This window comes from Nicotiana tomentosiformis, chromosome 11 (assembly GCF_000390325.3).
Source record: "Nicotiana tomentosiformis chromosome 11, ASM39032v3, whole genome shotgun sequence".
In the NCBI taxonomy this organism is placed as follows: Eukaryota; Viridiplantae; Streptophyta; class Magnoliopsida; order Solanales; family Solanaceae; genus Nicotiana; species Nicotiana tomentosiformis.
In genome coordinates this window covers 77,839,971-77,910,647 of record NC_090822.1, presented here as the reverse complement: position 1 = coordinate 77,910,647, position 70,677 = coordinate 77,839,971, and the positions used below count along the sequence as shown (strand labels likewise).

At 36.8% G+C, this 70,677-nt stretch overlaps 9 protein-coding genes across 11 annotated transcripts; 6 read left to right on the top strand and 3 right to left on the bottom strand.

The window, feature by feature from the left end:
• Window positions 1-3,901: 3,901 nt before the first annotated feature.
• Window positions 3,902-11,691, top strand: LOC104098374 (UPF0496 protein At3g19330-like). Its single transcript, XM_009605102.4, has 4 exons — window positions 3,902-4,090; window positions 5,391-5,570; window positions 6,553-7,633; window positions 11,200-11,691. Exons 2-3 carry the CDS (start codon window positions 5,504-5,506, stop codon window positions 7,614-7,616), a joined length of 1,131 nt encoding a protein of 376 aa, XP_009603397.1. The 5' UTR covers window positions 3,902-4,090; window positions 5,391-5,503; the 3' UTR covers window positions 7,617-7,633; window positions 11,200-11,691.
• Window positions 11,692-19,433: 7,742 nt separating this feature from the next.
• Window positions 19,434-20,072, top strand: LOC138901717 (uncharacterized). The gene has a single exon (XM_070189499.1). It carries the CDS (start codon window positions 19,434-19,436, stop codon window positions 20,070-20,072), a length of 639 nt encoding a protein of 212 aa, XP_070045600.1.
• A 4,287-nt stretch (window positions 20,073-24,359) lies between these two features.
• On the top strand, window positions 24,360-26,408 carry LOC104098390 (uncharacterized). 2 transcript variants are annotated; one of them, XM_070188483.1, is made up of 2 exons: window positions 24,360-24,893; window positions 26,055-26,408. In XM_070188483.1, the coding sequence occupies exons 1-2, from the start codon at window positions 24,378-24,380 to the stop codon at window positions 26,103-26,105; spliced, it is 567 nt and encodes a 188-aa protein (XP_070044584.1). In that variant the 5' UTR covers window positions 24,360-24,377; the 3' UTR covers window positions 26,106-26,408. The 2 variants fall into 2 exon arrangements, with proteins under 2 accessions (XP_070044584.1, XP_009603406.2); XM_009605111.4 differs by having other exon boundaries at window positions 26,052-26,406.
• A 10,265-nt stretch (window positions 26,409-36,673) lies between these two features.
• On the top strand, window positions 36,674-39,799 carry LOC104098399 (UPF0496 protein At3g19330-like). 2 transcript variants are annotated; one of them, XM_009605120.4, is made up of 4 exons: window positions 36,674-36,816; window positions 37,211-37,376; window positions 38,416-39,489; window positions 39,592-39,799. In XM_009605120.4, exons 2-3 carry the CDS (start codon window positions 37,310-37,312, stop codon window positions 39,483-39,485), a joined length of 1,137 nt encoding a protein of 378 aa, XP_009603415.1. In that variant the 5' UTR covers window positions 36,674-36,816; window positions 37,211-37,309; the 3' UTR covers window positions 39,486-39,489; window positions 39,592-39,799. The 2 variants fall into 2 exon arrangements, with proteins under 2 accessions (XP_009603415.1, XP_009603421.1); XM_009605126.4 differs by having other exon boundaries at window positions 36,676-36,816; window positions 37,287-37,376.
• A 394-nt stretch (window positions 39,800-40,193) lies between these two features.
• LOC138901716 (uncharacterized) lies at window positions 40,194-40,808 on the bottom strand. The gene has a single exon (XM_070189498.1). The coding sequence runs from the start codon at window positions 40,806-40,808 to the stop codon at window positions 40,194-40,196; it is 615 nt and encodes a 204-aa protein (XP_070045599.1).
• Window positions 40,809-40,843: 35 nt separating this feature from the next.
• Window positions 40,844-43,077, bottom strand: LOC138901715 (uncharacterized). The gene is made up of 3 exons (XM_070189497.1): window positions 42,523-43,077; window positions 41,512-42,330; window positions 40,844-41,152 (listed from the first exon to the last, which is right to left on the bottom strand). The coding sequence occupies exons 1-3, from the start codon at window positions 43,075-43,077 to the stop codon at window positions 40,844-40,846; spliced, it is 1,683 nt and encodes a 560-aa protein (XP_070045598.1).
• A 6,521-nt stretch (window positions 43,078-49,598) lies between these two features.
• Window positions 49,599-50,105, top strand: LOC138901714 (uncharacterized). Its single transcript, XM_070189496.1, has one exon. It carries the CDS (start codon window positions 49,599-49,601, stop codon window positions 50,103-50,105), a length of 507 nt encoding a protein of 168 aa, XP_070045597.1.
• A 3,197-nt stretch (window positions 50,106-53,302) lies between these two features.
• On the top strand, window positions 53,303-54,161 carry LOC138901713 (uncharacterized). Its single transcript, XM_070189495.1, has 3 exons — window positions 53,303-53,321; window positions 53,423-53,548; window positions 53,656-54,161. Exons 1-3 carry the CDS (start codon window positions 53,303-53,305, stop codon window positions 54,159-54,161), a joined length of 651 nt encoding a protein of 216 aa, XP_070045596.1.
• An 11,558-nt stretch (window positions 54,162-65,719) lies between these two features.
• On the bottom strand, window positions 65,720-69,511 carry LOC104098411 (IAA-amino acid hydrolase ILR1-like 3). Its single transcript, XM_009605136.4, has 5 exons — window positions 69,019-69,511; window positions 67,276-67,401; window positions 66,855-67,169; window positions 66,613-66,741; window positions 65,720-66,334 (listed from the first exon to the last, which is right to left on the bottom strand). Exons 1-5 carry the CDS (start codon window positions 69,370-69,372, stop codon window positions 65,954-65,956), a joined length of 1,305 nt encoding a protein of 434 aa, XP_009603431.1. The 5' UTR covers window positions 69,373-69,511; the 3' UTR covers window positions 65,720-65,953.
• Between the last annotated feature and the right edge of the window lie 1,166 nt (window positions 69,512-70,677).

Below are 70,677 nucleotides of genomic sequence, written 5' to 3'. Positions count from 1 at the left end.
CGATCGGGTCATGTTCGGACACCATGCCGCACACGTGGTAGTGATTGTGCTGGAAATTATAATTAAAATTGTAAGTGAAATTGTAATTGTGGTTGACGTCTCGGATGAGACGGCCTAGCCGATAGGGTCGTGATCGGACTCCATGCCAAAAGTACGGTGGTATTGGTATTGTGAACGGTGGTATATCGGTGCTAAAGATCTCCCAACCAAAAATAATATTATCTTCGTATTTTGAAAATTATTATGTTTTATCTTGGAAATTGGATATCATGATTATTGATTGTTGTTTCCATGGTTTTCCCTTTTATGTTGGCATTCTATTTTGAAAGAAGACAATTAGCTTTACATACTAGTGTTATTCCATATGTACTAACGCCCCTTTTGTCGGGGGTGCTGCATCTTTAATGGATGCATGTGGTTCATCAGCGGGACAGTTTTGGTCCTCATTAGCAGTCACTCTCTATTCAGCAGGTTTGGGTGAGCTCTACTCTATCCCGGGCTTTATGTCATCTGACGTTGTATTTTGTACTATGAGGTATAGTCGGAGCCTTGTCGCGGACACTTCCATTCTTCACTTCTGTTGTACTTAGAGGCTCTGTATACAGGTTATGGGTGGTGTTTGATGTGGGAAATTGAACTAAAGATTTTGGTATTTGGCAAACATGTTTTCATTATATCTATAAACTTGTAATCTTTTGAAAATTATAAATGAAGTTGCTAATGGATATGAAATGGGATTTGTTAATAAAATCTTTTTATTATTTGATTAATGGAGTTCATCTCCTCTTTATTCATGGATGAGTTTGGACAAAAAGAAATCTAACAAGCTTGCTTGGTCGGGTTCATTCGGTTGAGTGCCGGTCACGCTCCCCGATTTTGGGGCGTGACAAACTACCCCTTAGGATTTAGGTTGATCGTGCTATTTGAATTATGTGGAAGATGTTTACATGAGATGGCGATCGTGTACATGGGATTTATGTGCAAAAGTTGTCATTACATGTTCTAGTTTCTATTTTCAAAGTTACTCTCACATGCATTGGTGTGTAATTGTTGTTACATGTCATTCTTCCCATTGTTGAGCTATTCTCTTGCATCAACTGAGTTGCTATTTCATGCTATCTTTTTCATTATTAAGCTTATGTTTTGCACTTGAATTTGGTAGTTGTCATTCCTCGGGAAATACCTAAGTATGGGTTATTGAAGTTGTTGTTGTGAAAACTATTAATACAATGAGGTTAAAGTTTTTTAATATTGATATATCGTTCCTTGTTGAGTTATTTCTCATTTATTTTGTTGCTATTGAGATTCATGTTCACATTGTGGTTGAGCCGTGGGCTATGTATTGTGGTAACATTGATATTGTTGATTTTGGAAAAGTTGTGGAATATGGGCACGTGTGGTACGAGTTGATTATTGTGTTGTGATATTGATGCATATGTGACGGTATTAATATAAGGGTTGATGTGCATGCGGCAGCATAAGGTGGGATTTATATGTGTGTTGCTAATAAGGGAATTACTTGAAGCCACACAGTGAGATAAGGGGGATAAAGCGCGCGTAGCTATTTCAGAAAAAATATTTTTAAAAATATAAATAAAAGGCTCGTGCGGAGATATAATGAAGATTGTGATTGTGACTTATGAAATGTGAATATGAGGTGTAGTACTTCGGTATGATCCTTGTTATACATTCTATGTTGGAAAAGCTTGATCTCTTGCACGATTGTTGTTCTTGTTTCCTTATTTCTTTCCATTAGTGTTTTAATTATTACTGGTTACTTGTTGTCTTATCACATGTACTCTCCATTTGTCATTTGTTGCTTTATTTTTGTCGTTAGCCCTGAATTGATAAATTGCTTATTTGTCTTTTAATTGCCTTTATCTTCCGTTATTAGATTTTATCATATTGTGTTTAGGATTTCTTTAATCTAGTAGGTGTCTTGACCTGACCTCATTATTACTCTATCGAGGTTAGGCTTGATATTTACTGGGTACCGTTTGTGCATATCCGGGTACATCTGCTCGTGCCGGATGCTAGTGATTGACCAGTTATTCCGCAAACTTCAAGGTATACCTGCTCTCGCAAACCTCGGAGTCACCTTCTCCTGTTGCTTTACTACTATTTATCTTTATTCCAAACAGAGTTGTATTTAGAGATTATTAGTGCATTCTCAGTAGAGCTTATGACTCAGTTCCACAAGGCTTTAGGAGTTATTTGACAGTTGTATTGTTGGGATTTATTTATGATAGTTTAACAATTTAATTTGATATTGAAATTGTTATTCCTGCTATTTATCAATGTATGTTAGGCTTATCTAGTATTAGAGATTATGTGCCATCACGACATCCTAAGGTGAGAATTTGGGGTCGTGACACTTACAGAGTACATAGGGTCGGTTGTACTCATGCTACACTTTTGCACTTCTTGTGCAGATACCAGTGTTGGTCCTAGTGGTGCGTAGCAGATACTGCTCGAATTCGACTGCTACAGGAGACTTGAGGTAGAGCTACAGGAGACTTGAGGTAGATAAATAAATAATTAGTATATTTTCTTTTTTATAAATAAATATTCGTCTTTATACTACAATATATGTAGAAAAATCAAATAAGTTTTTTAAAATTGATTTCATATAAAAATATTCCCCAACATATGTTTCTTTTAAAAAGATAAAGTGATGGACTGGTTATGAGGGTATTTTTGCAAACAAACAATTCTCTTAGAAATTGTGTAATACTTTAATAAATTAAACCAAACAATGGATAAGAAACATGTCAGCATAACTAATACAAACATAATTAATACCAACATTATCAATAAACCCTATTCAGCATTATTCTTATGCACCCTACCAAACGACCCCTAAGGTTCTTGTGTGTGAGGTGGAAGCACAGATCTTCCTAGAACGTATCCCCGTAATCTCAGCCAAAGAAATGCCCCAAATCGAGTCCTTGTGGCTTTTTCCTTGACGCCTTCCGACTATACATTTGAAGCATGTTTGGACATAAAAAAAATTCACTTTTTTTCGAAAGATTTTCACTTTTTTCTGAAATCAGTGTTTGATCATAAATTTTCAAAAATATTCACTTGAAGATGGATTTTGGAATTTTTCGAAAATTTGAAAAACTCCAAAAAACTATTTTTCAAAGTTTTCACTCAGATCACTCACAAAACTTCAAAAACAACCCAGAATTATATTCATGTCTAAACACAACTCTAATTTTCAAATACCATTTTCACTTGAAATTGTTTTTCACCTTTTTCCGAAATTTTACAATTCTTATGTCCAAACGCCCACTTGATGTCTGTTCGAACTTTTTGTCATGCCTCCAGATTATATATATATATATATATATATACTATAGTTATTGTTAAGCTTGAAAATAAATATAGATGTAAGTTAGGGGTTAAAATTCACATAAGGATATTTCAAATTTTCAAAAAATCATAAATCATATTCATTCAATTCTTGCTAAATATATATTGACTTATAAGTTTATCCATAACTCAAATAGATTGAATATGTAAGTTTTTTCGGATTGATATGTGAATTAAATATGTTTTTCATATGCTAATAAGAAATTAAAAATCTATATATAAAATCCACGAAATCAAAAAGATTGATTTGGTTTAATTTCAATAAAATTAAACTATAAACATCCCTAAAACTAACAAATGAGGGTAATACTTTTTCTAGGAATTCCTTTTGGTAGGAATTTCTTTTTTTCTTTTTCATTTTAATTTCTGTTTCTTCCCTAGCAAGTAGCAAGAGTCAGATTGACAAGTCAAACGACAAATGTTTCTGTGGAGACTCTACCACTTCCCCTTTCTTTCACTACTCTTCTTCCCCTTTTCCTTCCTCCCCTTTAAATACACATACACTCCAAAGAAAAATGGTATTTTGGTCCTACCCACCAACACCCAAGCAGCTCAAACTCACTCTCTGCGGCGTCACCGCCGGTGCTATCCTCATCACCGCCGGTGCCTATCTTTCCTTTTCCAATATTGCCCCTCAACAAGCCCGCGTTAAGGCCCGAAAAGATTATATCAAAGCCCGACTCAAACAGCTTGTACAAGAAGATTAAAGCTTTTGGTAAATTTTTGGGTAAATATTTGTTCTTTCCTTTTATTTTCTCTTGTTTTATAAATAAACTCATGCTTTTATCCTCTTTGTTAGAAAAGCTATAGAAGTTCTAATTTTTGTAGTAATGCTAATTTCAAATTTTGAGTTGGGGGCTGGGATTATTATGCGAATCATTGGGAATGTGTGGTATGTTAAGTAATTACTGGAAATTGTTGTAAAGCATAGTAAGGCTTATTGTTACAGTTTCTACATTTTATGTGGGGAATGCAACTAAAAAAATAGTAAAAGAAAAAAGTAATATGTTGAGCTAGGAGGACTCGATTGCACCTCAATAATTTGCTGAGCAATTATTAGGGAAGAAGAATAAACAAGGAGGAGGTTGGGGGGGGGGGGGGGAGGGGAGAAATGTTTGGTTGCTGCTAGTTTAGGATGAAATGGAAATTAGCCGTCCGTCAACTTTACCTGTTGTACAGTATAAGTCACAAAACTATTTTTTGTATCATTTTTTTTTTTTTGAAGAACTATTTTTGTATCATTAAAATCACTGAACTAACTATGTGTTGATTTCTTAGAAAATACTTGTTCATGAGATTGATTAATATGTCCAAACTAAGAGAGGCTGTGGAATGTTACCTTCAGTAGTTACTAAGAGAGCCATCTCCTCATCGCCTTCTTTGTGACTCTTGAGAAGCTATGATGGAGCTTTGAGCTTCTTGAGTAACTCTGCCATCTTCCCCTCTATCAATAACCAGTGCTTGGTGATTATATGTTCAATTTAGTGATTTACTATTGTAGTGCTTAGTGGTTACCAGCTCAAGAACAAGATCAAAGTAGTTATAAGTATCTTGATAAGATAACCTGACATTACGCGAATTTTGCACTATTCATAAACAGCTTTGCTCTTTTATAAAAATGTCCAGACCTATAATCACTAGTGTAGCCCACTTATACTTATAAAACAGAAATGCTAGCTACTGCATCCAAATATCTTATTGACTAATTTTTTGCAATGATTTACGGCTGAGTAAAGCAGATGGACTTGCCTGTTTGTGTAGGGCACGTTGACCAGAAATTATGTTGTCTTGACAGTGTGGACAAGTTCTTTTCTGAAACAATTTTGTCGTCAGTACTAATGCCATGGTTGAAAAATCATGTTTATTTCACCTGCTAGTTAAGCAAAGGTTCTTTATAAATTTTATCAAGGTTCCTTCGCGTTCATCTACTTTCATGGAAAACTTTTCCGTGCTCACTTATTGCTTTTTCCATCATTCAGTACTTATATCACGCTTTTTGTTCTGTCATGTTATAGCTTGCTCTTGGAGATTATGCTTGCACATTGGCTCTTTGATTGAATTTTCCTGCCTGTCATCAGCAAATGATTCCTGTTTATGCTGTGTGCCCAGTACTATACCGTGGATACAAATGCTGCATTGTCTGCGGCAGTTATCATTAACAGCAACAACTGGCAGCTCACCTCCAGCTTTGGAAGGTATGTTTATGAATTTTGATGTAGTAAGAGTACAAAAGGGGCAATTACACTTTGGCCAAGGGTATTTCTTTTTCCTGTAAGTCACTTGGGCCGGTTCTGTTTTGGACCCCTAACTGAAAATTGTGCAGCTTGAAGCATTACAGTTGTTAAAATGAATAAAAGCCTCATGCATATAAGATAGTGTGTTGCACATGGCAACATTGGGGGCAATATGTAGTCTGATACTTGTAAACTGCATTGGGTTAACCAGAACTTCTGGATATCTATGGATGAGAAATCTCTCTTGTATGGACTAGAATGGGCAGATAAGGGATTGAGTGAGGCGGATGTGGGATAGATGAGTAGAAATGTAGGTTCTCCATATGATGGTCCTTTTGAAAAAGTATCAAATATGTTTAGAATATCTTCTACATAGTTTTGGACGCCATCTTGGTGTCGTATTAATGAAATTCTAATTTATCCAAAAAAAAAAAAGTTGAATCTTCAGTTGATTACTTTCTTCAAGGTAGCTGCTGGGAATAAGATCTGATGCTTGATGTTGTGATATTATGACACTCTTTCCCAGTTTGTACAACTTTTGGAGAAATAAGGACCCCTAAAGTCAATTTTTTGCTTGCTACTTGACTGAGCTGATGGTGTTGGCAACAGTTAGATGCATGTTTCCTTGCTTTCTTAAGGGCGAGGTGTTAACGGTCGGGGATAGTAACACAAGAAATAATTTCTTTCATCCCATAAGACTTTTGTATCTTTTTCTGACAAAACTCATGATAAACCTGTGCATCCCCTAGAAATTATTTGTATGGCATACAATTTCCTTTCTCTTTTATTGTTGACGGTAACTGAACTCTTTGCTTCATATTCCAAAGTTTGATGGTTCCATTGGCATAAAATTGAAGTATGTGGCTTGAGTGAAGCTTTAGCAGTTTCCAGTTTCCCTCGTAGGAGATTCTGATAGCTTAAAATCTGTGTGAATAAACTGCAGGTGGCTTAGTTGAGGATAACACAGCAAGTTCCCAACCTTCACCTACCGTTAACCTATCACGAGCATATACCCTTGCTGTTCAAACTTCTTCCTATGGCGAGATATGGTCCAAGGTCCACCATGAGGTCCATTCTGACCTTAGTGTGGAGGTAGCACAAGTTGAGTTCCAGGAGGAGCCGCTGCAATTAGACGATGTCCTTAAACCAAGTCATGAGTGTGTCCAAGAGGCACTTTTGCATATAAAACCAGATGCCCTAAACCAACTTATTGCTAAGTACTTTGACGATAGTGAACAAACCACTCGTATCTGTATCCTTTTCTCTCAAAGTGTAAACCAAGCTCGAGTCTTGTATGCCCCTATTCATAAGCTTCTCGATGTCCTTCCCCTGGACATGGAGTCTGCTGGACATTCCCTTTCGCAAGCTCAATGTGATTGGGCATTTGACATCTTCCTCCAATTTGACAGCCTCGCCAATCCCTTTCCTGGACGTGACACCCATAACTTCAATGATATGCGTCATTGCTACTTCCAGCTAAAGAGTGAGCTCGACCTTCTTTTACGCAAGTCACGTTCAAAGGTCCAACTTCTCCGCCATGCTACCAGAGGCTCAGTCGTATGTTTAGTTGCAGCTACTGTTGGAGTGGTCATATCAGCTGTTGCTATAGCTACTCATGCTTTTGTCGCCCTTGTTGCAGCCCCAATATGCCCTGCTTTCTTCCCTTCAAAAATGGCAAAAAAAGAACTAGTCCATCTGGTGCAGTTCGATGATGCAACAAAGGGGATCTTTTTCCTCCACAATCACTTAGAAACAGTAAATTGCTTGGTAGGCCGATTATATGATGCAGTGGAATACTACAAGCGCCTTGTGCGCTTTGCGCTAGAGAGAGGAAAAGACCGGTACCCGATCCAGGAGGTAGTGAAGCAACTTCACGGGAAACATAGCAATTTTCTGGAAGAGCTGCTGGGTTTTGAGGAGCATTTGTGCCTATGTTTCGCTGCAATAAATAAGGCCAGAGGCCATCTTCTCAGCTATCTCCTCCATCAAAATCAGGATCCTGGATGATTAGTTCGCGTAATACTGTAAGTCACCCTTCCTCGATTTGTTTTTGGCATCTTTTTTGTTTTCTCTCCTTGGTATCTAATTATTTCTGGCATGTTGAACTTGCTTTTTTAACTTTTCTGTGATTGCATAGAGGCTGCTGGACTTCATATTCAAGTTTCTTTTGGGTTTTGGGGGGGGGGGTGGTGTTGTAACTGAAGCCAAAGGAGGTTGACATGGATTGAGGTGTTACTTTTATTGAAATAATTTATTCACCCATTTCCTCTAATGTACTTGATGTCCGCTCTCTAGACTAACGCTATTGAATTATGTATGTAATCATATGCTAATAGGATCTGGTTTGTCTGGTATGTTTTTAGAAGATTGTCCTACTTTTCATCATTTATTATTTCTAAAACGTGTACTTTCAGAAGGAAAAAACTCTCTCTATCTCTCTTCAATTGGTACATGTAATGATGCATTACCAAATTGGTAACACCAAAATTACTTTCGATACTAATTAATGCTCAAATTTAGAAAAAAGTTTAATGTATCGCCAATTTAAGTCTTGTTTCCTTTTAAATTAAATTTCAATTAATATCTCTGATACTTATATCCCATCAAGTTAGGATACAGAATTTTGGGAGGGAGTATTTTTAATGACAAGTTGGAATCTGGGAGCCAAAAGCTTAGGGGTGACCAAATAAACCCGAGAGTCAAGCTCTTTCCGGATGAGCTCGCTTGATATGGATAACTAAAGAGAGTGATGTGACCCCCTAAAACTGGATAAAGACCCTCACGGAGTTAATAGCGTCGTTTGCAGTTGTTTTTGAAATTGGATTTAACGGATGGTCTCTTGAATGACAAAGACTTGGATCCTGGTTTTTTCTGATAAGTTTTTCCAGAAATCTGACCCTGCTTTAATATAACTGGCGCTGCTTCAAAGCCCCAGAAGAAATGGCCCTTTCCCTTGTTCAGTTGCTCAAACATGCAATAAGATGGGAATGTTTGTGCTGCTATCGTTCCTTGTCACTTTCTAAGACTAGTAAGTCATGGTTAGATCAACTGGGAGTAGGTAACTCTTGTGTGTCTTTTATTTGTCTTTAGGTAATTATTGTGTTTCTTCGACTTGTCTTCTGGTTTTCATCTCTCAAAGTATATGATTTGACCAAATTCTTGTCTATGCATCATAATCCAATCATGCACATACGAGGCTTTCTATAATTTGCTAGCCTAATAGAGATTATACTTCTATGACAACTAACATATTTAATCTAAAAGAAAAAATTCAATGCAATGTTGGATCCTGAAATCTTCCAGTTGTAAATAGATGGTTCAACAGTGTATCAAGTACAAAGAGGTGCAAAAGTTCACGGTTTTTGCCTTTAAAGAAACTATAAATCCTTGGCTTCTTCTTATTTGGTACAACTATTAAGGAAGTAAAACACAGGTGCAAAGGGATTAAAAATTGATGTACAATAGTTGCTGGCTGCTCGGGACAATACAACCCTCGTGCACAGTGCTCAACTTTCAATGCCATATAATGCCGAATATCTATTTTACATCTTCGCTGCGAAAATGTTCAATTTTCATGAGATCTTCTTGGCTGTTATTCAAAAGGTCTAATAATGTACCAGACCCTAGAAGCACTTAGCCCCAAGAATTTAAGGGCCCCAAAATTACTATTTCTCTCTATATAGTATATTATTTATATAATTATTTCTTATTATTTATAAATTTATTTCTTTATTTTCATATTATTTTTTGATAAAGTATTTCTTTATTTTCATATTAATTTTTATTAACACAATTTCTTACTCTAATTAATATAATCAAAATAGTTTTTTGTCAATCTTATTTTACGTTCTTACTGAATTATATTCCTCTATTCATTAGTTAGTCACGTAAGTATATCTAATAATCTAGCTTATCATTTATTTTTCTCACATAAATTATACTCCCTTCGTCCCAATTTATATGAAAGTGTTTGACTGGACATGAAGTTTATGAAATAAAGAATGACTTTTGAAATTTGTGATCTAAAACAAATCATAGAAACTTGTGTGGCTAGAAATCATCTCATTAAGGGTAAAAAAGAAAATCTTAAGTTGAATTATTACCAAATATAGAAAGGTGGCTGACTAAAAAAAAAGTCACATAAGTTGGGACGGAGGAAGTATGTTTCCTAGGTTCTCATTTCAGTTGTGATGCAATCAACGTTAAATTATTTAATTTTTTGTACTTTATCTCTTTTTTTTTCATTTCACATACTCGCTCATCTAAGTTTTCAAATAACGATGCTTATTAAATAATATACATATATATATATATATATATATATATATATATATTTGTGTGTGTGTGTGTTTTAAGGCCTCTTGTTAAGGCTTTGCTTTAACCCTCGGATGCTATTGAGCCGCCCCTGTTAACTGGTAATTGGTAATCATCATTCTTGGTTGTTTCAGAGTGTTAAATCTATCATAAACTTTTTAGCCTTTTGGCTAAATATCGAGTGTAGTATCAGTTTGTCAAATATATTGCACTTAACTTCAACTGAATTGAACTCCTTATTAACAAAACAAAAAAATAATTCAATTGAACTCCTTAAATTCTATACGCATACTTTAATACAGCCATACATACCCAAGTAAGGATTTTACTTCTTGGTAGCAAATCCCACTTCTTGGCTCTTTGGGAGATTTTTGGACAGTCCATCTATGCTTTTGTAGTTGCATGGTCGAGGATCAAGTATTGACATATGATTACTTGCATTAACAAAGAAAAACATTAAACTGCTCTCTGAAATTGCTTCTAAATGGAAAGTCGAGCTTTATCTAAATCATTTCTGGAAAGTCAATGGTTAAAATCAGATTTATAGCGAGAAATCAGCTTATTTTGAGAAGTGTTTTTTTCAAAAGTGATTTTGGAAAGAAGCAGTTTGTGTTTGGCTAATCACTCTGAAAAGCACTTTTGAGCAATAATTTGTGTTTGGCCAAACTTTTCAGAAAGTGCTTTCAAGTATCAAATTACGAATAAGGATATGGATATATTTACTTAATAGTTAATATTATAAGTAAATAAATAATCTCAAAATTTTGTTATTACAGGCAATAATTAAATCTTTTCATTTTATTTAAGTAAAATATGAAAATAAAATTTAAAAGTACTTAATTCTTTTAATATAAGTTAAATATATTAAAAATAATTCAACAAATATAAAATCATTCACCCCGAAAGTCACTATATGTTAGAAAGTTATCCTAAAAATAATAAGAAATATTTATACATTAATATCCTAAGTATTAGGTTTAACGGTTATTTTGGTATATACTATATTTTGTTAAGGGTATTTTTGGTAAGAAGAAAAGTCAAAACTGTTTCTGCTTCTGGGAAGAAGCTACTTTTTACTGCTTCTTCCCAAAAGCACTTTTTTTACCCAAAAAAAACTTGCCAAACACCTCAAGTTAGGGAAAAAAAAAAGTGCTTTTTGAAAAAAAAAACATTTTTGGCTCTTGAGAAGCTTGGCCAAAGAGGCTATTAATCAAGAAACTTAGTTTCAACATGTCCTCAACATCCTTTTCATGTAACTGGGTTTTGTCCATTCCAGATCTGATGGTGCGTGCTGCTCAGTAGCTTCAGGGTGCAAGAGACGAGGAAATTTCCGTTGTCATCAGAAGACTGTTAACAGCTACCTCCCCAGCAAGAAGCTTCTTGTCTTAACCATCTTCAGGAGTTTTTGATATCCTGATAAAACTTCCCCTATAACTATAGCCCTCATCGGTGAATCGAAAACTTGACATGGGTGATTAGCTAACCCATTATGATGATTAGTATCTATTGCGTTTTAGAATTAGCCGACAGGTCTGATCGGAGATCTTGAAGAGGCAAGGATTTGTGTTTCCCTCATTTCCAGTGTCATTGAACGGTTATTTAGAAGATTATTTTGTCAGCACAGGATATAACTATATACTGTTGATGTTGTACTCCTTCCTTCTGTTATTTACATGATAAACAAAATTACTAAATATAACGATGATTACTCCAGCCTTACTTTGTACCATGTGATCTTTGGTTAATTGAAATGCACGAGTAGCACTAATTCTTAAGATCGTGGCATATGTTGCCCGGACTCTCCGAAAATGACGTCGGTCGTGTCCTAACCCTTTTCCCAACCGGCACAGATTGCAGAAAGGGCAGTGGTAGATTTGCCTGTTCAAAATCTGTTGTTTTAGAACAAAAAAATTTAGTACAACGCACATAATATTTTTTGGGAGGTTTGAGGGGGTGAATAATGCAATTCTATCAAGTTGTACTTAGTTGTCTTGTATCCTCAATTATACTTAGACAGAGCTCCTAAAATGTGAACCTGGTGCAGACTCCATAAATTTTGCTTATTTGAATAAAAGGCTATGTAGCAATATATAACCCACGAATGGACTTCTGAATCGCTTTTGTTAAAAGTTGCCAGCCAGAAAGAGAGGAAATTTTCGCTGTGGCTAGTGCAGGCATAAGCATATAAATGATGAAATAAGCTTACAGCAACCATTTAACTTTTTCCTCTTCTTCACCTAAACGAATTTTCCAAGGCCTCATTTGCTAACCAGATTTTGACATATTATTGGCAATAAATTTTATAGTTCGCCCGGAAAAGGACTCCATTTATGTTTTTTTTTCTTCTTCTCAAACATGAAAGATTCTTCAGCCAATAATGCTTCATAGCATAAGAAGTTCATCACGCTAGTTAATAGTAGCTAAATTTTTTTTAAAAGTAATGCATTTTTTAAGGATCCTACATGGATGCGGCAGCATTTTGGAAAGTTCGCGCAACATAGATCGTGACACTGTTTGGACCTCCACGTGTAAAGTTTACCTATAAGGAACGAAAAGTTACTAGGATTCTGTTGTTTACAGCCAAATTTAACCTATCCAACAGGGTTGGATGCGACATTTTGTCTCTACTAGTAAGATAAATTGTGTTCTTGTGACCTAATCGTTCAATTTAGATTTTCTCAACAAAAAATTCACGTCTGATATGAAGCTTGGGAATAGGAGTGACAAGTGAGCCGGTTCGGGACCGGGACCGAGGGCCAAGTGGGCCGGGGCTGGTAGGACCGCTAGAGGTGGGGGTCGGTCTCGTGGATCGGCTCTTGGCTTTGAACCGTTAGAACCGGGACCGTTTGGCCCGCCAAGGGACCGAGACCGGACCGGACCGATCCCTTGGCTAGCCAAACGGTCCCAACGACCAATTTATATTTTTTTTAAAAAAAATTGGCTATTTAGAAAATAGTCGTTGGGCAGCCCAAAAATAGCCTTTGGCTATTTAGAAAATAGTCATTTAACCCCCAACTTTGTTTTAATCCCAAACTTTTTATAATTACACTTTTTCCCTATTTTTAACTTTTATAAGAAAGATACTGCCATATTTTTTTAATGCTATAAAAGGCATTGCTTTGAATATCTCTTTACAATATTTTTATCTTTAAATTTGAATTATAAAATTTAAGTCACAATTTTATAATAAAATTTACAAGGCATTGCCTTAGATATTTTGTTAACATTCTTGTCTCTAATTTCTCTATAATATTTTTTAAAAAAAAATATTTAGCCGTTGGGCTCACTTAGCCCACTTAGTTCGCGGGCCCGACCCGTTTAGCCCAGGGCCATGAGTTCGTGATCCCGGTCCCGAGCCGGTTCCTACAAAAAGACCGTTTAACCCGGGACCGTTAGAACCGTTTATTTTGGGACCGACCCGTGATCAGGATCGTGACTGTTTGGACCGGCCCACTTGACCCGTTTAGGAACTGACCCGGCCCACATACCAGCCCTACTTGGGAACATGTATTAAACACAAGGAACAACAAACAAAATTAGAAACTATAGACTTGTTTCTAACTATAGCTATTTGAAAATTGAATGTTGTTGCATATCCTCACCGTATTTTGTTCCCGATATTTCCTGCAGCTCATACTGCTTTCGCATTTAACAGTTCACTTTTCAAACAATGAGCGATTCGCACCTACTTGTCCCACGAGCTTAAATCATTTCAAAGTATGTATTTCAAATTTCGTGAAATTTGGAAAATCCATAATGGAGCTAGGCTCAACATATCTCAACTTAGCCCGTAATATCTAACATAGCTCTAGCAAGCCTCATTACAATCAAACTACATATTACAACATGTATCCATTAATATCAAGGATGCGATCACACAAGCACTAATACACCGGATCTCATTAAAACTTCGAAGTTAAACTTGTTTGGACCAGAATAGTACTAGGATAGATGAAAATCTTGGAATATAGCGGTTTTGTTGTCGTTGTATCCATTAATAGCAATTCACAAACACCATTCTACTTTTAAGTTTCAACCCATTCAAGAACCCAAATATCCAATTAGGGCGAACTCTTAGTTATTCAATCTATATCCAACAATTGAGTTATTAGTTTATTATGGTCGTTACAATTCACCATTAAAAATCCATAAACACTATTCATCACCCTTTTCCCCAAATTCACCATTTAATAAGATCCATTTTTAGGGTTCGGCCAATATTCTAATTAAACAATTATTTCTACTCCAAATCATCTTTTACATACTCATTTATACACAATTTATGAAAATTGAGTAGGGAGATTATCTTTGAAGATAAATCTTGAAAATTTCCATGTCTAAGAATTCTTGAGATGCTTGAGGTTCTAAAAAAGTACTCATATGTTTGTAGTTGCTAAGGCTAGTATCAACGAATTGCAGTTACACCAAAATCTAGAATTAAAATCTTATCTTATATGGCAGTTTTGCTCCCGTGGCCGAATCTCATCCATTATCTCCAAAGCCCTAATCAAATCCCCTTTTTCATTATTCTCTCTCGTCAGGGCCAACTTAAGAGCCCAATAGCTCAGGTAAGGGCTCACTTGTCGCGCAAGATGCCCCATGCTAACGTCCTAGAGAAATCCTAGCTCTAGCGGAGCTCCGGCTAATTCTCTCTATTGCCAACACCTGCTCAGGATTTGTTGCCAAGGTTCTCGCGTCACGAGACCTTGGCGAGAGAGGTCCTAGGAGTTTGGCTTGGTTCTCCATATTTTGACACTTTTAAACTTCACATCATGATTTCACACTTTTAAAACGCAATGTGCATATATTTTCAACCTCTCATCGTATTATTTTCATCGGCTGCTATTGTTTACATGTAAAATGATGTAATTAGTATGCGTTAAACTTCATAACGAGGTTTAACAATTTGAAATTTTTCAGGTGCTACATGACAAATCCTTCTAAATTTTTTTCTATCTCAAACATCCAATTTGGGCCAAATACAAAACGAAGAACAATTATTTTGATAGTTTAAGGACATTGACAATTTTTTATCGGTTGATTTGTACAAATAGGATCAGTCGGTGCCGTCGTTTAATTTTAACCTTGGTAAGAAAAGTCTTGAGAAAATAGTCTCCGGTCATAATTTTGGGAAGTATACCTGGCCGCTAGAATTTTCAGATGGTCATCACCAAGATTTGCCATAAAACATGACAATCGCCAGAATTTTTCATATGATAATGAAGATTATTTGTTCAAGATTTTTCTGTAGAAATAATACCAGTTAGGCATTTTAAAGAGTTGATATTTAGGAATTAGCTAGTGTGTCCTAATTTCAGCTTTTTCGTTTAATTTTTCAGGATAAAAATATCCTAAATTATCCTGAAATTAATTTTTTTTAGTTTAAAAATTCAAGACAAAATAAATACTAGCTAATCTTTAAATAGTATTCCTAAGAATAACTATCTATGCACTTGCCCCGATTATTTTTATCGAGGTCAAAATTTAAACGGTAGTCCTAAAAAGATTCATATAGTGCAATTTTAAGTTTTTTATTTGAGGGCAAAAGTAAGTTGCGCGGCTAAACAATTTAGGACCAAAAACAAAATGGAGAACAAAGTTGTCATCCGATTTTGAAATAGATCATTCCGGTTATCCCGATCTTTTATATGTTCATTTCGTCAGGTATCTAAATCATACGGTTTTGAGGATTTTGCTACCTTCTTCGCAAACTCTTTTAATTATTGGATGCGCAAAACAACCTATTCAATTCACCTTTACATGACACGGTGACCTTTGACACGTTACACCTGGTTGCACGTAATCTTGCCTTTCACTCCTGGACTGACCAGTGACTTTAAATTAAACCAGTTGACTTATCTCTATTTGTGTTGCTGACCCATTTGAAACGTTCAGGGGCAAAATTGGCCGTTTATCCCGCCCAAAAAAGGAAAAAAAGAGAAGAAAAATAAAACCATGCTCAATCGTCTCTGCTGAAGGCTTCTCAAGCCAAACCCTTGTTCGAGGTCCACCTCATGGCGTTTTCCGATCACTCCGCTGACTGTGAAGTGGAGGTATTTGGCGTTTTTTGATTCCACATTAACTTGCTTATTTCTTATCAACCCCAAAAGCTTTTGGAAATGTTGTTTTGATGTACCTCATGCTCCTACATTACCTCTTTTATATTCGTTCCTCCAGGTCGTTTCCTTTGTTCTTTCTTATTGTTGTGTAATAGCAGCCTCCAAATAGCCAAGTTTGTTTTGCTCTTTATACAACAACAACAACCCAGTATAATCTCACTAGTGGGGTCTGGGGAGGGCAGTGTGTACGCACACTTTACCCCTACCATGAGGTAGAGAGACTGTTTCCAATAAACCCTCGGCATCCTTCCATCCAAGAACTCTCCACCTTGCTCTTGGGGTGACTCGAACTCACAACCTCTTGTTTTGCTCCTTGTAGATATTGAATATATTTCTAGTGTTTCGAGGAGCTAAAATCGCATACAACCGGAAAACGAGAATAAACTTTTGTTGATTTTCTTTATTTGTTGATTGAGGTTTGAAATTGTCTTGTGTTCTTGAACAGACAGGCACATATGACATGCATTTATGTATGATACTTTTTTTCTTAACAACTGGAGGCTAATCTTCCACGAGTATTTGTTACCACAAGGGTTAAAACTAGAGTTTCCCTATAACACATTGACAAATTAAATCACAAAATTCGATGGATATATGCCTATTTCTTATGCATCTGGCTTTTGTACAGCTAAAAGTTGAAAAGTTGTTGTTATCCTGTTAAAATTGAAGGTAATGTAATATAGAGCTAAATATACGGCAGTCCAAGAAAGTGGACCTTAGTTCTTAAAGCTTTTATAATCTCGTTTCTAAGGTTTGCAAATACTACTTTATAGGCTATCCTTTCCAGCTAAATGTTTTAAGTCTTCTGTGAGAACCCTTAGAGATACACTTTGTATAACAATGATAAGACCTCAGTTAAAGAATCTGAATCTATTGTACTATCGTGCTGTCACTCAATATCTGCACATAACTGATTAAAAGTTGCATTTTCATAATATTTGTAGCCTCCAGCTGTTATTAGTAAGGACAAATTGGATTTTTAGATGTATAAGAAAGACGACAGGAGATACAGATTCTTCTTGTGGTCAGAGAGGCTGAAATGCTAAAGGTGTTTAAGAGGGAGTTACTGGTGCACACTTTTGACCCTGAGTTTGCTTGGTCACCAAATTGATTTATAACATTCGACTCCAAGTCATAGTAGAAATTTAGCATCACTAGGAATCAAATGGTTGGATGACCTTATAATGTACCAATCTACTCATAAATACTATGCACTAGTATCTGTATATGGTCCGGGGTGATCTCCCGCCAAGGCTGCATTACAGCCCAACATGTAGTATAAACTGACAATGCAAAGAGGAGAGGCGATCTCCCACCAAGGTTACATTACAGGCAACCATATTGTAAATGTGTCAATTAGATTGAGCCAAAGAAGCAAGTCATCAGATTCAAATGTAGGTGGATACCCTATTCAGCCATTTAAACTTTGAAGCAGAATGCCTTTATTATAGTCTCTATATGCAGTATGCAGGCTCCTACTTGCTATGTGTATATTTTTTGTGGAAAAAACTTTTTACCATTACAACTACAACACAATTCTGTAGCAATAAGTATTAGTCCTTAGATACGGATCATGTGAAGTTTGTAGCTGACTTTATATGCGTACATACTACTCTCTCTTTACAAATATTGCCAACATAACCATAGTCGAGGTACGCAAACTAGTCCGGACACCACCGTTATAAAAAAGAGTGAATATGTTAAAACCCCCCTAAACTATCGCCATTTTGCGAGTTTTATACCTAAACTATTGGATGTTCCCGTTACCCCTTGACTATAACTCTCTTTAGATTCAAAATGTTTGGGATAACTTGTTGAGAGATGCATGTGAGATGATAAAAGTATTAAAAATGAGTCCACCTAGCCGTTTCTAACAGGGCGTTTCCGTGAACACCCAATAGTTTATTAAGGTAATATTCACACTAAACCCCCGTTTGGCCATAGATTTTGCCAAATTTTTTCCAAATTTATTTTGGCAAATACCTGTTTGTTCATAGATTTTATCCATATTTTGGCAAATTTCCAAATCCCAAAACCAACTCAAAAGCTTTTTTTTTGCCCAAAATATTACTGTTGTGTGGCAAAGTTGTTGTGGCAATCCACCGCAAAGATAAAAATTGAAGGTAATTTGTTAAATCTGCTAATGTTTGTATGAATTTTCTTCAGATTTGTTTCGCTTGTTTTGTATGATTTTTCTTCAGAGTTGTTGGATATTTTTGTTAGTTTTTAAAGCTTATGAGTATAAGTCACATTTCATGTTTTTTCAAAAAAATAAATGAAATATGTTTTGAAAAATTATTTTTGATTTTGCACCGGGTGTCCGAGTCTCTTTGAGCCCCGACTAATCCCGGGGGTGCACAGGCCCTCGGCAAGGAGTTTCCCGCAAGTGCACCACGGTTAATTCAGGTTTTACCCAGTCCGATGGCCCTCAGAAATTGTTTGCACCCAGTGGGTTTCGAACTTGAGACCTTGAAAGGGAGCAAACCCCAAGGCTCAAGTCAATTGCCACCAGGCCAACCCCTGAGGGTTTTGAAAAATTATGTCCAAACAAATATTCATCTTCAAACCAAACTTCACCCAAATCAAATTTTTAAAAATAAATTTGAAAATCTTTGGCCAAACGCTAGCTAAAACTAGATATTTGGAAGTACACAGAAATTAGGAAGAGAAAAAATCAATTCCTCTACTTTTTAGTCTGGTTTATATAGCTTGGTTTGTTTTCTTGTTGATGTCCTTATACTATATTCAGTAATTTTTCGTTTTTGTTTGTAGAAAGTAGAGATGGATAAATGTTGGCTGACAATTAGAAATAGAGCGGATCGAAGATATATTAGAGGAATAGATGGCTTTCTTGATTGGGCATACAGTTAACCAAATGTGAGCTATTTGATTCGTTGTCCTTGTAAAGAGGTACACTGTGTTCAAGTTGAGAACGTAATAAGACTAGACTTACTGAAGAAAGGCTTCTTGGATAGTTATAAGGTGTGGTATTGAGAGTATTGTGTATTATATCTGTATCTGTATTTATGTAGTTGAGGGGTATTTTTGTAATTAGCCAATAATATAGTATGTGTATATGTACTGTACAATACAGATACACTACCTTTACTTTCATTTTATTAAAAGTTTCGTTTTCTCTCTTTCTCTCTCTCCAGAAGTTTCCACCATTTTCTTTTCTCCTTTCTCGTTTGCTCTCTGCGAAGCTTCGACCGCCATATCAATGGTGATTTTCGCTCGCACTTGAGTCTCTGTTTTCTACATGGTATCAGAGCCGGGTTATCTCTTTCATCACTAATATCTGTTCGGTTTTTTTGAAGTTGTAAGGAAAATTGGAAAACCCTAATTTTTCACCCACAGTTTTTCAGATTTGTCGATTAATTCATCTTGTATCATGGCGATGGATGACGATACTTCGGATTCAACTAATACAAACAAAGATACATTAGATTCGACCAATCCCTTGTACATGCATCCTTCAGAGAGTGCCGGATCGATACTAGTGCCGGTGGTGTTTGACGGAACTGGTTATAGATCCTGGAGAAGAGGCGTCCTCAGAGGTCTCTCAGTGAAGAATAAAGTCGGTTTCATCACCGAAAAATGTAAGAAGCCAGATTCCGGCCATCCGACATTTGAGCAGTGGGAGAGATGCGACGACATGGTCACATCGTGGATTCTCAACTCACTTTCCAAGGATTTGGCAAATAGCTTACAGTATGTGGTCGATGCCAAGGAATTGTGGCAGGAACTGGAGGATAGGTACGATCAGACAAATGGAGCGAAATTGTACCAGCTCGAGAGGGAAATTAACGATCTAAGTCAGGGAACCCTAGACATTACAGGTTATTATACAAAAATGAAGAAGCTTTGGGAAGAGTTAAACACATTGAATGCACATGCACAATGTAAGTGCCGATGTACTTGTGGTGCCAAGGCAAATATGCACAAGGCTGAACAAGACAGAAGGCTAATTAGGTTTCTAATGGGTCTAAACGAGGTCTACACAGTTGTGAGAGGAAGCATTTTGATATGAATCTGTTGCCCAGTATTGCACAAGCCTTTTCTATCCTGATCCAGGAAGAAAAACAAAGGGAAGTTAGGCCAAGTAACCATCTGATGATGGAGTCTGCTTCAATGAATGTCAGTGGTCTTGCAAATCCAGCTTTTAGGACAAATTATGTTCAACAGAGGAACAACAGCTCATACAGAGGCAGTTATCCATCCAATAGGTCACGCCTGTTTTGTGACTACTGCAAGAAGCAAGGACACACTAAAGATAAATGCTACAAACTACACGGATTTCCCCAGGACTTCAAATTCACTAAAGGAAAAAGTGTGGCATCCGCTGCAAGTGTGCATAGAGGACCTAAAGGGATAGCTCCTGGAGGATGCAGTGAAGTTGGTGCTAGAAATCAAAGCATGGGGATTCAAAACCTGACAAAGGAGCAATATAATCAGCTGCTGCATCTGTTGGAGAACTTCCATGGTGGAAGTGCAATTGAAGTCTCAAATAACATCACTAGTGGGGCAGCAAACTTTGCAGGTATATTGGCTTGCTCTACTCATAAAGAAATCATTGGTAATCTTTCATGTAAATGCTTCAAATCATCTGCTGAATATTGGATTTTAGACTCCGAAGCTTCTAATCATATGTCCTATAACAAAGCCCTATTAACCAACATTAGATTTCTACCTTATCCTTTCCTAGTAACCTTACCAAATGGATACAAAGTTAGAGTGACAGAAATTGGTGATGCAGTCCTTAGCCCTAAGCTGACTTTACACAAAGTATTGTTTGTTCCCAGTTTTAAGTTCAATTTAATCTCAGTTCATTGTTTAACATCATACCTTAAGACAATTGTCCAATTTTCTGATACTTCATGCATTTTATAGGCCCCTTCAATGAAGAGGCCTCTAGAGATTGGTAGAGCAAGGAATGGCTTGTACTTCCTCTGCTCAAAATGTCAGTTCCTTAGTTCAGCTACTGTTCCCACTTCTCTCGTTTCAAATTCATGTTCTGCTTCTACTGACAATCCATATAAATCACTCACTATAAATAATGACAACTTGGAAACTTGTCCTGCTAATTGTCTTTCATCATCATCTGTAAATGTTCCACTCTCAAGCAATAAGAAAGGTTCTTGTACCTCTTGTTGTCCTACTAATGTGTGTGGATCCTTTTCTAATTCTTCATCTTATGGAAATTGTGTTGACTATTTGTGGCACAACAGATTGGGCCATGTACCTTTTGTGAAAATGAGGGGAATATCATCTATACCTATAAATTTCGCACCCAAACAACCATTCTTATGTTCAATTTGCCCTATGGCCAGACAAACAAGATTACCATTCCCACAGAAAAATACATCATCTACCAATATTTTTGAACTATTACACATAGACCTCTGGGGGCCATACCACACAGTCACACATGACAACTACAAATATTTTCTTACCATAGTTGATGACTTCAGTAGGTCAACCTGGACATATCTTATGAGTTGTAAAAGTAATACACTTCAAATTCTAAGAATCTTTGTGTCTATGATAGAGAACCAGTTTAATTCTTCCATTAAGTCCATGAGGTCTGACAATGGATTGGAGTTTGTCAACAATGAAACTTCATCATTTTTTCATTCCAAGGAAATTATACACCAGAAAACCTGTCCATACACACCTCAACAAAATGGTGTAGTGGAAAGAAAACACAGATATTTGTTGGAAACTGCAAGAGCCTTACTGTATCAGTCCAAGTTACCTATCAAATATTGGGGAGAATGCATTCTCACATCCACATACTTGATTAATAGACTACCCTCTACAATCCTGAATAACAAATCACCTTTTGAAATACTTTACAAAAACAAACCCAATTATTCACTCTTTAAAAGCTTTGGATGCCTATGTTATCCCACCACTCTTAAAACTCATAAAGACAAATTTGAACCCAGAACTGAGCCTCATGTTTTTGTAGGTTACCCCTTTGGCACAAAAGGTTACAAGGTACTGAACTTAGCCACTAAAAGAATACACATTTCCATAGATGTACAATTCCATGAACATGTTTTCCCTTTTGTAGTGTCTTCTGATCACACTTCTCTTCCTTGTGTTTTGCCATCTTTTCATTATGATCTTGCATGTGAAGGTCATAGAGATGCTGCCTTGAGTAATAGTCAGTCACAAACTGGGACTTCACCAAGTTCTGTCACCAACCTTTCTTTACCAGATAATCAAGATATTTTCCCACTTGTTGATCAAAGCAACCATTCACCTGTTGATGCAGGTGTTTCTGAAAACTCACCTATCCTTTCAAATACCTCAGACCAACATACCACTAACACTTACTCATTCCCAAATCATACAAGACCATCCAGAACAGTAAAAACACCAAACTACCTAAGTGAATATGTGTATTCCCTTCCAAATCTAAAGAACAATACATCACACACTGTCTTGCTCAATTTTCCCCTTTCAGACCATCAACACATTTGTTTTACTGCTTTAAACAAGGACAGTCAGCATATTATGAGAAACATTTCTCATGAATCTGAGCCATGTTCTTATGAGGAAGCAGCCTTAAACCCTGCATGGCAAGCAGCCATGACACAAGAATTTGAGGCTTTGCATGCTAACCATACATGGGATTTAGTGACATTGCCTGCAGGTAAGAAAGCCATAGGATGCAGATGGGTATATAAAATCAAACACAGAGCAAATGGGACTGTTGAGAGATTCAAGGCAAGACTGGTGGTAAAAGGATACACACAACAGGCAGGAATAGATTATACTGAGACATTCTCTCCAGTTGTCAAAATGACAACTGTTAGGACCCTTATCAGCATAGCAGTTAAAAGGGGCTGGAACCTTTTCCAACTAGATGTGAACAATGCATTCTTACATGGAGATCTACATGAAGAGGTGTATATGGAGGTACCACAGGGACTGCAGACTGAGGTCCCTAGTCTAGTTTGCAAGTTAAACAAGTCCTTGTATGGACTGAAACAAGCAAGCAGACTGAGGCATTGTGCACCAGGGGTTTTAAACATTCAGAAAATGACCACTCACTGTTCTGTAAAAAGGATGGTTTTTCAATAGTATTTGTGGCTGTCTATGTTGATGATGTGATTCTTACAGGTACATATGTAGAAGAAATTAAGGCAGTAAAGGTTTTCCTCCATGATCAGTTCAAAATCAAGGATTTAGGAAAGCTGCACTATTTCTTGGGACTGGAAGTGCTCTACAAGGATGATGGAGTCCTCATTTCACAGAGGAAGTTCACTGCAGATCTGTTGAGAGAATATGACAATCAATATACTACAGTTTCTTCTCCTCTTGACTGTACTGTCAAGTTGAAGGCAGAAGAGGGAACCCTACTGGCAGATCTCACTCACTATAGAAAGTTAGTTGGGAAACTTAACTTCCTCACCAACACAAGGTTAGATATTGCCTATAGTGTTCAACACTTAAGTCAATTCATGCAAACACCCAGAGAACCTCATCTTAAAGCTGCCCTTCATGTCTTAAGGTATCTTAAGAATGATCCAACCTTAGGCATTTTCTTTTCCAACAACCCAGATTGCACTATGAAGGCTTTCTGTGACTCAGACTGGGCTGCATGCCCTGATTCTCGACGATCAGTGAGTGGATACATTGTCTTATTAGGTGATAGTCCTATCAGCTGGAAATCGAAAAAGCAGGAAACAGTCTCCCTCTCCTCTGCAGAAGCAGAATATAGATCAGTAAGAAAAGTAGTTGGAGAACTAATTTGGCTTAAAAGATTGCTAGAAGAACTGACAGTTCCTTGCTTGCATCCTATCTCAATTTTTTGTGATAGCCAAGCTGCAATACACATGGCAAGAAACCCAGTGTTTCATGAGCGTACCAAGCACATAGAGGTGGATTGTCATTTTGTACGAGACAAGTTACATGATGGCCTCATCACTTTGCATCACATTCCCACAGATGCTCAGCTTGTAGACATATTTACGAAGGCCTTAATAGGGATCAAACATACTTCTATTCTTGGCAAGTTGGCAGTGAGTTCCTCACCTCCAACTTGAAGGGGGGTATTGAGAGTATTGTGTATTATATCTGTATCTGTATTTATGTAGTTGAGGGGTATTTTTGTAATTAGCCAATAATATAGTATGTGTATATGTACTGTACAATACAGATACACTACCTTTACTTTCATTTTATCAAAAGTTTCGTTTTCTCTCTTTCTCTCTCTCCAGAAGTTTCCACCATTTTCTTTTCTCCTTTCTCGTTTGCTCTTTGCGAAGCTTCGACCGCCATATCAATGGCGATTTTCGCTCGCACTTGAGTCTCTGTTTTCTACATGTGGGACTTGCATGGAGAAGTTTTAGTAAGAGATGATAATTCTCATAATGTATGCAATGATGAAGTAGAGTTTGATAATGTTGGAGAGGATGATATTACTGAAATAGTTCATGATGCTTGTGGATGTACGAAGATGGAGGAATCATGTGGCTCAACGTCTTTAGCCACTGTACTTGGCAAGAGAACAAGCTCTGCTCGCGGAAACGAGTATGGAAAGAAGCCTCCCAACAAGAGCTGCATGCAACAGGCAAACTTTGAGGCTAGCCTGTCTTTTGCAATAGAGAAAGCGCGTCAAGAGATGCAAGCTAACATGAATCAAAAGTTTCAAGAGAAACGTGAACAAATGATGCGAGCTAACATGTATCAAAAGTTTCAAGAGAAATGTGAACAAATGCGAGCAGAAATGGTCAAAAGGTTTCAAGATCATATTGAAGAGGAGTTTCGTAAAATGCGAGTAGAAATGGATAAAAGAATCCAAGATCAAATTGCTACCGTATTTGTCAGAATGCAACAGGTATTCTTCCTCTTGATCTTTCAGTTTTAGTGGGATTGAGTCCCATTATTGTGATTCATTGAGCGTCCACCCCCTTTTCCTGTTCACAATCTTCACTTCAATGCATTGCTGTCCATAATCTGCACAAAGGAATTGTTCTCCAGAGTAAGTGAATAGTCTTTATATGTCTGACCAATAATGACCTCTAAACTCAAACTACAGTTGGATACATAGTCAGAATATTCTTTCCTTTTCTTTTTCTCTAGATTCAGTATAGAACCAGTGCCAAATTGTTGGCAAATGACTGGTATGTTGTCCTGACTGTTTAGAAAGGTTTACTGTGCCAATGCGTAAAAAGATAACAAAACACACATAGAACAGAGGGCGATTCATGTTAAGAAAAAAGTGGTTCTTGTGCATGGAATTTATCAGAAAATCATGAGCTTGTTAAAACCTTGATTAATAATATCTGCTTGTTGCAACTCGAATGAACTGCCATTTTCGAGTATGGTTTCTGATCATATGTTCTTTGTTGATCTGCATAATTGTCGGATAGTACTAAATATAGAAAAATGTCATTCTTTTTGGAACTAACTAAAAAGGGAAGAGAGTCATATAAATTGGGACATAAAGAGTAGTAATTTTACTTTAAATCGATAGGCTCCTTTGAATCACCCCAAAAAGAAAGGAAGCTTCTTGTTTTGCTAAAACGAGATTTAAACCAGATAAGACAACCTGACAGTAATACAGTTATCATAAAAAAGCTACTATGTCCTAAAAGCTTTTACCAAAATTTTCTATGTTAATGTTGTAATTTTTTTTATAAAATAAAAATTCTATTTCTTATGTTGTAAGTTGTAAATTTTCTATGTTTATGTTGTAATTGGCTCGAGTATGGAGATTCTGATTATAAGCACAGTAATTAAAAGATAAAGCTTTAAAAGGAAAAAGACAGAGAAAGAAGGTATTAGTACAACTATTGGTTGATATTCTACTCCCATTACTGAAAATGTTTATGTTTTTGTTTCGTGATCCAATCTCCAAGAAATGGAGGCAAAGAACAAAAGCCCGAACCATTGCGAATAACATTTTATATGGTTTAGCAGTTGCTTGAAGTTATTAAGTTTAGGTTGTCTGTTGATGGAACAATCAAAGTGAAGTATTGTTTTTTTTAAATAGCAGGGACAAAGTGCTTCAATAACGAGAAATGATGTTGGCGAAGGAGGAGATTGAAGACATTTAGGTTCCTTTTTTTGGGTCATATGTGTATGTACAGTAACGAAGTTTTTTGAAGTTTTGTACATTTTGGTACATGTTTAGAAGTTGAGTCTGTCTCTGCTGCTTCTACATGTTCCTCAGTAAAGGTCATTATGAACATGTGAGCTCAAGTAACTTGGCCTTTACTAATCAACTAGAACTAGTAACTTTTAACTGATGCCTTAATAACCTCTAATTCACCAATCTTTGTCAGATCTTTTCTCTTTCCATTCTGTAGCACTTACACTGTACATTTGTGAAAATCAAGGGAAATTTGATTGTGGGATCTCACTTGATTCTAAAATTTAACCCCTTGCACCTTTCATCTGAAACTAGGAAAAGTATGATGGCTGATTATTTGGTTTTCATCAACTCCTATCACTCTTAGCTAGCGTTCGGCCATAGTCTCAATATGCCAACTACTTTGACTAATATACAAGTAGTAACAAATTAGCTCTTTCAGAGCTTTTAATTAATTTATACTACAAGATTTTGTCACACCATCCATATGGTGAATATCTCATTCACGGAGAAAATCGTATCATAATAATTGTCATGGTCAAAATCATCATAAGCAAAATCATTTCTTGCTTTAATTTTGCCTTGTATAACTTTCTATAAGACATGGCAAAATATTTTCGGTGTACCACATGTACGCAACCAATGACATTCATGTAACCATACAATAATGTTCATTATCTTTCTTTCTCTCAAACCTCCCGTAGAGATGAGTTGTAGTATTTATTCAATTATACATAAGCACATTCTTATGCATAATTTGTATCACATATATATATTTTCACATTCACTTTCAGGAATGAGTATGCATTTATAATGCTCAGTAGTCGCATTCTTTCAAAAAATGGACTATAATTGTTTGAACGTGCCTCATATTTACATACTATATTGATACACATTTCCTTCACCTTTGAAGGATTATTTTGAGAACCATTATTGTTCTCTTTTTTACAATTACCATAACAATGACTATTATTATTTTGGTCTTTGGCACGCTCACATGCATTAGTCAACCACTTGTCTTCATTTAGATTTATTATGCACCGCTATCACATTCACTTCAAGAATGGAGTAAATCAAGTGGACAAGCTTCATGCTTTTTCATGAAAAATATATTATTTTTCTTAGTCATCATTATATCATCAATATGGTACATTGGGACTCAAAGTCAGTGTCTTACCCACATAACAGCATGTTATGCCATAATGAGTTGGGACTCAAACCCAATTCTTATAATCACGGTGCATCGGGACTCGAACCAGATGTCTTACCCTTGTAGTGTATTGGGACTTGGACCAACCGTCTTACCCTCAATTAATGGCATAATAAGCCAAAGTGCATGTACTGGGACTTGCCTTTAAACATTTGAAAATATTACATTACTTTGGCAACCATATATATCGTGTAACTCTGTTATAGTTTAAGGATATTTTCTAATGTAAGACATTCAACTTAAAGAGCTATTACATGATAAATCCTCCAAGATAGATGATAAACCACATATATTTTATTATTTTATAAAATAATTTAGCATTGTAAGTAATAATAAACCATCTAGATAGATATACTTTATGTATGACTATGAACCATCCAATATGAATGAAATAAATACTTGAGTTGTAGCTATATGAAAACGTTGCTCAAGTATGATACGTATACTAGTAGTACTAATAGAACTACAAGAAAATATTTGACGACTAGGACCAGAAGACATTTATATTGCCATATATTAACCCTTCCAATTGGTATTTACGTAAGTACAAAAATTATATACTTAGGAGCATATACCTTGGAATGATGAACCACTTACCAAAATAAGATAATCCATAGAACATTTGTCTCAATGTCCATACGAAATCCAACAGTCTTACTCATTGGAAGCTACAATGTTACTTGGCTATGGTAATACAAAAACAGATCAACTTTGTTGTGACACATTTCCTAAAAGTTGAGAAGGATTGTCGTAGAGAACAATCGTGCTGATAACGTGTTATGAAATATAGCTCAAAGTAATAATATAGAATAAGGAAAACAAGCTAAGATATATAGAGAGAAAGAGAGGAGAGATTCTTATGTCTTATTCAATTGTGTTCTATTTCCTATCTATTACAAGGCCTTTATATAGGCATGAAAAGTGAAGAATCACTATTGTAAAATAGTGAGTGGAATGACCACTATTGAGAGAAATGACCACTATTGAGTGATATGGTCACTACATAAATATGTCATTGAATATGTCATTAAGCATTTGAGAGGAAGATCATGGAGGGAGATCATAAGGGAGGTTATGGAGATAATGGAGAGTAGTAGTGAGCATTACTCCTTTGGTGGTTATGGACATCCACCATAATTCAAGATTTTATAACAAAAAAATATTTCCTAGGAAAATGACTTGTTTGACCAAGTTTTAAAGAAACTTTTAGTTGAAGAAAGAAAGTGTTATGAAATAAAAGCAATTTAGTACAACATGAACAAGAAATAGAGATAGAGAAGGAAGAGATTTTCTTCTTCAATTATGTGTATTTTCCTATCTATTGCAAGGCCTTTACATAGGCATGAAAAGTGAAGAAAAATATGTCATTAAGCATTTGAGATGAAGATCATGGAGGAAGAGTAGACATTCACCATAATTTGATTTTTCTTATAACACTTCCCCTTGGATGTTCATAGATAATGTGCCTCGTTAAAACTTTATTAGGCCCTCTAAACAAAATCTTAGTGAAGAAAAAAGAGTACACATGTTTATAAATACGCCTTTTGGTTGCCTCGTTAAAAACCTTCAAGGAAAACCCAATGAGACAAAACCTTATAAGGGAAAAAGAGTACAATGCATATTAACCCCCTAGGGAGAGCATCAATTCACGTCCTTGAGCCTTCACATTCCAATCTTATACACTAGTTTCTTGAAGGTTGACGTCGGTAGAGATTTGGTGAACAAATCAGCCATATTATCAGTTGAACAAATCTGTTGCACATTGATATCACCATTCTTTTGAAGATCATGTGTGAAAAATAACTTTGATGAAATGTGCTTTGTCCTATCTCCTTTTATGAATCCTCCTTTCAATTGGGCTATGCATGTGGCATTGTCTTCATACAAAATTGTGGGTAGTTTGTCACACTTCAAAATATACGTGTCTCTAATAAGACGTATTATAGACCTCACCATACACATTCTCGACTTCCTTTATGAATATCAATTATCTCAGCATGATTATATAAAGTAGCCATGATTGATTGCTTAGTCGATTGCCAAGATATGGCAGTGCCTCCACATGTAAACACATGCCCTATTTGATATCGAGCCCTGTGTGGGTCAGATAAATACCCGGCATCGTCATAACCAACAAGATCGGGACTGCAATCATTGCCATAAAATAATCGCATATCGGTAGTTCCTTTTAGATACCGCAATATGTGTTTGATTCTATTCCAATGTCTCCTTGTAGGAGAAAAGTTATATCTTGCTAAGACATTAACTGAAAAAGTTATGCCAGGACTTGTAGTGTTAGCAAGATACATTAGTGCACCAATTGCACTAAGATATGGTACTTCGGGACCAAGAATCTCTCCATTCTTTTCTTGAGGTCGAAACGAGTCCTTATTCACATCAAGTGATCGAACAATCATCAGAGTACTTAACTCATTCCTTTTACGTACAAAGACCCATTTATAGCCAACATGTTTGACACGATTAGGTGTTTGGACTACAGACCCAAAAACTTCACGTTTTGCAAATGAAGTTAATTCTGCCTCGATAGCGTCTTTCCATTTTGGCCAATCATTTCTCTGTATACATTCATTGACATATTTTGTTCAAGATCCTCATCTTGTTGCATTATTTTAACAGCGACATTATAAGCAAAAAACGTTATCAATAACAATATTATTTCGGTTTCATCTTTTTTCCGTTGAGACATAACTTATTGAGATCTCTCCATTCTCATCATTTTCAGGTACTTGAACCTACCTTGAGGTCTTATAATTTGTTATGTCTCTGTGCTCTTCTTGAGCCACTACCTCCGTATTATGATCACTTTGATCCTTTGCTCCTTTTCTTTTTCGAGAATTTTTATCCTTAGAACCGATTGGTCTACCACGTTTCAAGCGTGGTTTAAACTCATTTGCTTTAAACGAATTGTCCTACTGGGATATCAACTCTAATTAGAGCATTATCAGCTTAGTCACCCTTGGTAGGTCAGTGAATGCATCTGGCAGTTGATTTGCAATATTTTGCAAATGAATTATCTTTTGAACCTCTTGTTCACATTAATTTATTCGAGAATCTAAATGAGATAGTGATAATACATTCTAATCTATATATTTTCTTAGCTGCTTATTTTCTCCCCCCTAATGTAGGGTATACTGATTCATCAAAATGACAATCAGAAAAAATCTTGCCGTAAATAAATCTCCAGTCATAGGATCCAGATATTTTATAATAGAAGGAGATTCATACCCAACATATATCCTAACCTTCTTTGGGGACTCATCTTTGTGCGTCGTGGTGGAGCAATTGGAACATATACCGCACAATCAAAGATTCTAAGATGGGAAATATTTGGCTTCTGACCAAAAGCCAATTGCAATGGGGAAACTTTATGATAACTTGTGGACCTTATCCTCACAAGTGTTACTGCATGCAAAATAGCATGACCCCATACTGAAATGGGGGGTTTTGTTCTAAAAAGTATTGGTCTAGCAATTAATTGGAGGCATTTGATCAATGATTCTGCTAGACCATTTTGTGTATGAACATGAGCAACCAGATGCTCAATTGTTATCCCAGTTGATATATAATAATCAGTAAAGGCCTGGGATATAAACTCACCAGCATTATCAAGACGAATTGTCTTAAATGTATAATCTGGAAATGATGCTCTTAGTTTTATTATTTGAGCCAACAATTTCGTAAATGCCATATTGCAAGTTGACAATAAGCACACTTGTGATCATCTTGTAGATGCATCTACCAAAACCATATAATATTTGAATGGTCCACATGGAGGGTGAATGAGCCCACATATATCACCATGTATACGTTCCAGAAATGTAGAGGATTCCATCCTAACTTTAATAGTTGATGGTCTAATAATTAATTTGCCTTGAGAACACGCGACACAAGAGAATTCCTTAAATTGAAGAAACTTTTAGTTCTTCATTGTGAGCACCTAATTTTTGACTACACGTGAATATTTTTCCACTCACACTCTCACTTTCTCCATGCACTTCCCTCACATAATCCCTCCACCAACACACACGGACACTCACAAAAAAAAGAAGATTCATCTCTACCCCAAACACATATAACAAAAAAGCCAAAAAGGGGAGGAGGAAAGTCATAAAGGGGAAGAGGAAAATCAAAGAGGGGAGGAGGAAAGTCAAAAAAGAGGGGAGAGAAAACAGAGGGGACGTTCTCTTCGCAAAGGAGGGAGGAGGAATGTGATAAAACATTATCACCTAAGAGTTAAATAAGGGAGAAAAATAAAAAGGTAGCACAGCTTGGCTTCTCCACTAAAACAACCTCTTTTCCATCTAGTTTCACCACCAATCCTCCATTAACAACCTAAAAAAAAAACTCCAAAAACCGAGCTGAAAATCTACTAAATATGCAGCCATGAATCTCCGTTAACCACCAGTTAAACATTACCAAAACTAGCAGCTCTTTTACCACACAAATAACCCCAAATTCTCTGTTAAACCCATCCCAAAATTCGCACCAAAACCCAGCAGAAACAACCTCAAAAATCAACTCCAAACCATCCCCGAACAACTCCAAAAATGAGCTGAGAACAGCCCCAAATCAGCAAAGCAGTCAAAAACTAACCTAAAACATCCCCAAAATCACTTCAAAACACTTCACAACAACCACTTTTTCCTCATAAAAAACAGCAGCGTTTTTTTGAGATCGAGTTCGGTTAAAGCTCCGTTCGTTGGTTGCTAATTCCGTTCATGTTGCCGGTGAGGTTCCGACACCATTGCGTTTTTTGTTCGGGTTCTGGTGGGTTTTCACTGTTGGGGTCCATTTGGCGTCGATTCAGCTGTTGTAATTTCATAGGAGGTACTTATTAATAAAGGAAAAAATTTTGTTACTAAAAATCCAATCTTTTACCTTAAATCTTTGTTATTTACGTATCTTTTTGTGGTTTTGCTTAGAGAAATATCCTGCTGCATATTTGTTGAAATTATATGTGTGTGCGCCTCGATGATGTTCCTACTAGTTTAAGTTCAATTTCGTTAGTTTCCTGCTTGTTTTGCTGCTTTTTGTATTCTAAAATTTTGTTTGTTTGATTTAATTTGACTTGAATACCACCTAGTAAAAGAGTTAGCAACGGGACCTATGCTCTGTTTAGTATAATTAATCCTTCATTTGTTAGTTGTGGGAATAGAGTCATGTTAACTCTAGGTGAAAATTAGCACTTTAATTATAAATGGACCATTGTTCTTAAGCTAAAGTGGGCTATGTGATTGGAATCAACTTTGGATCAGTTTTTTTTTTTTTTTTTTTTTTACAAATAATGGGCCATGGGGGTTTGGTTCGGTCAGATTAGCAAGAATCAGAAATGGGCTCAAATAGGTTCAAAATGCCAAGCCCAACACAATAGATTAGTGAATAAACTAGTCAGTCTTTCCTTAGCTAATTAGTTTTGTTTTCTCCACAAATAAATTTCATAACATTGGACCTTCACAATAATCTCAAAATTAGTTTAGGAAAATCCATAGAATGCCTTAGGCGTGTTTTAATCAATTATCGTGATTATGTACACATTCACGTGACATAATTATGGTTTTCAAAATAAATCAAGGTACGCGTTCGCGCGACTTTAGCTAAGCAATCTTAATAATTAATAAAGTGTTATTAATTGTGTACACGTACGCGTGACATGATTTTAGCACAATAAAAAAACGGATTCACGCACGTGATTCGTTTAAAAGATAATCCCATATTTTAATGATTAAAAGTAGATAGATAAAACATGAAACCAATAAATCACAGTTTATCCAAAATTAATTCAAGCCACGTTCTAGTTAATAAAGCGATTGTGCTAGAACAACAAGACTCGGGGAATGCCTTACACTTTCTCCCCAGTCAATAAAATTCCTTACCCGGATTTTATTTTCGCCGACCAATAAGAAAAGAGTCAATTCTTTCTTTGAATAGGGATTCAAATAAAAGGTGACTTGGAACACCCAAAAATCTATTCCAAGTGGCGACTGTGTAAATAAAATAATCCGTATTTAAATTTATCACTTTAATTAAAAAAACTCTTTAACCCGGCATAATCCTTAACATCCATATTTTTTTTTGGGAGGTGGGAGTGGGGGTAGAAAAGGGGTGTGACATTCATTGATTGTCCATGTGAATTCTCAATTATTTTACGTATCATAGTAGAACTAGGATGACCCAACCGGTCATGCCAAATAATAAAATTATCTTGATTAGTAAACTTCTCATTTACTAGGGCATGTGTTTCAATCCTGCTAATACTTGTGTAATATAAGCCGGATGAAAGAGCGGGTAACATTTCAATCACATATTTCTTACCCGACTTTATTGTAGTAATATAAAGATATTCAATCTTTTCATTATTTGTAGTCTCAATGTGATATCCATTTTGGCGAATATCTTTAAAACTTAGTAAATTTCTTTGAGACTTACTACAATATAATGCTTTATTAATAGCCAAATTTGTTCCTCTGGATAGTAATAAATTTGCTTTTCCAGAGCCTTCAATTAATTTTGTACTGCCAGATATCGCATTAACATTGGCTTCTTTCATCACCAAATAAGAGAAATATCTCGTATCTCTTAAAATAGTATGTGTTGTAGCACTATCCAAAAGACATATATCATCTTTATTGATCTTGGGTCTAACTGAAGACTGGAAAATTTTTATATTCTTCATAAATAAATAAAAATTACATCATAAGAAATTCAAAAGACTATAAATAAATGAAATATTAGAAATTACACGAGGAATGTAGAAACTAGCATATATGATGCTTTAGGGAAGTACACTAAGAAAAATAAACTACATAAAGACATGAAAATAACAACTTTTCTTAAAGCTTTATTCCCCAATAAGATAATCAATTCTTCAGTCAATATCCTCAAAGAAGTCTCCAACTTCTAAATGAGTAATGTTTGAGGGACCTGCTTTATCATCACTATTTTAAAAAGTCAAGTGTGTCTCCATATTGTTATCTTTTCTTTTATTGGATGCTTGATAAACTTTGACAAAATGGTCAGGTCTGCCTTTTAAAGGATTATTTTGAGGATCCTTATTGTTCTCTTGTTTATTTCCACCATGATGACGATAATTATTTCGTCCCCTTCCATGTCCATGTCCACGTCTACGACTATGGCCACGGCCACGACCACGATAATGATTTTGTCTTCTTTCAGACTTTTGAGTAGCTGCAACCATATTCACTTCGAAAAATGGTACAGATCCAGTGGGACGTGCTTCGTGATTTTTCATTAAAAGGGTATTATGTTGCTCAGCCACCAATAGGCTTGAGATTAATTCAGAATATTTTTTTTAAATCTTTTCACGGTATTGTTACTGCAATACCATATTTGAGGCATGAAAAGTAAAAAGAGTCTTTTCTAGTAAATCCTCATCATTCACAATTCTCCCACATAATTTAGATTGGGAAGTTATCCTGAATACAACATAATTATATTCACTTCCAGTTTTAAAATCTTGTAACCGTAAGTGAATCCATTCATATCGAGCTCTTGGCAATAGCGTTGCCTTAGGATGATCATATCGTTCATTCAAACTGCTCCATAATTCAAATGGATCTTTTAGGGTTAAGTATTCAGTCTTTAACCCTTCATCGAGATGATGACGAAGGAAAGTCATAGCCTTTGCTTTATCCTGGCCTGATGTTTCATTTTCTTGTATAATAATATTTTCAATAGCTTTTGCAGCAAGGTGAATTTCAGCATCAAGGACCCATGATAAATCATTCTTTCCGGATCGACACAGGCTTAAAAGAAACATACCAGAAAGCAGAGTGGTGGTAGCTAGTGTGTGTCACATCGGACTTGAGTAGAAGCTAATTCGTGCTTATAACGTGTTATGAAATAAAAGTAATTTAGTAAAACATGAATACAAAATAAAGATAGAGAAGAAAGATATTTTCTTGTTCAATAGGTATCATAAAGCCTTTATATAGGCATGAAAAGTAGAAGAAAAATATGTCATTAATGAACATCACCCATAGACATCATAGACATCCACCATTATTTAGGGTCTGATTTTCCCCTCTACTATCATAAATAGGCTTTATTTACCCTCTTTTTAATTTTTCTATCAAAAATATCCCTATAGTTATACATTAGGTTCATATTTACCCCTTACACGTTAAAGCGAGTTACATTTGCCCTTCATTATACTTTAGGATCATATTTACCCCGCTACTTTTCAAAAAGGGTTAGATTTGCCTTTCGTTATACTTTCTTGACATATTTATCCTTACAATTATACCCTACATTTACCCTCATCCGGTAGATCGCCATGTCCCACATTTGTTTTCCTACATGGCGCCTATGTGGATTTTTTTCTTCCAATTTAAATATGGTCACATATTTAAGATAATTTAACCCGCCCGCCCAATTTAAATAAGACACACTAACTAAAATAAATAAAAATCATAATTCTCAATCCCTCTCCCCCCACTAGTCCATCTCTCTTCTCCGGGTCAGCTCCATATTTTTAGGAGAGCGAGAATTTTTGGACAGTGAGTGAACGAAACTATAGTGTTATCTCTAATTGATTTATTTAATCATTTCACCTTTGTCTATGTTAATTTGTTTCCCTTTAATACTTAGGAGTTAGGAGACATGAATCATTCAATGATGTTTTGAAGTGTTTGTAGAGATACAACTTTGTAAAGTCTAAACTGAGTCAATTGACCATGATTGATTCACGAAAAGTAATTTCTTGATACAACATTTATGAAGATTGTACGAAATACAATAGTTATAGTAGCGACAACATATTGACAAACAATAACTTTGAACTCAAAATCACTAATCTAATACAACTCATAATTATTGCAGTAACCAAAGTAAATTACGAGAAGTTGCACAATAATGGAGTTAAGTGTGTCTTATTTAAATTGGGTGAGCGGGTTAAATTATCTTAAATAGGTGATCATATTTAAATTAGAAGAAAAAAAAATCCACATAGGCGCCATGTAGGAAAATAAAGGTGGGACATATCGATCTACCGGATAAGGGTAAATGTATGGTATAATTGTAAGGATAAATATGTCAAGAAACTATAATGAAAAGCAAATGTAACCCTTTTTGAAAGGTAGAGGGATAAATATGATCATAAAGTATAATTAAGGGTAAATATAACTCGTTTTAATGTATAAGAGGTAAATATGACCCTAATGTATAACTGTAAGCATATTTTTGATAGAAAAATTAAAAGGACAAATAAGACGTAACACCGCACACACACAAATAACAAATCACACCTTATACGTAACAGAAATAACTTTTTTTGCTTGGTAAAACTTGTTGGTTTGTTTTTAAGGTTTTATTAAAGCAAGTCAACGACACAGGCTTTTATCTAGTTTCTTAACAAGAACTTGCTGTCTTGTTAAGAATTTCATTTGGGTGTGCGTTTATGCTTGTGTTTGATTCACGGTAAGCAAGTTAGAGCTCTTTGTCATTTTTTCCTTTTCTTTTTAGAATTTTGCTGCCCCTTTAATTTCTTTTTCTTGTGCGTTTATCTGATTTAAGTTCTTATTTGTTTGAAAAATTCAATTTTTCCAGTAATACCCATTTCATTTTTGGAGTTGGGGTGGGTGGGGATATGTCATATATGAGTCATTGGGAAGTGAGTAGTATGTTGTAATTCTTGGATACTATTGCAAAGCATTATAAGGTTTAATGTTGTAGTTGCTTAATTAATTTGAGCAATGCAAACTGAAGTAACCAATTAAATTCACTAGTTATTTCACCGGTTAATATTTCCTTCATTCGGTACTTAATTTCAGTTTAAATTGTTATCTTTTCCTATTGTACCTTACTTTTGCAGATTCTGCTTTGCGCTTTGGATCATTTGATTGATTCTTATCATCCAATAAATGATCTCTATTTGTGCTGTGTACCAGCACCACACACACAGTGGAAACAAATGCTGCATTGTCTGCGGCGATTATCATTTACAGCAAAAACTAAGCACTCACCTCCAGCTTTGGAAGGTAAATTTTTTGAGTTTTAGCTGTAGTGAAGTACAAAAGAAGCAATTATGTTTCGCCGGTTTCTGTTGTTATCCCAAACTTGAAGCTATGTTAATTGAAGCATTAAAGATTTGAAAATGAGCAAAGATTCATTATGTATAAATTTTTGTGTGGCACATGGTAGGTGCAAGGCGGGTTGTAATTAGGTACTTGCAGCGGCGGAGCTAGTAGGAGGGAAGGGGATTCAATTAAATCCCATGAAAAATTATAATGCACAAATAGGGAAAAATAATGTTTTTTTGTTATGTATAAACTGTTGAATCTCCTTGATACTAGGGAAAATTCTAGTGTTATGGTAAAGGTGGTACAAAAGCTGCTTTAGGTAAATAGTGCTTATACCAGGTGGCATTTAAATATTTTTTGAATCCCCTCGTATAAATTCCTGATTTCACTATTGTTTGTAAGCTTCATGTCATTAACAGGAAGTTCAAGATATTTACTTAAGATGAGGAATCTCTGTGGTTTAGACTTGAGTAAGCACATGTGGGATTGAGCGAAGTGGCTAGAACGACAAGAAATGCAGCTGCTCCATATACATGTCCTGTTGGAAAACAATTAGATATTGGTAGAATCCTTTCCGTACATATTTCCTGACACCATCTTGATGGGATGTTAATGATATTTTGATTTTACCAAAGAACCACGAAAAAAAAGGAAAGAAAGAAAAAGGGTAGAATCCTATCAGATAATTATTTTCTTCCAGAGAGGATTTGATAGCAGAGGGTAACTCAGGAAACTTCTTCTTTCATCCCTGGATACTCGCGCATTTGTTCTCTGACAAAGTTCATGATAGACCTGTGCATCCCCTAAAATTTTTCTATATGGCGTATAATTACCTTGCCTTTGTTCTGCTGACATTAATTTACTCTTTTTGAATCATATAGTGTTTGATGGTTCAATAGGCACAAAGATGAAATAGAGTGGTTCGAATGAAAGTTTAGCAATTTTCCTTGCACCAGGCATATTCTGATTCCTTCAAATCTATGTAAATGAACTGCAGGCGATTTAGCTGATGATAAAACATCAAGTTCCCGAGCTTCACCTACTGTCGACCTCTCACAAGCATATGCACTTGTTGTTCAAGCTTCTTGCAACAAAGAGATCTGGTCCAAGGTGCATTATGTCGTCCCTCCGGAACTGAACGTCGAGGTAGCACAAATTGAATTCCAGGAGGAACTGCTGCAACTAGAGGATGTCCTTAAACCCAACCATGAGTCTGTCCAAGAGACACTTCTGCATATAAGACCGGACACCCTAAACCAACTTATTACTAACTACCTTGACAGTACTGAGCAAACTGCTCTTCTCTGTATCCTTATCTCTCAAAGTGTGAACAAAGCTCGACTCTTGTATGCCCCAATTCATAAACTTCTTGATGTCCTTGCCCTGGGCTTGGAGTCTGTTGGACATTCCCTTTCGCAAGCTCAATATGATTTGGCATTTGACATCTTCCTCCAGTTCGACAGCCTCGCTAATCACTTTCCTGGCCGTGACACCTATAACTTCAATGATATGTTTGATAGCTCCTTCCAGCTAAAGAAGCAGCTTGAACTTCGTCTACACAAGTCACGTTCAAAGGTCCAACTTCTCCGACGTGCCATCAGAGGCTCAGCCATATGTTTAGTTGCAGCTACTGTTGGAGTGGTCATATCAGCTGTTATTATAGCTACTCATGGTTTTGCTGCTCTTGTTGCCATCCCAATCTGCCCCGCTTGCCTCCCTTTAAATATGGAAAAGAAAGAACTAGATCTCATGCAGCTGGATGAAGCAACAAGAGGGATTTTTTTTCTCCACAATCACTTAAATACTGTAAAGAGTCTGGTGGGCCGGTTACATGACGCGGTGGAGTCCTACAATGGTACTATTCACTTTGGGCTAGAGAGTGGGAGAGATCGGTATCACATCCAGGAGGCACTGAAGCAACTTCAGAGGAGACATAGCACTTTCCTTGACGAGCTTCTGAGTCTTGACCAACATCTATGTGTATGTTTTGCTGCAATAAGTACGGCTAGAGACCGTCTTCTTAATTATCTCTCATCAAAATCAAGCTCCTCAATAATTTGTTCTTAGTACTGTAAGTGATCCTTCATACATTTCCTTTTATTTTCTGTCTTTGGTATTTTATTATTTCTGGCATGTTAATTTTACGTTTTCACTTTGCTGCGATTCTTTAAAGGCTGCTGGACCTCCAACTTAACAGTACCAAGAATGCAGCTAGATGTCTCCCAATGAGCACGGAAATGAAAGGGGGGGGGGGGATGTGATTGGAAACAAGGAATCTGACTTGGAATGTGATGTTACTTTTGTTTTAAATAAATTGTTCACCCATTCCTCTACTGTACTTGACATTCACGCTCTTTGCCTATTCAAATGCTATTGAACTATATGTGATCTTATTTATGTGGTATCTTTTTAGAGAAATGTCCTTACTCTCTGTTCCTAAAATGTGTATTCTCAGAAAGACTCTATACAATTGATAATTTTAGTATCACATTACCAACTAGGTTCTACCGAAATTACATTTCATACTATTTACAACAACAACAACAACTTATACGCCTCAGTCCCAACAAATAGAGAGGGTTTAGCAGTATATCTAGTACAAAAAGAGAGCAGGACTTTTTGTTTTTGGTAATAACCTGTGAAAATTATCATAACAACCAAAAGCTTTACATCCTAGGAGCATCGAGAGTACTAGGCACTTCCCAGTACATCAAGGCCTAAAAAAAACATGACTAAATACATTGACTCAATACAAAACGAAGCCTGCTACACAAACTAGCTACACAATCTATGTATCAACACTGGACAATGCCTTGCTCTTCTTGACTCTGCACGCATTCTTATTCTTTCTTTGATCTCTTTCTGGATTTGACCAATACAAAAATCCATGTTTAGTCTAACTTGTCTAAATATTTTCCAGTTCCTAGCTGGCCAAGTATAGTAGACCATCGCACCTATCATTGCTGCTGCTACTTCCTTTCTAAACTGCTTCCAATGCCTTCTTCTAATCCACGGCAAGGTCTCAGGTATTGCCATATCTGATAGAGTGATACCTGACCACCTTGTTAGTGCTCCTCTCATGGTTTTCACCCACCTACAATCTGCAAACAAGTGCTGATGAGTCTCTAAAACATCCAATTCACACATGCGACAACCTGTATCTCCAGTAACAGGAATATGCATCTTTAGAAGTTTCTCCCTAGTTAGCAGCTTGTATTGATTGGCTAACCATAGTATAAATCTCTGTCTGGGTAGCATAACACCACTCCATATCAAGTCCATTTCCCACAGTCTTGACATTTGACCAAGCAATGCATTATTACTGCTTGAGACAGAATAAGTACCGCTTCCTGTCAAAGTGTATGTACTTCCATTATACCACAGAGTCATTGTGCTTTAGCCCATTGAGCTTCTTCCAATACTAACTACAGTCTGTGGTCCCATATACTCCTACATGTCTTCATATAAATGCCATGCACCCACCTTACCCACAATATTTCCTTGTTTGTCACCAGTTGCCATAGCAGCTTTCCCACAGATGCCACATTCCATGGCTTGCAACCCTTGATGTTTATCCCTCCACACTTCTTAGGTCTACATATTGTATCCCAAGCCACCAGTGCCAATTTCCTGTGCCCCTTCAGTGCTGCCTCAGAGGTACTCCCTGCATTTCCTGTCAACTTCCTTGATGACACTTTGTGGAAGTACGAAGACAGCTCCCCAAAAATTATACACTGCAAAGAGAACATCATTTATAATTTGCAGTCTACCAGTATAAGAAAGCTGTTTAGAATAACCAGAGTTGATCCTCTTTGTAATCTTCTCCACTAATGGCATTCAACTTTGCTTCACTTTTTAGAGGTTAGAGGTAACCCCGGGTATCTCATAGGTAAAGTACCAGCTGAGAAACCTGTGTTACTCTAGATTATCTGTTTCAGTTCATCAACCATCCCTGCTAAAAAGATATTGGACTTTTCCATGTTAGCCACCAACCCTGAGACTTCACTAAGGTGGTTCACAACTTCCATCATCCTGTGAATGGACTGGAGATTACCTTTGCAGAACAGCATCAGTCACTCATTTTGTTTAGCACTCTAGTTAGATATTCTATGTCTGGAACAAATAACAATGGAGACATGAGATCTCCTTGTCTGAGTCCTCTCTTCCCCTCAAAGTAGCCAAATCCACCACCATTTACTTTTACTGTAAATGTGGTAGTTGTGACACACAACATGATCAAGTGTATAAATGGAATAGGAAATCCATAGCCTTTAAGTACTTCCTCCAGAAACTCCCATCTAACCATATCATAGGCTTTCTTTAGATCAATTTTAATCAAGCATCTTGGGGTAGTCTTCCTGTTGTAATGTCTTAAAATGTCATGACATATAAGTACATTATGAATCAAAGATCTCCCTTCTATAAAAGCTGCTTGATTATCAACAACAATCATTGGTATAGCTTTCCTTAATCTCTTGCAAATTATCTTAGAAATGCACTTGTAAATGACATTGCAGCATGAAATAGGCCTGAGTTGACCGGCCAGTAGGGGATTATCCACTTTTGGAATAAGAGCAATAATAGTAGAGTTGATCTGTGTAAGTAGTTGCTCATTCTCAAAAAACTCCAGTACTACACTTGTCACCTCATCTCTAATAATGGACCATGAAGCTTTATAGAAACCACTCCCATATCCATCTGGTCCAGGGCTCTTTGTTTCCTCTATACTAAACATGGCAGTCTTAACCTCAGCAACTGAGTATGGCCTTACCAACTGCATTTGTTGGGTAGTTGACAGTGTCTTCACATTCCTCAGAAAACTATGAAAAGCTTGTGGTCTATTTCTGCCCTTTGTCCCTAGCAATTCCTGATAGTAGTCCACAAAGATTGCTGCTATGTCTTCTTGGTCAGTCTACATTCTCCCATGCTCATCACTTCGCTGAATTATAGCTTATTGTAATCTCCTGTGCTTGATTATAGAAAAGAAATATCTATTGTTTTCATCCCCCAATTTAATCCATGTAACTTTGCTTCTTTGTTGTAAAAATACTTCAGCAAGATAAGATGATCTTCTGAACCTTTAAAACTTCTGATGTTCTTCTGCCTGCAACCTAGTATCCAATGGATTATTATGTAATTCTGCTTGTGCTCTGGCAAGAGCCAACCTATCTGGATCAGCTGTAGCTACAATATTATTGAAGTGCCTTCTATTTAGATCTCTAAGCTTGTGCTTCAACAGTTTTAGCTTCTTGACTACTCTGAACATGCTACACCCTTGTACTGCCTGATTCCACCCCTCCTTAACTACATCTAGGAAGTTTGGATGAGGCCCATACATTGCGATACTTTTGGCTCTCCTGTGTACATTGATGGGTAATATCTTGAGTGGACAGTGATCGCTGATTCCTTCTTCTAAGTATTGTGCATTAAAATTGGGCATAGAAATGAGCCAATCTGAGTTAATAAACACCCAGTCAATCTTGGATATGATCCTACTATCCCCATGTCTGTCATTCCATGTATATCTTCTACCACTTGTAGGCAATTCTATTAAGTCACATTGTTCTATACATTGGTGAAAATTTGCTATTTCAGCCATAGTTATAGGATTTCCTCCTACTCTGTCTTCAATGTTCAACACAGAGTTGAAATCTCCCATAACAATCTATGGACTACCCATACTCCTGCTCAACTCCATAAACTTCTTCTATCTTCTTTTGTATTAAAAGCATATACTACAGTCATCACAAATGTAACTTGCAGGCTATTGTGAGTAACCTGACAAGTAACTGCTTGTGCATGCTTAGCAGTAGATTCATTTTGAAACAGTCTTGTTTCCAGGCCATCCATATTCTCCCATTATAGTGCTCACTCAGATTTGTTATACAACCCCATCCACCAAATAGCTTGCTAGCCACTTGGTCTATTTTCCCGGTCTTTATTTTTGCCTCCAACATACCTATCAACTCTATCTCTTCTTTATTACAATGGAGTTTCACCTCCTTTTTTTTGTTAGGGGCATTCATACCCCTAACATTCCAACATAAAATGTTATCCATGACCACTAGGAGGTGGTACTTGCCCTCCAACATTTCTAGCAGACTTAGTTGCATTACTCAGATGGCTCTCATTGTTTGCATTGCCATTCACAGTCTCCAGTACTTGAAAGTTATTCTGATAACTCTTACCTCCTACTCCCATCTCTTGTTGTGCCTGTCGAGGTGGTTGTCTTGCAACATTCAAAGGAGTTACCCACCCTGCTTTATCCTTCCTAGGCTGTGTTTTAGTAACTGTCTGCCCTGTTGTATTGTTCCTTTCTACCATTTGCCTTCCATCTGTTCCAGCCTCCTTAACATGTTCCTTAACCACTTGATCTACACTTTCATCACCACTTTTGTCTTTTGTACCATCTTGTGCTTTGGTACTTGTTGTTTGCTGTAGCTTCTTTGCTCTACACACTTATTCATCGTGGTCATATTTTTTACACACTTTACACAATATGGGCTTCCAATTGTACCGTACTTTCTGCTCCATGAGCAACCCTTTCTTATTCTTAAAAAAATATTTTGTCAGGTAACTGAGTGTCCATCTCAACTTCCACAAGAAGCCTTGCAAAGCTCAGACCCATCTTCCTTTCTGTGTGACTGTCAACCATCAATGGCTCATTCTTCCCTATCTCCGAGTCGAACCTCTCCAAGACAATACCATTCTTCAACATAGACACCTTATTGATGCCATGTTTGCCCCAGAGTCTACACACATACCCATCCAGTACCGAGAATGGCGGGTGAGCCCCCAGAACATAACACACAATAACTGATTTCCAGTACTCTATCTCAGAGCTTATGTCCTCTCAGGTTCTACAAATTCAAGTTTAAATCCAGCATTTGTTACCTTGACAATATCAAAGTTGTCCCAAATGGAGCCCTTAGCATTCAACTCTGGTGAAGCTTCAACTTCATCAGCCCAAGACATTTTCCTCTGGCCGGTCCCAGAATTCAATAACCTTCCCCCAATTCCCTAGCCGGTGATCCTAATTGACAAACAATTGATACCGTGTCTTCAATTTTCCCTTGTTCGATCAATTCATCCATGCATGGTACTGTTCTATTGGTTTCCTCTTTCTTGAGCTGCAATGTTGGAATTTCACTTCCTTTCAATCGATCTTCCTTCCTCCTTTGATGATGCGCACCCAACGCGATGGTCTCCTGCGCCATTATTGCCTTCTGCGAGGGATTCCGAGCTCTATTACCCATGGCGGCGCACGTTATGCTAACATGTGCTGAGAGAGAAACGGAAGCCCTTTTCTGGTCTTCTTGCCCTAAGGGAGCAGGACTTAATGGTTCTTTTCGCTAAAGAAAGTAAAAATGCTTCTCTTCATCTTATTTGGTACAACTAGTAAGGAAGTAGTGCATTTGTTGCACTCACCTCCAGATAATTCGTCAATACCTGCACACTGTTAGCTTTTAGTCCTATATTCCTGCATTATTATTCTATAGTCTGTTTTAACTCTAATTGGTTATAGTCATTCTTGGTTGTATCAGTTTGTCAATATTTCTTGTTGCAACCAATCTATGTTTTTATAGAAGCATGGTCTAGGTCAAGTGTTGACATGCGTTGTCTTAAATTAGAAAAGTTAGAACTACTATCCAAAATTGCTCCAAATGAGAGAAGTCAACCTTACCTTTTTTTTTTTTGGTGAAAAAGAGAGAAACTTTTACATTAAGTAGAAAGAATACAGGGGGCGGGGGGCTCAGCAGGCTCCCCCGATACAGAGTTGTTACAAGTAGTAATAGTAATATGACTAGCTTCTACGCCCCTAGTGGGGATATCATGACAAAAAGTAGTAGTGAGACTAGAAGGAGATACTACTGCCTGTGGTGGATTTACAGGGTGAGAGGTCGTTGCTTCAAAAACACAGGCATTTACAAGTCTTTTAGAGGTAACTCCCATGCAGTCAGCTTGGTAGTGGTGTGACAAACAGGGGCGGGGAGGGGTAGGGGTTCACGTGAACCCATGCTCCCCTCCCTAGACTACATATAGCACTGTAATTTTTCTGATATTATACTTAATTAGATTCGGGTGAACCCATGCGCAAGATGCCACTTTGGTCCGTTTGTGGCTGTGTGCCCCTGATAGTCCAGGTTAGGGGTTCGAATCCCCTCTCCCCTATTTCCCTTTATACTTTTTGTCTCTTCTTTTCTTGTTTCTTGTCTTCCTTTTCTTTTTTGGTTTAATTTTGTTGTTCTCTTATTGTTTTATCTTTTCTTTATTTTATGTTTATTCTTTTCTCCCTTTTTCTTTTCTTTTTTGGTTCATTCTTGAGTTTTCACATTCCTAAAAAATTAAAATTCACATCTCCTCCTTACCTCTTTCTATCTCAATTTTTTTTACGAACAACAGTCATCCTCTAACTAATTTCTTTATCATTTCTCATTTATATTTTCCTTCAAATTTTCTTTGATTTGTGAAGTGAGTTTTCTTCAAATAACGATGCTATTATTAATTATTTTTAAGGTATAAAATTTATTAAGAACAATTGTAAACGGAATAATATTTCCTTGTGATAATAGTATTAACCATGGTTTGTTCGGTAAGTTGTTGTCATAGCAAAATTTTGATGGAGTCAAGTTAGACAGTAGTATAGTGCACCCATACTCTTTGCCTCTTGTGACAAAAGATGGTGGTGTTGCAAAAATCTCCAAGCTGCTTCCATGTGGTTGCCGTGATGCATACTTTGACCTTTATCTAATTCATTTCTGAACAATCGATGGTCAAAATCAGAGTTAAACCAAGAAACTTAGTTTCAACAACATATATCAGTGTGATCCATTACTGTATTTCTTTTTAATAATGTTGTGACTATGCTCTTACTGGGTCGATGGTCTATCGGAAACAACCTCTCCATCTTCACAAGGTATGGGTAAGGTTTGCGTACACACTACCCTCCCCAAACCTCATTTGTTACATTGGGTTTGTTGTTGTTGTTATCATCTTATATTTGTGTGACTGCGAAGAATGATATAACTGGGTTTTGTGCTTTCCAGATCGTATACTGCTTGCACCTTTCAGCTCAGTAGAGAAACAATGACTTTTTCCAAAGTCATCATCTAGCGCTTCTTCCAGAAAGAAGCTTTTCTTTGGAAACCATATGTTCTGATCAGTGATCACCCCTATTGCTAGTAGCTTTTATATATATATATATATATATATATATATATATATATATATATATATATTATTTAATCATCTGGTTTTTGGAATCCAATGGCCCGACAAGTACAGATTTGTGTTGCATATGACCTATTTAAGGGTGAAGCTCTCCCAACCAGAATTTTTTTTATTCCCGGGCTCAAACCCGTGACGACGACAACAACAACAACTCAGTATAATCCCACTAGTGTGGGGTATGGGAAGGGTAGTATGTACGCAGACCTTACCCCTACCCTGGGGTAGAGAGGCTGTTTCCGATAGACCATCGGCTCCCTCCCTCCAAGAACTCTCCACCTTGCTCTTTGGGTGACTCGAACTCACAACCTCTTGGTTGGAAGTGGAGGGTGCTCACCACTAGAGCAACCCATATTAAAATTGATGCGAGTGATTACTCCACCGCTGCAACAAATTAAATTATTGTAATGTATCAGTAGCACTCATCCAGTCATCCTCCCGTCAAGTTAACCTTCGAAAATCATTTATATAATTTTAGCATAGACTGAAATGTTAAGGACTAGTGGCCCGGGGTGAAGAGAAAAGAAAGTAGGGAGAATAGCACTTTTGGCCTTGTGTTATTGCTTATTTGCAGTTTTAGTCCCTGTGATATTATACACAGCACATTGAACTTTCAATTAAGCAATGTGAGTGTTTTTGGTCCTTTCACTAACGGAATTTAATAAAACAAACTGACAGTTAAATATTAAGAAGAGTAATTTAGTCATTTTAGGGCCCGTTTGGCCATAAAAAAAAAGTTCACTTTTTTTCCAAATTTTCACTTTTTTCGAAATTAGTGTTCGGCCATAAAATTTTCAATTTTCATTTGAAGATGAATTTTGGAATTTTTCGAAAATTTGAAAAACTCCAAAAAGCTGTTTTTCAAAATTTTCACTTAAGTTCACTCACAAAATTTAAAAACAATCTAAAATTGTATTCATGTCCAAATACAATTCTAATTTTCAATACCATTTTCACTTGAAAAAATACACTTTTTTCGGAATTTTATAATTCTTATGTCCAAACGCCCATTTAGTATAATGCAGTACAATCTTCTCCCTGAAGTGTTCTGTGCTTAAATGAATGCAAAGTTATCTGAGCTAAATTCATGGTGGAGCCTATTCGACTTTATATTGGTTTGATTTTTTTAATCGAATTTTAAGTAGTATCTTCTCAAATTCTCTCCAATATCCAAATTGCCCTTCTTAGTATTTATCTGTCAGTTTGTTTTGTTAAGTTCCGTTAGTAGAAGGACCAAAAACACTCCGGTGCTTAAATAAAAGTTCATTTTTTTTTGGTAAGAGGGAAACCCTAGTGGAAGGACCAAAAACACACCGGTGCTTAATTAAAAGTTTATTTTTTTTTTGGTAAGAGGGGAAACCCGCAGCTGCCACAGCCTCTGCCTTTCGGGTGAGCACTTTGTGCGTACTGGGTAAAATATTGGGTAAACCCCCCTGTGTAGTAGCCTACAAACCACACAGGGGATGCAAACCGCACTAGGCATGCCATGTGTGACAGGGAAAACCCGCAGCTGCTACAACCTCTGCCACAGCCTCTGCCCTTCGGGTGAGCACTTTGTGCGCACTGGGTAAACCTCCCCTGTGTAGTAGCGTAGCCTGCAAACCACACAAGGGATGTCAACCATACTAGAAAAACCCTGTGCGATAGACTCAACCTAAAAAGTATTGAGGGGGAATCAATTTCAGGTCATCCGTATGGATAACCACCCTCCAAACCAATTGGACAACTCGATGGGTTTTATTAAAAGTTCAATTTGCTGTGTGTAATATAAGGACAAAAACTGGAATCAATAACACCAGGACAAAATGCTTAAAAAATAAATATGAAAACGGTAGAGCAGAAATAGCCTTTTTCTGGGACCACTCTTTAAATCTTGTCCCTTTTCAAAAAAGTTTTGCAAATACGGCCTCCGGTTTTCTTAACCACGTTTGTCCTCTCAAAGAACCCTTCTAGTAACACTTCCTAAGAGTTCTCGTAATTATTGAACACCTCCATCGAGAGGTGACCCAGGTTTGAAGATGACGAGTGCACCATTATTGTCTTAATTTGTGCAGTTGGTTGTAGCCAGGGTTGATAAACGGGCGGGTCAGATCGGATTGGGTCCAAAACGGGTAATATAAAGACGGATTAATTATCCAACCCGACTTATATTTAATTCGAATAAAAAATGGGTTAACTGACAGATAATATGAATATCCATATTATCCATGGCTTCTTGAATATGATAACTTTTAGGAGAATTTCTAGTCTTTCAAATTTGAGGAACCCCCAATTTAAGTCTTTGCAAATGTAAAAGTTAGGTTATGCATTAGTTATCCATTTCTTAAGTAGATAATATGGATCTTATTCATATTTGACTCATTTTTAAAAATTTCATTATCCAAACTATTTTTTAATGAATAATATGGGTGAATAACTCTTCTTTTTTATCCATTTTGCCACCACTAGTTGTGGCCATAGTTCTTAAGTTTTGCATCTAGTTAGTTTAGTTCTCGATTGATTTTAGTTTAACTTAGCTTCATTCGACTTCTAAAGTCAACCAATTGTTTTAAAAAAAAAAGTTCAGCCTTTTTCTTTTTCCGATTCAATTCTTCTATTTTTGATGCATTTTGCAAGTATAAGAAATCACACACATTCTTCCAATAATAGATGTGAGAAAAGAGATGAATGAAGTTGATTATTTGAGAGAAAGAGAGCGCAAAAAATGAAAAAAAGAAGAAGAAAAGAAAGAGGGAAATCAGAGAGCGAATAACGAAAATTTTACAGTATTCTTTGCCTCCTATATCTTAAAAAAAACATCTCCAACATAATGATAATTTGATTACCCTGTTCAATTATTCATGATTCGGTAGCATTAATAATCTGTAGGAAACTTGAAATTAGAATATTATAGTAGCATTTGGACGTTAGTACGAAGAACATAGTGACAAAGGTAGAGACAAGAAGCTCTACATGCTAGTCAAGGTGATAGAAAGGAAGACACGTTACCTGGATCAGGAGAAGTGCATCAAAGACGAGGATGACATAGTATTGATGGAAGAGGCACATATTAGACGTAAATGGCAGACATACTTCCATAGACTCCTAAATGAAGAGGGGGATAGGAGTATTGTGTTGGATAATTTGGAGCACTCCGAGTCCGAGAGTCGTCGTGATTTTGGTTTTTGTAGGCGTATTAAAATTGGGGAGGTCGAGTGGCCTATGCGTAAGATGTGCAAGGGCAGAGCGACCGAACCTGATGAAATTCCAGTAGAATTTTGGAAGAGCATGAGTAGACCAAGCTTGAAATGGCTCACTTGGTTGTTTAACATCATCTTTAGGACGAAGAAAATGCCTGCAAAATGGAGATGGAGTATGATGATTCTGGTGTACGAGAATAAGAGTGATCCAAAATTGCATATCCAAAATTGCAACAACTATAAGGGTATTACGTTTCTTAGCCACACTATGAAAGTTTGAGAGAGGGTGGTGCAAGCGAAGGTGAGGAGGAGTGTGTCTATTTTCGAAAATCAGTTCGGATTCATGCCGGGTCGATCGACTACGGAAGTCATTCACCTTGTAAGGAGGTTGGTGCAGAAGTATAAGGAGAGGAAGAGGGATTTATATAGTATTCATTGATCTAGAGAAAGCATACGACAAAGTCCCGAGGGAGATTCTATGGAGATGTTTGTGGGCTAGGGGTGTTCCTGCGGCTTATACTATGGTGATTAAGTACATGTATGATGGAGCTAAAACACGAGTAAAGACAGTGGGAGGGGATTCTGATCACTTTCCAGTTGTGATGGGGTTGCACCAAGGGCCAACTCTTAACCCATTTTTATTTGCCTCGGTGTTGGACGCACTGAATTTGTTGTTTTTGTTTTATAGTAGCAAACAAAGAGAGGGTAGTCTTGTCTCCATAATACCATCGTAAAAAGACATGTATATATTTTTGTATTGTTCTCTTTCTTTGTTCTTTTCCAGCTTATATTTTATGAATCTTAGTTATTTCTACTTCTTTTATTGCAACCACAAACCATCCTCCATCTTTACCCTCCTCTCTCTTTCATCTCTAATCCTCATCTTCTTTGCCGTCTCATGAAACACCCAAAACCACCCTACCTTCCATTTCCTCTACTATTGTCAATTTGATCATCTAAAACTAAAGAGTAAACGGCTTATAACACTATTGGTCATATATAAGTAGTAATCCTTTTGTGGTGATTTTTTTACTAGTTCGGAACTTGTTGAAACGCCAATAAGTGGAGTCATTGCCTCATTTTCTGAAGCTACAGGTATCAATTCTAGCCTGAAGAAATCATTTGGGTTCGGAAAAACAGCGGAAGAAAGAGATAATATCCCAAAAGAAGTTTAAAGCTTAAAACAATGCTGTCAATAATTAAGTGTACTTCGGTTCAGCTAAATGAATTATGATTTTTTTTTTTTTGGTTGCAAAATGGCCTCCGGGCCACTTAAACTTGTACCCGTTTGTCAACCCGGTATATAAACTTTTATTTTTTCCATTTGGACACCTCTACTTGATGAACTGAATACTAATAAACATATCCGACTAAACGTGTTCTTCACTCGCTGTGACATGACTGACACGTCATATACTAAGCCTTTTATTCTTTGACATGTATAATATGTGGGTCCTACTTTAAAAGAAAAATTATTTTACCAGATTTTTATTCTCTTTAAAAAATTAATTTTTGTCTTCTCCTTCATAGTCAAAACTCCCGCTGATCCACCACCATTTCACCATATTCAATACTCGGCCACCTAAAACCCTCCCACTTTCAAGTCTCAGGCCACCACTAGCAGTCTCTCCGCTCTATTCAAGTGCTATTTTTTCTCTGTGTTGTCAAGCTCTTGGAAATTTTGAGTTACATTCTTTCAATAATCGGACTTCAATAAAACCAAATTATTGAATGCATGTTTGTGAACCTATATCAATTCCATGGCACAAATTTAATATATTTCGTTTTCTCTTAGCTAGGGCATTTCTAGGTTATATACTTACCGGCATATCCTGCAGCTTAATTTGTTAGTTAATTCTCGAACTCTGAGTGTTTGATTATATATTTAAGGCCACCTAAAGCCCTCCCACCTAAATCTGAAAGCCAGGCCATTGGTTTATTTGAGGTATTTTTATGGAGCATAGATCCACCATTGCTAGACAATAAAAAGCTTCAAAGCCTCTAATGGAGATAAAAAAAAAGAAGAGAAACATAAGGACTTGTGATTTCAGGGGAAAGAAAAGAAAAGAAAGGGAAAGAGGATGGGGAGATGGGGTGTCGGGTGGGTTTTTATAATTTTTTATTCTTTTTTACTTTTTATCTTTTCTTTTCATTTTTAATTACTCAAGCAAATTGCTTTCACGCGTCTGATTTGCGTGATATGCACACACTATTGCCACGTTACACATATTGTTGCCACATAGGCTTGGTCAATAGTCATAGGTGTTTATTGGTACTCATTCCGTCAAGTACAAGTGTTTAAATGGGAAACTTGTAAGTTCATTTACCGGGTTGACAAACGGGTACAAGTTAAAGTGGCCCGGAGGCTATTTTGCCTTTTTTTTTGGGTTTAAATAGATAAAAGAACACTGGTTTGTTGATCCATTCATTTTGCTTGAACTTGATTGTTGGCCTAAGTAAGTTTGTTTTGATAATTGACAAAGAAACACATGCATGAACCAGGTTCATACACAGTATACACAGGGTACGGGCAGATTCAAGCACAAGGCATGTACGTGAAGGGGATAAGCACAAGTAGTTATATTTGCTATCTCCTGAACGAAAATGTTGCATAATTGATAAGGAGTAGGACTCCTTACTTGAAGAGAACTCTATCCTAGATAAGGGAGGAGTTAGAAGTTGAAGATAACTAGAACTCTTCCACCAAGGAGAAGTAAAACATTAGAACTCTAGTTAATCCTTATTCTACTAACTCTATAAGTAGCAGTTTTGTTCTCCTTTGCAGGCGACATACAAACGCTGAAGGTAAACAAGAGTTGGGAGTAAAATAACAAGGCATTTTGCAAGCAATTCCTATGTGTTTCAAGTGTGCGAACCTGAAGCTACATGAACCACATAGAAGAACCAATTTCAAGTGTCTGTCTTTTATTCTAGTTTCATTGTAGTAGGGCTTTTGAGTTGTACTTTTCAGCTTTCTCTAGAAGCATTTGTACTAGGTACTCTGAGTGTATTGTTTACGTTAGAGTTAACTTGAAATTATCGCAACAGCCTGAGGCTGGTTGCCACAAAGGGTTATAGGTAATCCTTAGGTTTACAAGAGTTTTGTAAACACCGTTTTTGGCTTAGTAATTTAGTGAAGTGTTGGAAAAAATTCTACTGGGTAGTAGGTCGTGATTTTTTCACCTTTTGAGTTAGATGTTTTCCACATAAAAATACTTGTGTTCTTTACTTTCTGCATTTATTATTCCGCAACTGTAGTGTAAGGAACACATAGAAGAATCAGGTCCTATAATCGGTGCACGCGAAAATTAGATACTACACAAATCACCCCCCTCTTGTGTGATATTGAAGTATAAAACATCAATTCGTATCAGAGCGAGTTATCCTTGAAGAGGCTAACACCTTAGGAGAAGATCAAGATGAGTGCACCACCTGAAAATTGGCAAGGGCAATCCACTGCTAGGCTACCACTCTTTAATGGCCAGTACTAATCTTGGTGAAAGTCAAGAATGAGAGATCAAATACAAGGAGAAGACTATGAGCTATGAGCCATTGTCATTGATGGTCCACTGGCTATTTTGAAGAAAAATGCTGAAGGAGTAGATGTTCCAAAGACAAGAGCTGATTACAACGCTGAGGATCTCAAGAGGTGGGAAAAGAATGCCAAAGCCAAGAAGTGGCTTGTTTATGAACTTGGTCTAGATGAGTACAATAGAATCCAAGGTTGTTCCACTGCTAAGCAAATTTGGGACACGCTGCAGGAACAACTAATGTGAAGAGATCTAGAGGAACTCTACTGTTCTCTCAGTATGAAAACTTTGCTATGAAAGATGTAGAAACCATTCAGGAGATGTACACAAGGTTCACTACATTGACAAATGAACTAAAATCTCTTGGAAGGATTATCCCTGAAGAAGAAAGAGTTGAGAAGATACTTAATAGGGTCTTGCCAATTACTTGGGAAAGCAAGATCACTGTCATCGAGGAATCAAAGAATATTACCACTCTCCCTGTGGATGAATTGATTGGGAATCTCACTGCCTATGAACTTAGGAGACAGAACATGAAAATAGATGTACCTAAGAAGGAAAGGAGTTTAGCACTCAGAATTACTGGAGGTTCTAATCTGGAAGATGATGAAATGGCAATGATCACCAAAGACTTCAAGAAGTACCTAAGAAGAGGAAAGGGCTCTTCAAGAAGTGGAAACTACATCAAGGCAAGAGCTTCGGAGAAGCAAACCAATGATGGTTGCTACAAGTGTGGAAAGACTGATCACATGATCAAAAATTGTCTTTTTTGGGAAGTTGAATGGAAGAAGGAAAGAGCTAAATGAAAGAATGTGAAGAAGGAACAAGTTCATCACAATAAAGGTAACAACAAAGGTGTAAGGCCCCGAAAAATTTTACTAAGTAATTTAAGGTTTTGTGGTGCCAAGGTAGGCTAATATATAGTATTTTCGGAGTTTTTGGGTTGAACAGTGCATTGGAGAGTTGAAATTTTTGACCTGGTGAGGCCAGGTGTAAGACCAGGCTTTAGCCTGGCGAGGCCAGGCCTGTAGCACGCTAAGACCAGGCTTTAGCCTAGCGAGGCCAGGTCTGTAGCCCGGTCCAGAACTTCAGACTATCCATTCTTTTATCACTATAACCCGGCCCAACTTTATTAAATACACGCAATGGGTCATTTTATAGCAGAAACCTGATGCTTTAAAGCGAGAAAAGGAGCCCTAGAGTGAGAAAGTGATCTTCACCAAATCATCCTTCAATTCTTACACAAATCTTTGAAGATTAACAAGGAAAACACACTAGATCTTCATCCTTGAGGTAAGATTCTACACCCTAACCCTTAATTTCGAATTCTAACTAAAAGATGGGCAATTATCAAGAAAGTTCATGGGCATGAGAGTTGTTTATTTTACATGCATGTGTTATCAAAGGGTATAGGAAGATTGTTGAGCTAAAAATGGTAAAGCTTAGGTTGTGGGATGATGAAATCCTCCATAAAAGGACCTTGAAACCTTGATGCACACCTGGTATTTGATAATATGCTCAAATGAGCTAAAACCATATTCATCTTCCTAATTATGGTTTACTTTTGTTATGTTTCTAAATAGATTGAAGTTGCTAGAATTTTCGGAACGTCGTAGTAATTTAAGGAAAGCTCAAAACAAGGTATGTTGGATAAACTTTCTCTCTTGTTCCCGTAAGTTCCAAGTATGGTTGGCTCAAGATTCCTAACTTCTATATTCTGGGTTATTTCCTATAAACTTGTTTATTCCGAATGAGCCTTATGTAGAAAGATAGATGTTCAAAGTATGGTTTGCGTATAAAATATTATGGCTTTGAGTCGTGTTTTAAATGAGAACTAGTATACCAATTGGGTGAGAAAAATTCGACATGCTTAAGACTCATAATTGCTCATATGTGTACCTAAAGTCTTGATTGGAGATTTCTTATTGTTGATGATCTATGAAGATGGTTGGAAGTGAAATAAGTGAATTAGGGATACAGAGTGTGGCCAACGTGCCAAAAATTTAAGTTATGATTGAGGCTAGTAGTGCAAATGATTTGAGAGGATGCGATAAAGAATATGAAATGAGCCTCGACTCAATAGTTTAAAAACGATTTCGAAAATAGAATTGTCTAAAAGCTTTTGTACTCAATTCATGCCCATAAGTGGCTACTTTAACTAATGCTTTGCTTTATAAATATATTCAGTGTGATTCGAGTTCTATATACTCATGTGTTGAAATTGTATATTATCATTTTTGGGGAAGAGTATTGCAAGAGTAAATGATGTATTGATTGTTTATGATTTTTCATATGTGTTTCTAATGTTGGTTGGTATGCCTCATTCTTTGGGAAGAAACCATTTGTGTTTAAAGTTTCCATTACAAATGGATTTGAAGTATATGATTTCTGAAATATTCTATATGTTGGTATTTGATGATGATCTTTGAAATTGAAAGAGGTGAAAGTGTGGAATATCAAATACGACCATCGTGCCAGGAATAAAGAATCTTGTGAATGGACCAATGTGCCAAGGAAATATTGTCGTTGTGAATGACTGGAAATACTAATGAGAATTTATACAATGTGAAAATGTTGAGGTGAGTACAATTATATTTATGTTACCTTTATGTGAAAATCAAATCAAAAAAATTATTTTTGGGAGCATCATTAGCAAAACCGAGGAAGGGTGGGTCATAAGACCCACACCTGAAACTACATGTGGCGGTGTAGGGGTGGATTGTGATTATTACCCTTATTTGGGATGAAATTGTGATATTATTCCCATTAATTGGGATGAAACTGGAACCTTTGTGGATTGAAAAAGTCAACCCACACGGCATATGTAGGAAGGCGGCCTAGCTGATTGGGTGGAGATCAGACTCTGTGTTGCGCACATGGTGGTACTGCTCTTGGTAACAACTTTCTTTCGCATCACCTGTCAAACAACATTGTTCGTGGGGAGATGGCCTAGCCGATCGGGCGTGATCGGACTCCGTGCTAACAAAGACGGTGGAATATTGGCGCTAATGATCTCCCAACCAAAAATTGTATATGAAGTTCGTATTTTAAAAATTATTATGTTTTAACTGCACATTTGGATATTGTGGATTATGACTTGCTGTTTCTATGTGTTGCCTTTTCTTATATGGCATTTTATTTTGAAAGAGGATTTTTAGCTATACATACTAGTGCTATTCGACAGTATTAATGTCCCTTTTGCCGGGGGCACTGCATCTTTAATGGATGCAGGTGGTTCTATAGCAGACGTCATTGATCAGTGATAGCAGTACACTCTTTTCAGCTGATTTGGTGAGCCCCACTTTATTTCGGGGTGATGTATTTGTTTCTCATGTACTGTGTTTTGAGGTATAGCCGGGGCCTTATTCCCGGCATTTTCATATTACTCTTCTATTATACTTAGAGGCTCCGTAGACAGGTTGTGGGTTGTGGTTGATGTTGGAAATTGAACTAGAAATATTGGTATTTGAAAATCATGTTTTTCGTTAATTCTAAACTTGTAATATTTTGGAAATTATGAATGAAACTGCTAATGGGAATGAAAAAGGAAGTTGTTAATAAAATCTTTTCAGTGTTTGATTAATGGAATACATCTCCTCTTTATTCATGGATGAGTTTGGGTAGAATGAAATCTAAAAGGCTTGCTCAGCCGGGTTTACTCGATTGAGCACCGGTCGCGCTCCTCGGTTTTTGGGGTGTGACAAAAGGATCAACCAAAGCTATGATTTCTGCTTGGGGAGAAATCTCAGATGATGATGAGCGAGCATTAATGGCTATTGGAGAATCTGATGAAGAAACTGAGGTAAGTATCTTTCATCTCAAAGACAAGATTAAATTCTTGTCTAAAGAAAGATTTTCTGAATTATTACTAAAGTTGATTGATGAATCTGAGGATGTGAATAATGAAAAAGAACAGCTGTCAAAAGAATGTGTAATTTTAAAAGGTAAGTGCAAAAACATGAAACTTAGGACTTGTGAAGCTGAAAGTGAAAATACGGTGCTGAAGAACCAAGTTCATGCACTTGATACAACTGTCCTAGAACTTAGATTTGAAAATCTAAAATTAAAATTAGGAACAGGTAAAAGGACAGTTGGTCACACACAACCCACTTTAGAAGAAAATGTAAGAAAAATAAAAGATGAGTTGTGTAAAAGAGATAAACTGATAAGAGTCTTAAAGGAGGATCTGAACAAGATCAAGCATGGGCTAGACAACTTGTAAATGGAATAGGTCTTCTGATGCACTTTCATGGCTACAAGAACATCATAGCAACAAATGAGGACTTGGCTTTAGGAACTCTGCACCTAAGTGGGATCCTAAAAGCAAGTACCTCACACTCACTGATAATAAAATTTGCACACACTGTGGTAACAGTGGTCACTATAAGAGTGATTGTACTGCAAATGAAAAGGTAGATCAAAAGAATAAAAATTTTATTTTAGGAAAAAATAGGCTGCCAAGTTGGGCTAAAAAGAATGTGATTTATCCTTTTGCCTATAGAAAGGGACCCAAACTAGTTTGGGTTCCTAAGACTAACCCCCGATTTCTTTTTGCACGTTGAAGTGAAGGGGAGTAGCCAAATATGGTACATGGATAATGGCTGCTCAAAGCACATGACATGAAAGAACCAATTCCTTTCACTTGAGGACCTTAAAGGAGGTAATGTCTCCTTTGGAAATGGAAAGAAATGTGAAATCATTGGGGTTGGAAAAGTAGGTAAGTCTGATTCTCACTCTATTGAGAATATCTACTTGATAGATGGACTGAAGTACAGTCTAATAAGTGTATCACAATTGTGTGATGGAGGTAATATGGTAGCCTTCACCTCTACAAAATACTTTGTGATTAATCTTACCACTGACAAGATAGTTTTGCAGGGAAAAAGAGTGAATAACATATATGTGGTGGATCTGTCCACACTTTCAGATAATGAACTCACTTGCTTAAGTGTGTTGGACAATGATCCCCTCCTTTGGCATAAGAGACTTGGACATGTCAGTCTAAGCCAACACAATAAACTAGTCTCCAAGGACTTGGTGATAGGGTTGCCTAATATTAAGTTCAAGGAAGATACAGTTTGTGAGACTTGTGTAAGGGGGAAGCATGTAAGATCCTCTTTTAAGAGCAAGAAAATGGTAAGTACTACCAGAACGATGGAACTGGTCCATATGGATTTATGTGGACCAATGAAAAAATTGAGCAGAGGTGGTAAGAGATATGTTGTGGTGCTTGATGATTACTCTAGGTTTACGTGGACACTATTTTTAACATCTAAATATTTGATATGTTCACTTTATTTGTTAGAAAAACTCAGAAACAACTAGGTAATCAACTTGCATCAATTAGGTCTGATCATGGTAGTGAATTTGAGAATGCTAAATTTGCTGGATTTTGTGATGAGCATGGCATAGATCATAACTTTTCTGCTCCTAAAACTCCACAATAAAATGGAGTAGTTGAAAGAAAGAATAGGACATTGGAGGAAATGGCTAAGACTATGCTACTTGCTAGTAAAATGCCCCATAGCTTATGAGCAGAAGCTGTGAATACTGCATGCTACATCATAAATAGGTGCATGACTAGACCTCTTGTTAAGAAGACTCCATATGAGTTACTTAAATGGAGAAAGCCAAATATATCCCACCTTAGGGCATTTGGATGCAAGTGCTTTGTGCACAATAATGGAAAAAACTCCCTAGGTAAGTTTGATCCCAAAAGTGATGAGGGAGTATTCTTGAGATATTCTTCACATAGTAAAGTTTACAAGATTTATAACAAAAGAACTATGTATATAGAAGAAAGTGTACATGTTTTTTATGAATAACATTCTTTCTGAGAGGCAGGAATATGATGATGAAGCAATTGGGCTGGTAAGAAACTCAAATGAAACCACATCCCAACCTGAAGCTGCACCAGAGGAAGGAACACGTGATGGAACATATCCTTTCACCCAGGGCAACCCGACAGGGGGAACTGAACAGAGAGTAACTGATCCTCAAACCTCGAGGGAACCTGTCCATGAACATGTTCCTCAACAACAAAACATTGAAGGAACATCTAAGGGAAACCAGCTGGCTGTGAAACCTTACAAGTATCAAAGTTCTCATCCCATTGGGAACATAATCACTGATCCAACCTCTGGAATCAAAACCAGATCTTCTTTGAAGAACCTTTGTGCTTTTGATGCTTTTTTATCTCTTGTTGAACCTAAAAATGTTACTGAGGCTTTGTAGGATGCAGACTGGGTGAATGCAATGCATTGCAAGATGAACTCAACCAATTTGAGAGAAGTCAAATTTGGCATCTGGTGCCAAGACCCAAGGACATATCAGTAATTGGCACTAAATGGGTCTTCAGAAACAAACTTGATGAAGATGGAACAATTACAAGTAACAAGGCAAGATTGATTGTTCAAGGATATAGTCAAGAGAAGGGCATAGACTATGATGAGACTTTTGCTCCAGTTGCAAGATTGGAAGCAATTAGACTCCTTATAGCCTTTGTTGCTTACATGAAATTCACTCTCCATCAGATGGATGTCAAGAGTGCCTTCCTCAATGGCTATCTAAAGGAAGAAGTGTTTGTCAAGCAACCTCCTGGCTTTGAAAGCAAGGAATATCCTGATCATGTGTACAAGCTTGACAAAACACTTTATGGGCTCAAGCAGGCTCCAAGAGTATGGCATTAAGAATCGTTTAAATTCTTGCTTGAGCATGGCTACAAGAGAGCTAAAATTGAAAATACTTTGTTCTTGAAAGAAAAAGGTAAAGATCTCTTAGTAGTTCAGATATATGTTGATGATATAATCTTTGGAGCAACTACAGATACGTTAAGTAAAGAATTTGCTAAGCTAATGGGGAGTGAATTTGAAATGAGTATGATGGGTGAGCTTAATTTCTTTTTAGGCTTACAAATTAAACAAAATTCAAATGGAACTATGATCCATCAACAGAAGTATGTGAATGAGTTGCTTAAAAGGTTTGAAATGGAAGATTTCAAAGAAATTGACACTCCTATAGCAACAGCCACAAAATTGGATATTGATGAACCTGATTCATTTGTTGATCAGAAGATGTATAGGGGAATGATTGGCTCTTTGTTATATCTCACTTCTAATAGACCTGACATTATTTTTAGTGTAGGCCTTTGTGCTAGATTTCAGGCAAATCCAAAAGAGTCTCACTTGACTGTTGTCAAGAGGACTGATCACTGCCTATGGTATCCAAAAGGTAGTAATTTTAACTCAGTGGGATATGTTGATGCTGATTATGCAGGTTTCTTGTGGATATCAGGTATGGCACACTTTCTTGGCTCATGTCATGTGTCTTAGGCCACCAAAAAGCAAAATTCTGTGGCCTTGTCTACTGCTGAAGCTGAGTATGTGGCTGTTGCCTTATGTTGTGCTCAATTGTTGTGGATCAAACATCAATTCATGGACTTTGGAATTGATGTAGGTTGTATCCCCATCTTTTGTGTAACATCAGTGCAATTAGTATGACCAAAAACCTGGTTCATCACAAAAGAACTAAGCACATAGATGTTAGGCATCACATTTTGAGGGACAACTATGAAAAATATTTTATTACTGTAGAATTGTATGTTACTGACAAGCAAATAGCTGACATCTTCACAAAAGCTCTAACTAGAGATCACTTTGAAAGGAACAGGTTAAAATTAGGGATGACTAAGATCACCTAAAAGGAACCGGTTCTAACTCAAGAAATGGTTAGATAATTTGTGAATTTTGTAAATAATTAGATTAGATTTTTCTCAGGCTCATACTTTCATTAGTATACTCTTGTGACATGTGCTAAAATGTCTCATTAATTTCTAATGATATTATCCTTATTTTCTTGAAAAATTCAGACTAACACAATAGAATTCTCAGTGATGAACCTGGTTAAGATGACATGATATGTACTCTCCACTCTGCATATTTTGAAATAATTGTATTTGGATCATGATAAAAAAAGAGTCACATTTAATACCAATCTCCCTCAAGTTTATCCATTACAAACAAACCAGTTTCACAAAACAAAAGAGTCTCACGCGCCATAATTGCCTAGATTCTAGGGAAGAGTTCAACGTCCATTCAAACTGATTTTCCCAGTTTGATTAGACTTCTGAACTTCAAAAAGCAACTGTTACCTACTCCAATTCTCCCTCTTTAAATTCAACAGCCTTTAACCACTTCTTCACTTCTAATCTTTCAAGCCGCCAAAAATTCTCTCTATCTTCTCTCATCTCTTCTACTCATACATCTCTTATCCACACATCAATAGCAAACCCGTCTGAAAACCCTTCTTCACCACCCAAAGAATCATCACCCACACCTACCTCCAAAAAGGGCGATTCAAAATGCTTGCTCGTAAGACAGTGGATGGTAGTGAACTATCCAAGAAATTGGATGAGAAATTGAAGGCCAGTCAAGTAGAGGAACCCCAAAAGTTAGAAGAATTTTTCAAATCTGCAGCTGATGAGGAAGAACTTGTTTCGTCTGAAACAGAATAGGTAATCTCTGGTCTAAATATTGCTTTTGAGGTCATTTCTGATGTCGCTAAAAATCTGGAGAATAAATTTGTTCTGGTTGCTATTATTGCTCGGTAGAGACTACTGAGTCTGGTCAAACTGGTGGTAAAAATAAAAAAAAATGAAAGAAAAAGAGAGTGAGGGTGTTCAAGGAGATGTAAGGGGAAATGGAAAAGAAGGAGCAATTGAATCTTCACCTACTCCTATTAGGTTGACTGAGGAAACATGGGCGATAGTGTTATGCAGTGAATAAGCTGTTGAGGAGGAAGAAAATTGGAGAGAAGAAGGAGTTAGTGGATCTGGGGATGCAAATGCAGCTGACGGGCTGGTTAGGTTGAGGAAGAGGTTCCAAAAACCTGTTCCATCTGTGAAGGAATCCCTCGAAGGTCTACTAAAAAGGGTGTCTGATAGCTACAATCCAAAGAAAAAGTAAAGTCAAGGTGTCAAAGTCCCTGGAACTGCTAGGGCACACAAGAAGAGAAAGACTGCCTATTCTATCCCTCTAGAGACCCCTCCTACAAGAGGAACAGCTACAAGGAGTCAGAGGAATCAGAGTGAGGCTGAACTTGAAAGGGCCTTAGAAGAGAGTCAAAGAAAATCTGCTGCAAAAGGAAAGAAGAAAGCGAGTGAACCAGTTGAGGCAATTGAGATTGAGGAGATGGACCTGGTCCTTCACGATGAAGACGAGGCAGAGGAGGTGGAGGTTGTGACTCCAAAAGCAAAGAAAAGAAAGACTTCCAAAAAGAAGTCCCCTTCAAAGACTGTTGATACTTAACCTTCTGCCTTGGCAAAAAGAATCAGGTATGCCAGGAAATCTAGAAAGTGCAAGTAGTGGAAGAAGAAGAAAGTGAGCAAGAAGAGGAAACTGATGAAGAACAGGACAAAATGGTAAAGTTTAGCAAGAGAACAATCTTGAAGGGTAGACTCCTCAGGGACTTGGAGGATGAATGAATGGTGATGCTGCTGGAGAAGCTAGAACTTCAAGGATGGAAGGACATGGTCCTTCAGATGGAAGGAAGACTAGCCCGAGCAGAAATTATAGAGTTTATGGCTAACTGTGAGATCAAAAATGGAAGGGTAAATAGTGTAGTGAAAGGGGTGACTATGAGCTTTGATGCCAAGGAACTGGGAGAAATTCTAGGGGTACCTGCTGAGAGTACAATGATTACAAGAAGCTGAAATGGCCAAGCCTAGAAAAGCTACCTACCTCTTTTGCCATTACAAGGAAATTTGCTGACAGTGACTTAGAGTTACGACCCAAGACTGTGTACAAAAGTGAGATGAAGCTTGCCCACAAACTGCTCTTTGAATTTGTCAACAAGGTTGTTCTGCCCAGGTAGAAGAGAAGGCACATTGCAACCTTCATGGACCTGGTCCTTATGGAGTGCCTGGATAGTGGGAGGCAAAGCAATTGGCCGGGGTTTATCATCCAGCTCCTTGATAGGGTACTCATTGGCACCAAAATTCATGCCATACCATATGGGTTTATTCTCATTGTTGTGCTTACTCCCTTCAAGGTTCCCCTCAAGAAATGGGATGTTAGCACAACCAAAGATCACTTTAGGGTCAACACCTTGACTGCCGGTGACTATGAAGTCCATGTTGCTCCCAAAGAACTTGGTTCATCCAAGAGAGTGTCTGTGAATAACAAAGTGAGAGCCTTGGAGGAGGAGAGTGGGGCTAAGGCTGCTGAGATTGAGAGGCTGAATAAGAGGCTGGCTGAAATAGAAACTGAGAGGGATGCTCTCAGGACTGAGCTTGCAAAGGAAAAGGAGAAGAATGAAGGCATTCTTCATGACATGTTGAAACTGCTTCAGGCCAGAAACCAAGAACCTAGTCCTTCCCAGCCTTAAACCATTCATAGCCTAGTTTGAAAACCAATGACCCGAATGAGATTTTTTTTTTGTCTTTTTGCTTATGGTGCAGTACTTTTATTCCCTTCTATGCTTTGTGGATGATTCTTACCAATGATAATCACTACTTTTGCTCTAATTGTTTGTTGATATTTCTTAGATGGCTATTATCCTTAGATTGATAAGAGAAACTTGAATCCATGATTGCATTTGAAGTAGCATCAGTAGCCATGAGTAAGATCTGCTAAAATCTGGTTATATAACTTAATTATGCAACTTTTCGATGATGCCAACAAGGGGAAGATAAGTTGTGCTTTTTGCTTTGGACTGTGATGTTTATAACCTAATGAACCTGGTCCGTGATGATTTGTGACTTTAAAATGGAAAGTATTCTAACATTGTGTTGATGTTCAGCTGAGTTGAAACAGGTTTCATGCTTATGAAAAGCACAGAGTTTGTCATCGTCAAAAAGGGAGAATTTATTGGCCTAAATAAGTTTGTTTTGATGAATGATAAAGAAACACATGCATGAACCAGGTCCATACACAGTATAAACATGGCACAGGAAGATTCAAGCACAAGGCATGCACGTGAAGGGGATAAGCACAAGCAGTTATATTTGATATCTCCTGAACGAAAATGTTGCATAATTGATAAGGAGCAGAACTCCTTATTTGAAGAGAACTCTATCCTAGATAAGGGAGGAGTTAAAAGTTGAAGATAACTAGAACTCTTCCACCAAGGAAGAGTAAAACATTAGAACTCTAGTTAATCCTTATTCTACTAACTCTATAAATATCAGTTTTGTTCTCTTTTACAGGCAAAAACACAAGCGCTGAAGGCAAACAAGAGTTGAGAGAAAAATAACAAGGCATTTGCAAGCAATTCCTGTGTGTTTCAAGTGTGCGAACCTGAAGTTACATGAACTAGATAGAAGAACCAGTTCCAAGTGTCTGTCTTTTATTCTAGTTTCATTGTAGTAAGACTTTTGAGTTGTACCTTTCAGCTTTCTCTAGAAGCATTTGTACTAGATACTCTGAGTGTATTGTTCAAGTTAGAGTTAACTTGAAATTGTCGCAACAGCCTGAGGCTGGTTGCCACAAAAGGTTACAGGTAATCCTTAGGTTTACAAGAGTTTTGTAAACGCTATTTTTGGCTCAGTGATTTAGTGATGTGTTGGAAAAAATCCTACTGGGTAGTAGGTCGTGGTTTTTTCACTTTTTGAGCCACGTATTTAGACAAGAGTAGGTTGCTCTAGTGGTGAGCACCCTCCACTTCCAACCAAGAGGTTGTGAGTTCGAGTTACCCCAAAAGTAAGGTGGGGAGTTCTTGGAGGGAGGGAGCCGAGGATCTATCGGAAACAACCTCTCTACCCCTAGAGTAGGGGTAAGGTCTGCGTACACACTACCCTCCCCAGACCCCACTAGTGGGATTATACTGGGTTGTTATTTTCCACGTAAAAATACGTTGTGTTCTTTACTTTCTGCATTTATTATTCCGCAAATGTAGTGTAAGGAACACATAGAAGAACTAAGTCCTTCTATAATCTGTGCACGCGAAAATTGGAAACCACACAAATCACCCCCCTTGTGTGGTATTGAAGTATAAGACATCATTGATAGTTTACAAAAGAAAATAAAAGAAAAAGAAAGAACAACATATTCTTCAACATACATGTTTTTTTTGGTTTCTCATCCAGTGTCCGGTACCCATATTGGGGCCCGACTAAATCTGGATTCGTGCCGGGAAGTCCCATATTGGGGGGAGGGGGAGGGGGGGTAAAGCGCTCCCTAACTAATGTGACTCCATACCCAGGGACTCGAACCCCCGACCTCTGATTAAGGATGAAGGAGTACTTACTACAACCCTTGTTGGTAACATACATGTTCAATTATGGTAAACTATAGTAAGATTTAGCAACTGTCAGATTGCATTTTGTAATAAAAATTTTATTTACCAAAAAACAAAAAGATTTAGCAACTGCGTGCAATGAGTTATTCAAATATATTCATAAACAGAAAGAAAATAAGAAATCCTGGAGACCCTAAAAGAAAAGGGGGGAGCAGTACAATTTTACCATCTAAAACTATGTCCAATCCATGAATTACCTAACTTTTTGGTAACATAAATAGGTAAGACAAGATACCAGGCGTGTAGGCTTTTTCACTAACAAATTTTTCATTTACAAACGAGATGATTCTTCAACTCCAACATGTTATTCTACTGTCTGAACATGTGTATCAAAGTAAGATATGGCAACAGCAGCATGGAGAGCTGCTCCTATTGGAAGAACATCTTCATCAATAGTGAAGTAGGGGGAGTGCAAACCTTTAACAGCAGACGTGGCCGTTTTGTTTCGTGCCCCAATGTTAAAAAATGCAGCTGACATCTTCTGGGAAAAGAAGCTGAAGTCCTCTGCACCCATTGTAATTGGAGCATAGTGCACGTTTTGCTCACCAAGCAAGACTTCTCCAACTTTTTTAGCATGCTCATAGGTCGCAGGATCATTTAGAGTTGGTGGATACGGCCTCATTAATTCCTCGGAAAAATCAATAGTGGCAGAACATCGATGTACACCTGCTTGTGTCTCAATGACCTACAAGTAGTAAGTATTTTCAGCGTTACTCATCCAAACCAATGCTTAGTTTTTAGCAAAGAAGATATGATTATAAAACTGACTTGTTATGAACAATGCTGAAGATTTCTGAAATATTAAAGCAAATGTTGTTGCAAAATGATCTATTTAACTTCTGCGTCCTGATATTTCAGAAGTTATCAAAGCTACAGTTGATAAAAAGCTCAAGGAAGATTCAATAATCATCCAAAACTTGAGGGCAATAAATGATTTAGTACCGGCGAACCTCTAGTGCATACCTCTTTGATCCTTTGCTTAAGATAGGAATAATCCTCAAATGTCATGAATCGGAATGTTCCACCAAACTTTACACTTGCAGGGATTACATTTCCAGCTTGACCACCATCTACAAATGCAACAGAGACAACCTGCATGTAGTTACACATAAGCAGAAACAAAATTTAGATCCTGCTGCATGGAATTCAGGATTCTGAAGGAATAACTCATTATATTAACTGTTTGAAATCAGAGCGACAAATACCCTAGACTCTAGAGGATCAGTTTCTCGAGAAACAAGTTGCTGGAGTGCAAGAACTGCCATAGAAACAGCAAGAATTGGATCCCTAGTTGTATGTGGCATTGCTGCATGTCCGCCTTTCCCTTGCATCATTGCTGTAAACCTTCCCGCACCAGCCATAATTGGACCAGGTCTCGAACCAATAGTACCAGTGGGCATATATGGCCAGACATGCATGCCAAATATTGCTTGAACCCCATTTAATGCTCCTTCTTCTAACATATAGGAGGCACCAGCATATCCTTCTTCCCCAGGTTGGAATACAAGCTTAACTGTGCCCTTCAGCTCAGATGTAAAATTATCCAAATAAATTTTTATTTGAATTAGACCATGACAGAACATGGTAGTTTACGTCAAAAGTCAAAACAATAATGATTCTACCTACCTTCAGTTTGTCCCTTCTATTTTGAAGCAATCTAGCTGCTCCAAGCAGCATGGTAACATGAGCATCATGGCCACATGCATGCATTTTGCCATCGATCTTGCTTTTGTACTCCCAATCTACCAATTCCTTCAAAGTAACACTTTCATTCATTTATTCCATTCATTGCAGAGGAATTCTTTCTATTAGCAGAAACAATTTGACAAGTAACAGACTGCAAAGTAACTGATAGAAATGAGAGTGCTCCTAATGATATTTGTTTTTCCTTCTCCAAGTAAAGGTGAAGGTGGGGGTCACAACTCAGATGTGAGGACTTGAGAACTACTGATGTTTTGAGTAATAGTCACGAAACTAGAACAACTATTGTCAGATGCATATTTTGTACTCACGGATTTGAACTTCTTATCAACTCACCATCTGCATTATCCCTGCTTACTAGTTTCTTAAAAGCATCACTGACTTATCTGTAACTTAACATGGCATGGAAATCTCGTTATCTATCCGAGCACATAAGTATGAAAAAACAGATACATGGCACTTTTGGGGTAGAATCTTCATAAAGAAACTTAAAGGCATCTATAATTAACTTAAGTTGCCTAAAAATGGCAGTTTAACAAATAAACTAGAAGATTTACGATGTCAACATGTTATATTAGCATCAAAAGAGGCGTTGAGTACAACAAAGCCATTAGAAGTTATAATGCATGGACTCCATACATACGGATTCCAGAATTAAAGCAAAATAAATGATGTGCAAACAAGTAACAAGCAGTGAACTAACTAAGCAATAAATTATCAATTCTGTCATGTAATAGTAATTTCAAATCAGAGTGGCTTAAAATCTGTCACCTGGTACCAAAGGAGACTGATTTCCACTTCTCTAATCAGTATATAAATTGCACTCCAAAGGGTTCAGTTGAAATATTACCTGTTCTATTAAGCACACTGGCACAGTATGACCCAACTCTATCTCAGATAGCAAGTGAAACAAGTGACTGGCCAACAAACCATAAGCATGTTTAGGCTCAAGAAAACTTAAATTTATCATTCCAAAAGCCGTTCCTTTTCATGACATACTATATTCATCTCACTAAATTATTCAAAGTTCATGTTAAAGGCCAATCGTTTTCATCATTTCTTGAATTGAGGGTCTATCGGAACAACCTTTCTACCTTCACAAGTTAGGGGTAAGTTCTGCGTACGCACTACCCTCTTCAGACCCCACTTTGTGGGATTACACTAAGTTGCTTGTTGTTGTTGTTGTTCATGTTGAAGGCCAAATTGAAAAAGAAAAAATAGATCCTTATTGCACAAATAAAAATACTAAATAACTAAGCTTTTGTTATGAAAAGAAAAGAAGGAAAACTCAGTACACTATGTATGAAACATATAGGAAATAAGAAAGCAACAAATGCTATAGTCGTCCCATTTATTTGACAGTCTCTCCTTGTAGTATGTCTCCAAAGAAGTACACATTTCTATATTTAGAAACAATTCCACTTTAAACTTCCTATTTATAACAGAAATGTATATGACTTATTTTAAACCACAAAATTTAAAAAATCTTTGTTGTTTTTCTTCAACAAGGACACAATCAAACGCCATTACATAAATTGAGTACATAAATACGATACAATAACCAAAGTTTGGAATGGCAATTGCCACAAGAAAAACTCTTCCTCCAAAAGAGCAAATTTTAAAAAGGAATAAATAAATAAAGTAGGAAGATGGAGTATGAAGAGAGACCTGAATAGGGAGAGCATCCATGTCAGCTCTCAAACCGAACCAAGGTTGACCACCTGACCCAATGGTTCCAACCAAACCAGTTTTAGCGACTGGTGACAAGTACTTGATCCCGAGTGAGTCCAGCTCATCTCGGATGAGTTGACTCGTTCGGTGTTCTTGAAATGCCAATTCTGGGTACTCATGGATTCTCCTCCTTACCCTTTTCAACCAATCATAGAACTCCGGCTGCCTCGCCGATTCAAGAAGCTCTCGAGTTAGGGATTCAGTATCTACAGCCCATGAATTGTAAGGAGAAATCGTTGATACCAATGCCAATATGCAGAAGAAGAAGTAGTCTGTGCGAAAAGAACCCATCCCTCGAAACCACAAGTCTTTTGAATTCGCCGCTCCTAATAGTAGAAATTTTAAGTCTTGTATAGCATCAGAGACAAAATTTATGCCAGACCCAACTCGTAATATGACAAAAGTGGAAAATGGTGGGTGGAGAAGAGAATTTTATAGTTTTCGCTAGTTATAGTCTGTTATGCTGCGTGTTGCAATTTTATCACTTGTAATTTCTAGTTTCAATTTCGACTATGTATGTCCGGCTAATATGTTAAAAATTAGTAAATTTGTTCGTGCTTCGATTATAAAATGATATATTTAAATTTATAAAAAGAAAAACATGCTTATAATGTTAGGAGGAAATTATAAATAATTAACATATATTTGGGTTAATTCATAAATTTAGTTCGATTAGAACGTATACTTCTATATAACTTTTAGTTATTTATCTATTACTAATGAAGCTTATTCACGTTCTATGTATTTAAGAAAGATTCAAGGAATAGTTATCTCTTGGACCAGATTCTTTTTACTTTCATGTTTTGTATTTTTTTGAATGTCAAGCTACTCAAGTCACACCTTTTATAATATAATATTCTAGTTTCTCAAATTATCTCAAAATTATCTTGTAATATGACATAGCTAAATAACAGTTGTTGCTTTTATTTTAACATTATTCTTATTATTTTTGAGTTCGTCACTTTACTCCCCGTGACTTGGGATATATGCAAATATTTTCTTTTGCCAAATGCACATATAAGTTAAATGATGAATATTTACTTATTCATATCTTGATGCATATAAACTGTATTAGTTCTTTATCTTCCTCCTCTTGTTCCTTTTCCATTGTCTTTTTGTTCACCTTTCTTTTGGTCCTGATGATCTCAATTACCGTAAAAAATACAAGTCGTATATATAGGTGCTATTTTATTTTCTTTTTGTTGTGACAGTCAATGAACTTTGACGCAATGCAAAAAGAAGCATAATACTATCACAATCAACTTAAGGACAACGAAACATATAAGGAATATTAAAACAACAAATAACAGTTAAAGAATATGTACATATTATTTGTAGATGTTTCATATATTCCTAAGACATTTTAGATTCTTCTGCAATATAAATGAATAGTTTAGGAATCAGAGAACAGTATTTGGCAATGTACTCCCAAAATGACAAAGCAACCTGTGATCTCAATTCAAGAGCACTTAAGCTGTAAGTAATCCAGTAGGTCAGGCTTCATATTTCAATCTTACAACCCCTAATGAAGCAGTGGCATCTAACAGGTAATGCAACTCACCCTATTATTGAAAACTATAAGATATAAACCCATAA

Bases quoted from the DNA above. Each gene is read 5' to 3' on its own strand.
- LOC138901714 (XM_070189496.1), top strand. From the start codon at position 49,599: ATGCTAGTCAAGGTGATAGAAAGGAAGACACGTTACCTGGATCAGGAG.
- LOC138901713 (XM_070189495.1), top strand. The intron at 53,549-53,655 runs GTTGTTCCACTG...TTGCTATGAAAG, and splicing joins TGAGTACAATAGAATCCAAG to ATGTAGAAACCATTCAGGAG.
- LOC138901716 (XM_070189498.1), bottom strand. From the start codon at position 40,808: ATGACTCTGTGGTATAATGGAAGTACATACACTTTGACAGGAAGCGGT.
- LOC104098374 (XM_009605102.4), top strand. From the start codon at position 5,504: ATGCTGCATTGTCTGCGGCAGTTATCATTAACAGCAACAACTGGCAGC. The intron at 5,571-6,552 runs GTATGTTTATGA...AATAAACTGCAG, and splicing joins CTCACCTCCAGCTTTGGAAG to GTGGCTTAGTTGAGGATAAC.
- LOC104098399 (XM_009605120.4), top strand. From the start codon at position 37,310: ATGCTGCATTGTCTGCGGCGATTATCATTTACAGCAAAAACTAAGCAC. The intron at 37,377-38,415 runs GTAAATTTTTTG...AATGAACTGCAG, and splicing joins CTCACCTCCAGCTTTGGAAG to GCGATTTAGCTGATGATAAA.
- LOC138901715 (XM_070189497.1), bottom strand. From the start codon at position 43,077: ATGGGAGATTTCAACTCTGTGTTGAACATTGAAGACAGAGTAGGAGGA. The intron at 42,331-42,522 runs GCAGAAGAACAT...GGGAGAATGTAG, and splicing joins CATTGGATACTAGGTTGCAG to ACTGACCAAGAAGACATAGC. The intron at 41,153-41,511 runs GTGCTAAACAAA...TTCTCTTTGCAG, and splicing joins ACATAGAATATCTAACTAGA to TGTATAATTTTTGGGGAGCT.
- LOC104098411 (XM_009605136.4), bottom strand. From the start codon at position 69,372: ATGGGTTCTTTTCGCACAGACTACTTCTTCTTCTGCATATTGGCATTG. The intron at 67,402-69,018 runs GTCTCTCTTCAT...GTTACTTTGAAG, and splicing joins TGGATGCTCTCCCTATTCAG to GAATTGGTAGATTGGGAGTA. The intron at 66,335-66,612 runs GTATGCACTAGA...TACTACTTGTAG, and splicing joins TTAAGCAAAGGATCAAAGAG to GTCATTGAGACACAAGCAGG.
- LOC138901717 (XM_070189499.1), top strand. From the start codon at position 19,434: ATGGCGATGGATGACGATACTTCGGATTCAACTAATACAAACAAAGAT.
- LOC104098390 (XM_009605111.4), top strand. From the start codon at position 24,378: ATGTGGGACTTGCATGGAGAAGTTTTAGTAAGAGATGATAATTCTCAT. The intron at 24,894-26,051 runs GTATTCTTCCTC...TTTTTTAAATAG, and splicing joins TATTTGTCAGAATGCAACAG to CAGGGACAAAGTGCTTCAAT.